We start from the raw sequence: 72,089 nt of genomic DNA, 5'->3' as shown, positions 1-72,089 counted from the left end.
CGCCTTAGGGCAGATGCGCACAATCGATTGTTTGTTTACTCTGAGTCTTATATAACTTGTATCCATTTAGTACTCATAGAAAGGATTGTAGAGTAATTTTTACTTATCTTTCATTAAAGTAGGAAATATAGGATTTTCTAGAGGAACATGCGAACTTTTCTAAACAGAACTTACAACTTACTACATTTTCAACTACATTTTTCAACAACTTTCTACAACTTACTTACATCACTAAAATCTTATGAACTCACCAGCTTAATTGCTGATCAACTCTTTCAAAATAACTTGTATTCTCAGGAGACTAGTAGGCAGGTACTCGCGCTGGGAATTCAGAAGATGGAGCATAATAGCTTCAAGTCTTGTTTTGTTATTTGCTTATGTATTCTATGTTTTGTGAACACACACATTGTAAACACTTTCTTTCTAATGAAATGGTTGTTCATTACTTGCTTACTATGATGCATGTCTTGTGATACTAAACATGACGTCCTCCACCCCCGAACGTTTCCGCCGTTCCGGTTTTGGGGTGTGACAGATTGGTATCAGAGCATTGTTTATAGTGAACTAAGTATATCAACCGATAAAAGATATACAACTATAAATACAATGGGGCTTAAGTGCTCTGGATAATAATATATTTTAAGAGTATAACAATAAGTAATAAAAATATACCTACTCGCTTATACATGTATACATACTAGAACAAGTATCAGAAGAAGAACAGAACAAAAGTATTTAAAGGTTGAACACTGCGGTCAAACCTGGACAGTTATGTAATCACATCTAGGATCAATATAGCCTGATCAACTATATTCATTCGAGATGTGACCGACATGTGTTTGGGAGTGATGTGGTGTTGCAACAGTCTTAAAACTTACCTAACACCAGTCAAGAAAATTCTAGATCAAGTACATAGAGTTAGAATACTATAGGAGTATTTTATGATACTATAACACGATAACAAGTTTAAAACATACCAAGTACATTACATTAAAATACTATAGGAGTATTTTAGGCACTATACAAATAACTTATGTGATAACTTAAAAGACCCTTACGGATAGGTCTATAATCTCGCAATGTATACTCCCAAGGTTATATATAATTGAGATTTTATAGATTGAGAATTTGTGATCTACGATTCACTACCTGTTCCTTGTTTGGTTGTGGTTTTGGAGTAGGATCACTTATTCGAAGGTCTATCTCATCTTAAATTATATACAACTTGTATACAATGTGCAATTATAGAAAGACTCTGTAAGGATCACCCCATAATGTTTCACTTAACCTCCTAGATTCTTTAGACACTTCCATTCTCGCACGAAAAACCCAGATAGATGTAACCACTTCCTCATAGCAGTCAACAGAAGAGTCAAGGAGGAACAATAGTAAGTTCAAGAGAAGTTTTCAAGGAGGGATCAGCCAAAGTAACCACGACGTCATATGCGTCACACTAATAAATAATAATCTTGGTTAACTGAATGAGTTAGTGGAAACACTGCTCACATTATGTGTTAGGATTATTTACTTGAATGCAACTGGTAACAGTTATTCAGGTCACAGATATTCATCCGAGGATAGCCATTCCAAATTCATAAAGTTTATTAGGTATAGACTCTTTTATGAATTGTTTCCAGAACCCTGTGCAAGTCATGACCACATACATTCAGAACTAGGATAACCTTGTCTTTCAGCTTTCGGCTTGTCTCCACTGCTATAGACTTATTCCCATCTCATCTTTTTATTCTTTTAGCAAAGATGCCTCCTCGCAGATCAAACAGACGCACTACTCCGATAACTCCAACTCCACCTCCGCAATTTGATCCTGCTGATCTTCAAGCAACGATCTCCTCCGCAGTGGCAACTGCTCTAGCTCACTTTGGCGAAAGTGGTACCATCGGATCTGCTAGCGGTACCCACTTAGCCAACCCTGGAGCTACTCACGGACACCCAAGGGAGTGTTCATATAAGGACTTCATGAACTGCAAACCCAATTCCTTTAATGGAAATGGTGGAGTCATCGCTCTAATGCGATGGTTCGAGAAAACAGATTCGGTCTTCAAAATTTGTTCGTGCCCAGAAGGGAGCAAGGTGAAGTTTGCTGCCTGCACCTTCTCCAACAGAGCCCTGACATGGTGGAACAGCCATGTTAAGTCACTGACCTTAACTGTGGCTAACTCAATAGGTTGGGAAAACCTAAAAGAGTTAATGCTGGAAGAGTACTGCCCAAGGGGTGAAGTACAAAAGCTGGAACAAGAACTATGGGAGCTCACAATGGTCGGCTCAGACATAGTGGCCTACACTGACACGTTTAGTGACCTGGCAACACTATGCCCCGGGATGGTTACCCCGGAGAGCAAGAAGATAGAAAGATACATCTGGGGTCTGACTGCTCCGACCCAAGGAGATGTGTTGTCTTCTAACCCAACCACATTCGATAGCGCCAAACGCCTGGCCCAGCGACTCATCGACCATGGAGTCCGTCATGGTGTAGAAGTCCTCGTTCCCGAGCCATCAAAGGGAAAGGACTATAATCAGAAGTCGGAGAACAAGAGGAAGAAGAAGCGAACAACGCATGAACCCCCGCAAGAGCAACAAGCGAGTACTATGTACGCCACTACAACGCCTGCTGCTCCAGCACCTGCCAGTCGGTGTAACATCCCAAAATACGAGCCAAAAAAATTCATTTTTGAAACATATACTTAGCAAACATTAGAAATAAAACATTCACTGATCATATCATTTCATAAAAATGTCGCGTGTCCGGAAACCATTTTATAAAAACATAATAATGTCAGAGTACAAATCCCAGAATAACTCATGATGTGGAAATCAATGTGTGTGTATGATGTGCCGCTACCGCGCCAGCTCTTTCCCCCTCGACGAAGAGGTACCTGAAAACAAAACTATAAACTGTAAGCACAAAGCTTAGTGAGTTCCCTCATCGTACCACATACCATACGGTTACATAACATACATATATTGTCCGGCATATCTGGGTGCCCGACCTACCCCTTCGGTCCTCTCGACCGGATACTGTCTAGCATATCTGGGAGCTGGCCTCCCCTTCGGTCCTCTCGACCGGTACTGACTAGCATATCTGGGTGCTGGTCTCCCCTTCGGTCCTCTCGACCGGGTACTGACTAGCATATTTGGGTGCTGGTCTCCCCTTCGGTCCTCTCGACCGGGTACTGGGGACTATTTCACCCCCCTTACTACTACCACATAACACATTTATCACATAATCTATCTAGCATGTCTGGGCACGACCGCCCCTTCGACCTTATCGGCCGGTAATCTGGGGACTATCTCCCCCTACCGTCACTAGTACATAGCGTCATATCATTTTAGCACATAACATATCACAAGTAGTAACAACCCTAGATGAATATCACAGAGACAATCATCTATCATGCAACTCCTACTGGTGGGCCGGCATTGTGGCTGTAGACCCACCGCTACTGGAAGGTAACTCACCTCGTACAAGTGGCTGCTGATAATCTGTGCGGGAAACCTCCGTCCGCTGCTGCTCCGGAAATCCTCCGGCTACAAACCCCATAAACACTCAGTTAGAAACTGATCTCTATACTTAGGGTAAAATGACCATTTACCCCCAACCAAGTCAAGTCAAAGTCAAAGTCAAAGTCAACTTCCAGTTGACCCGACTCGCCGAGTTGGGCCGTCAACTCGCCGAGTCCCTCACTCTCTACTCGTCCTCATCCGTGACCCTACTCGTCGAGTTGGGCCGTCAACTCGACGAGTTCTTCTCTCATTCGAACGCCCCATGAAAACTCATCCGACTCGCCGAGTTGATGAACAACTCGTCGAGTTGTCCTTTATCAGATGAAACAGATCTGTCCTCAACTCGCCGAGTTGATGAACAACTCGCCGAGTTCTAAGGAGATTGCCTTGGACTCGCCGAGTCCCATGAACTTCCAGCACAATGGCTTAGTCCAGAACGTTGGGTCACTCCCTGGGACCCCCTTAAAACCTTTCCACACTCAACTGGGTTCTTTTGACCCTCAACAGAAAGGGCAAAACCCTTAGACTCGCCGAGTTCAATAGTGGACTCGCCGAGTTGGTCACGTCCATACCCTAAATCTTTGCTTTCTGATGTACATCCTTTGATCAAAAGATAGATCCAAGCTTCTACAATCGATCTAACACGTAAAGTTACAACCTTTACGTGCTTGCATGGGACTTTGAGCTCAAAAGGACATAAAACAAGCTCATATGGCACATGGAACCTTTCATGGGTGCAAAAGCAACCCAAATCTGCCTAGTGACTCTCTGAATGATGTCATTCAGAAGCTCAAACCCCCAACCACGTTTGCAAACATGGTTGGCTACCAAAATGGCTCATAAAAGCCCTAAATCTTCCCAAAGAGGGATCTAACAAATGAAAGAGCAAGGTATAGACTTTATACCTTCTGAAGACTGCAAATGATGCTCACAACTGAATCCCTCTAGCCTCCTCTTGATCCTTCAAGCTTTTCCTTCTTCCTTGAACCACAAAATCACCAAGATCACTCTAAATGCCTTAAAACTCTTCAATAACGGCTAGGGTTTGCTATGGGGGTCTTCTGGGAGTAAATGGGACGAAGGAGGCCGAGTTAAGGTGTTTAAATAGGGTGCACACCCCTGAATTAGGGTTTTTGTCCAAACAGGGTCTACTCACCGAGTCCGGGGACCGACTCGCCGAGTACATCACTTAAACCCCGCGTCCCATCCCGCTTCTACTCGGCGAGTTAGTCCTTCAACTCGCCGAGTCCAAGACCCAAAATGCTAAACATTTAAAGATTTGATAAAAGAATACGTACCAAGAGCCAGGTGTTACAATCTCCCCCACTTATTTTAGACTTCGTCCTCGAAGTCTGCTGCTCGATCCTGGAACAGCTCTGGGTAATGCTCCATCATCTCATCCATCGGCTCCCATGTCCATTCCGAGCCCTTCCGGTGCTGCCATTGCACCTTTACCAGCTCAACCCTCTTGTTCCTCAGATCCTTCGACTTCCGGTCGAGGATCGCTACAGGCCGCTCGATATAATTCAGGCTGTCGTCAACCTGAATGTCCTCCAAGGGTACCACTGCTGAGTCATCCACCAGGCACTTCCGCAGCTGGGAGACGTGGAAAGTGTTGTGGATCTGACTGAGTTCGGCTGGCAGATCCAGCCGGTATGCCACCTTGCCCACCCGGGCTACAACCCTAAACGGTCCAATATACCTGGGACCCAACTTGCCCCGTTTCCTGAATCGGATGACGCCCTTCCAAGGCGACACTTTCAGGAGAACCTTATCCCCGACCTGGAACTCCAGGTCTGATCGACGCTTATCGGCATAACTTTTCTGCCGACTCTGAGCAGTTTGAAGCCTGCTCCGGACCTGCTGAATCTTCTCTGTCGTCTTGAGCACTACTTCGGTGCTCCCCATGACCCTCTGGCCAACTTCACTCCAGCATATCGGGGTCCTGCACCTCCTCCCGTACAACATCTCGAAGGGAGGTCGGTCGATACTCGCGTGGTAGCTGTTGTTGTACGAAAACTCAGCTAGAGGAAGATAGGTATCCCAGCTACCACCGAAGTCTAGTACGCACGCCCGCAACATATCCTCCAGAGTCTGGATGGTCCGCTCACTCTGACCATTGGTCTGCTGGTGAAAAGCGGTGCTAAAATGTAGACGAGTACCCAGCTCGTCATGGAACTTCTTCCAAAACCTGGAAGTAAACCGTACATCTCTGTCTGAAATCACGGAGACTGGCACTCCGTGCCGCGCCACCACCTCTCGGATGTAGATTTTGGCCAACTTCTCTTCCGAGATACTCTCCTGGATCGGTATGAAGTGAGCGCTCTTGGTCAACCAATCCACGATGACCCATATAGAATCCACTCCCCGTGCGGTCCTGGGAAGCTTGGTGATAAAATCCATCGTGATGTCTTCCCATTTCCACAGCGGGATATCCAACGGCTGCATCTTGCCGTGTGGCCTCTGGTGCTCGGCCTTGACCTTCCTGCAGGTCAAGTACCGCTCAACGTACCATGCTACATCCCGCTTCATGCAGGGCCACCAATAGTCTAGACGAAGATCTCTATACATCCTCGTTGCCCCGGGATGAATGGAGAATCGGGATTTGTGCGCCTCCTCCATCAGAACCTGACGCACACCCCCGTGATACGGTACCCACACCCTACGGTGTAGTGTCAATAACCCTCGACTATCATAGTCGAAGGAGGAAACCTGTCCCACAATCCGCTCGCTCTTCCGATGTTCCTCCTTCATAGCCTCCTGCTGAGCCTCCCGGATCCGCTCCAAAAGCGGAGTCACCACTGTCATCCTCAGACAGATATCCCTGATCGGTGCCGCCTTGCGGCTAAGCGCATCGGCCACCACGTTGGCCTTTCCCGGATGGTAAAGGATCTCGCAGTCGTAATCCTTTACCACGTCCAACCACCGACGCTGCCTCATGTTCAGATTCGGCTGATCCATGAGGTACCTCAAGCTCTTGTGGTCCGTGTAAATCATACATCGAACCCCATAGAGGTAGTGTCGCCACATCTTGAGGGCGAACACAACAGCCCCCAACTCCAAATCATGCGTCGGGTAGTTCGCCTCGTGAGGCTTCAGCTGCCTCGACGCGTAGGCGATGACGTGCCCTCTCTGCATCAATATTGCGCCCAAACCTGAGATGGACGCATCGCAGTACACAACAAAATCCTCCATGCCCTCTGGCAGGGCTAAGATTGGCGCCTCGCACAATCTCTGCCTCAGTGTCTCAAACGCTGCCTGCTGCTCAGGCCCCCAACGAAAGACCACAGCCTTCCTCGTTAGCCTGGTCAGGGGTAATGCTATCTTGGAGAAATCCTGGATGAATCTCCGATAGTAGCCAGCTAATCCCAGGAAACTCCGAATCTCAGATGGAGACTTTGGAACCTCCCATCTCATCACGGCCTCTACCTTGGCCGGATCTACCGAAATCCCGTTCTGGTTGACAAGGTGCCCAAGAAACTGCACCTCGCGTAACCAGAAATCACACTTGGAGAACTTGACGTACAAGTTCTCCCTCCTCAAGGTCTCTAGAACCTCTCGCAGATGCTCCTCATGCTCCTCCTGCGTCTTGGAGTAAACCAAGATATCATCAATAAACACTATCACAGACCGGTCTAACATCAATCTGCACACGCGGTTCATGAGGTCCATGAACGCGGCAGGAGCATTGGTGAGCCCGAAAGGCATCACCACAAATTCATAGTGGCCATAACGCGTCCGAAACGCCATCTTTTGCACATCCTCCTCCCTGACCCTCATCTGATGATACTTTGAACGCAAATCTATCTTGGAGAACCAAGATGCTCCCTGAAGCTGGTCAAAGAGGTCGTCAATCCTCGGGAGTGGGTAACGGTTCTTCACCGTTACCTTGTTCAGCTCCCTATAGTCTATACACATACGATGCGACCCATCCTTCTTCTTCACAAACAGAATCGGGGCTCCCCAGGGTGAACTGCTCGGTCGAATGAAACCCTTGTCTAACAACTCCTGAAGCTGTGTAGACAACTCCTGCATCTCAGGAGGAGCCAACCGATACGGTGCCTTGGCTATCGGAGCTGCACCAGGGACTAGGTCGATCCTGAACTCCACCTGTCGCTCCGGAGGTATCCCTGGCAACTCCTCGGGGAATACATCCGCGAATTCTCGTACTACGGGCACATTGCCCACCATCGCCCTACCCGCCTCCCGGGTATCCATAACATACGCGACATAACCTGCGCAACCCTGCTGAAGGTAACGCCTAGCTCTCGCTGCTGAACATAAGGCCGGTCCTCGCTGTGGCCTCTCGCCCTGAATCACCAGCTCTCCCCCACTTGGGGTCCTGATCCGCACCAACTGCTGCGCGCAGTCGATCACTGCCCCATTAGGGCTGAGCCAATCCATGCCTATAATCACCTTGTTCCCACGCAATGGAATGGGAACCAAGTCTACCAAGTAGCGCTCCTCAAATAACCTCAGGACACAATCTCGGAAGACCTCAGATGCTCGCACTGATCGGTCGTCCGCAATCTCGACCTCTAGAGGGCAATCTAACATACCCGAAGACTCAGAAAACTTCTTGCTAAGCGCAAGAGAAACGAATGATCGGGTAGTGCCCGAATCAAATAGTACCTGTACTGGGATACCGTTCACATGGAACGATCCTAAACAGAGCACATATCAATAACATAAACATCATAAAAATAAACCAGAGGGAAAGAATCATACCCGTCACCACATCGGGTGCAGCGCGTGCCTCCTCGGTAGTCAGCTGAAATGCCCGACTCCTCACCACTGGAGCCTCTGCCTTGCCCTGCCGGCCATCAGTAATCCGCAGGGTCACTAGAGCTGGCGCCTTTACTGGCGCTGCTGCTGTCAACTGGGGGCAATTGGCCTTCTTGTGGCCCCTCTGGTTGCAGTGGAAACACAGCAACTCTGACGTCTGTAACACGGGTGCAGGGGCGGTACAATCCCTGCTGAATTGCCCTAACTTGCCGCACTTGTAGCAGCCTGACGATCCCAACTTGCACGCTCCCTCGTGCGTCTTGCCGCATTTCCTGCAGCGGCCCCGTCCCTGTTGGCCTTTCGGCCCCGCATCTGGTCCCTTAGGCTTCTTCCCCGAAGCCCCCATAACATGCCCCTCTTCCGCCTTTCTCTTCCGAATGTGCTCCAGGTCTATCTCCCTCTCCCTTGCCCTGGCAACCATAGAGTCCAGGGTAGGGCAAGCTGAAAAACTGACATGCTCCCGAATGTCAGCTCGTAGCATGTCATGATAGCGGGTCCTCCTCATATCCTCATCACCCGCGTACTGGGGCACCAGTAACGCTCTCTCGCGGAACTTGGCGGTGATCTCCGCCACAGTCTCTGTCGTCTGTCTCATATCTAGGAACTCCCTGGCCAGCTGCTGAAGCTCGACAGCCGGCACAAACTCTGCCCTGAACCTGGTCACGAAGTCCGACCAGGTCATAGCCTCGACAGCCGAGGCTCCCAACGAGTCACCAACGGATTCCCACCAATCCCTAGCTCGATCTCTCAAACATCCTGCTGCCAATCTCACCTTCGACCCCTCGGGGCAGAAGCTAGTCAACTGTGCAGACTCAATGTCTGCAATCCATCGCCTGGCAGCTATGGGGTCCTTCGCCCCGTGAAAATCCGGCGCACCACTGCCCCGGAAGTCCTTGAAGGACAGTGTGCGAGATCCTGACTGGCCAGATGCCATGTCACTCCTGAATGCCCTGAGGCGATCCTCCATCAACTCCACTATCCCTTCCTTGATCGACCCGAAGATAATGGGGGTCGAATCAAGGATGCCTCTGGTGATCTCTGACGCGATGAACTCGTGTAGCCTCTCGTCTATTGGCTCGGAACCTGATCCCGAACCCGATCCCTCTCCTGAACTGCCAACTGCTGGCCTCGAGCGTAGTACCACCATTCTGCAATACATAACGACAACTGTCAGTGGTACTGATACATCTAAAGGGATCACGTCTTCTGCAAGGTTCCTGGTCTCGCCTCAGCCTTCCTTAATTCAAGTACGGATCCTCTGCTTTCAGTAGTACGGGCCCATACTACCTTCCACATATATCCGTACCTTCCTCAAGAACTGCCTCGACTTCACCAAGTCCCTACTACTACTGTTGATCTCATGCTAATCTCATCCTAGGCTCGCCCTAGGAAGTCGCCAACCCACTCTCCGCCCTCAGCTGCATAAGAAGTCCCTGCTTTCTTCCCCTAACTAGCTCGCGAATACTATTACATATTACTCAGACTAGATAATTCTTCGAATGTGGGATCCTACCCTACAACGGTTGGACTCAAACAAGAGCTGCGAAATAGGGCTAGACCCAACCCTCTGAAATTATTTAGTCCTTGCAATATGTATCTTAACATATTCGTTTACTAGTTAGTGAAAGACAACTAGAACTCCTAAAAGCACATAGCAAGCAGCATTCGGACATTGAGTACACATAATCAAGTATATACTACTCTGGCTATCATATCGACTGATCTGTTCTAGCATACACTGCTAAGCTCATACTATCAGGCATAACCTAAACAGGCTATCCTACTACTGTCTACTCGGTACTAGCATGCAATTCTCATAAAGTTGGAACACATAAAGCAGGCACATAAGGCATCATTCCTAGATCCTTAGTCCTATTCTAGCATGTTGTTCTACTGAAACTGAAACTGATAATCATAACATAAACTTGTATGGGTACTTTGGGGAAAACTTACTTGAGCTCGGCCGGTCGCGCACATCACACACCTCGTTCTTTCTCGAAACTCTTTTACCCAGTCTTTAGAAAATCATTTCTTTATAAAAATCTTTTAATCCCTCGATTTGAGTCCAGACATCCCCCGAAGGTGTGTCCGAATCCCTCAAACCAGGGCTCTGATACCAACTTGTAACATCCCAAAATACGAGCCAAAAAAATTTCATTTTTGAAACATATACTTAGCAAACATTAGAAATAAAACATTCACTGATCATATCATTTCATAAAAATGTCGCGTGTCCAGAAACCATTTTATAAAAACATAATAATGTCAGAGTACAAATCCCAGAATAACTCATGATGCGGAAATCAATGTGTGTGTATGATGTGCCGCTACCGCGCCAGCTCTTTCCCCTTCGACGAAGAGGTACCTGAAAACAAAACTATAAACTGTAAGCACAAAGCTTAGTGAGTTCCCTCATCGTACCACATACCATACGGTTACATAACATACATATATTGTCCGGCATATCTGGGTGCCCGACCTACCCCTTCGGTCCTCTCGACCGGATACTGTCTAGCATATCTGGGAGCTGGCCTCCCCTTCGGTCCTCTCGACCGGTACTGACTAGTATATCTGGGTGCTGGTCTCCCCTTCGGTCCTCTCGACCGGGTACTGACTAGCATATCTGGGTGCTGGTCTCCCCTTCGGTCCTCTCGACCGGGTACTAGGGACTATTTCACCCCCTTACTACTACCACATAACACATTTATCACATAATCTATCTAGCATGTCTGGGCACGACTGCCCCTTCGACCCTATCGGCCGGTAATCTGGGGACTATCTCCCCCTACCGTCACTAGTACATAGCGTCATATCATTTTAGCACATAACATATCACAGGTAGTAACAACCCTAGATGAATATCACAGAGACAATCATCTATCATGCAACTCCTACTGGTGGGCCGACATTGTGGCCGTAGACCCACCGCTACTGGAAGGTAACTGACCTCGTACAAGTGGCTGCTGACAATCTGTGCGGGAAAGCTCCGTCCGCTGCTGCTCCGGAAATCCTCCGGCTACAAACCCCATAAACACTCAGTTAGAAACTGATCTCTATACTTAGGGTAAAATGACCATTTACCCCCAACCAAGTTAAGTCAAAGTCAAAGTCAAAGTCAACTTCCCGTTGACCCGACTCGCCGAGTTGGGCCGTCAACTCGCCGAGTCCCTCACTCTCTACTCGTCCTCATCCGTGACCCTACTCGTCGAGTTGGGCCGTCAACTCGACGAGTTCTTCTCTCATTCGAACGCCCCATGAAAACTCATCCGACTCGCCGAGTTGATGAACAACTCGTCGAGTTGTCCTTTATCTGATGAACCAGATCTGTCCTAAACTCGCCGAGTTGATGAAAAACTCGCCGAGTTCTAAGGAGATTGCCTTGGACTCGCCGAGTCCGTTCATGCACTCGCCGAGTCCCATGAACTTCCAGCACAATGGCTTAGTCCAGAATGTTGGGTCACTCCCTGGGACCCCCTTAAAACCTTTCCACACTCAACTGGGTTCTTTTGACCCTCAACAGAAAGGGCAAAACCCTTAGACTCGCCGAGTTCAATAGTGGACTCGCCGAGTTGGTCACGTCCATACCCTAAATCTTTGCTTTCTGATGTACATCCTTTGATCAAAAGATAGATCCAAGCTTCTACAATCGATCTAACACGTAAAGTTACAACCTTTACGTGCTTGCATGGGACTTTGAGCTCAAAAGGACATAAAACAAGCTCATATGGCACATGGAACCTTTCATGGGTGCAAAAGCAACCCAAATCTGCCTAGTGACTCTCTGAATGATGTCATTCAGAAGCTCAAACCCCCAACCACGTTTGCAAACATGGTTGGCTACCAAAATGGCTCATAAAAGCCCTAAATCTTCCCAAAGAGGGATCTAACAAATGAAAGAGCAAGGTATAGACTTTATACCTTCTGAAGACTGCAAATGATGCTCACAACTGAATCCCTCTAGCCTCCTCTTGATCCTTCAAGCTTTTCCTTCTTCCTTGAACCACAAAATCACCAAGATCACTCTAAATACATTAAAACTCTTCAATAACGGCTAGGGTTTGCTATGGGGGTCTTCTGGGAGTAAATGGGACGAAGGAGGCCGAGTTAAGGTGTTTAAATAGGGTGCACACCCCTGAATTAGGGTTTTTGTCCAAACAGGGTCTACTCGCCGAGTCCGGGGACCGACTCGCCGAGTACATCACTTAAACCCCGCGTCCCATCCCGCTTCTACTCGGCGAGTTAGTCCTTCAACTCGCCGAGTCCAAGACCCAAAATGCTAAACATTTAAAGATTTGATAAAAGAATACGTACCAAGAACCAGGTGTTACAGTCGGTATGCTGGAACCCTCCCAAAGTGTGGAAAGTGCAACTACCACCACACTGGAGTATGTCGGGAAATGCAGTGCCTGAACTGCCATAGAAAGGGACACACAGTTCGTTTCTGCAGGGCACCGACTCAACCGATCTCCCAAGTCCCCGGAGTTGAAGAAAACCAAGCCTACTATGGCTGTGGTGAGACTGGACACAATCAGAGGGACTGCCCGATAGCAAAGAACTCAGGAGCGGATGGACGAATTCTGATGATCACCGCCGGAGAATCAACCCCAGAGTCGTCAGTGAGAAGTGGTACGTTTTCGAAATGGTATTTACTTTAAAAATTAATTAATTTATATTTAAATAAGATTAAAACTTGGAGAAAACACTTAAAAGTAATTATAATAACTCACATATTGAAATAGATCACAGTATTCAAGAGAACTAAAAGATCCGTTTAGAGAAGCTATGAGGGCTTAACATATACATCAGGGTTGTGCATAACTAAGATGTTCCAGGCTTAGAGTGAGTGATTCCGCCTTAATTCATGTTCCTTATTGTTGGGTTATGAGCATTCTAACACTCCTAAGTGTACATGCAACCCTAAATACCTTGGATCTATATTTCTCTATTGTACATACAATTATGAACATCCAAGGTATTATCCTAATCTAGCATACAAAATAATAAATATAACAAGATAGAATACATACCTCTTTGATGTAGAATGTCTTCATGAAGCTTGAGTGCCTAGTGCCCCAAGTGTGACACCTCAAATGGTTCACACAACACCAAATACACTTGGAATAACTTGAGAGAAACTTGAACACTCCTTGAAATCGTCTAGCCCTCACACTCACACATTAGTGCACGATTTCTTGAGCCATGGGATTCTTTTATATGGTGGCTATTAGGGTTACACCATGTAACTCATAACTTTACCCATTCCTTATGCTCCATGGATTTTAACCTCCATGGAGTATCCATGGGTCACCCCATGGACTTAGTCCACATATATAAGAATGAATGATTTACACAATCAACCCATATATTTAATTAGTCTCCTTTTGATCACTTAATTAATTCCAAATTAATTCTTGATCAATACTAATTAAATAACCTTATTAATATATTAGAACTTATAATATATTAACCAACCTTAAGTGTTATTTCTCTCATTATAGTCTATCCAAATGCATGATGCCATGCAACCCAAATGGACCATGTCGGGTCGGGTCAAGTCTTACCAATTATAGTTATGGACTTAGACATTAATCCAACAGTCTCCCACTTGGATAAGTCTAAAACTATTATTGCGTATGACTTCAGGAACCGATCAGCAATCGTAGCTCTCAAAAGCTTCTGTCGAACTCTGACCTTGTCGATGAACTCTGACCTTTGTCAATGACTTGTCCATTAGATAAGGGATCATATATTCCTCCATTCTAGATATCATATGGACTGATACATGGATTATCAATCATTCTCTCTGTCCATTTGTTGTTTCCCGATTTCCGATTCATGATGACTGACTGATTGAACAAATCAAATCAGTCCTGGCTTGGCCAAGCACTCACATGTATCATCTTTAAATCATCGAGGGGCCCACATATATCGCTTTTATCCCGAAGGTAAAAGGAATGGATAAACTTCGACTCATATGGCTTGTTCTACTACTTGTTGAATCATACACAAAGGCACGTTTTATAACATCGAGTTACCAATGCGTTTTCGTGCAATCAAAGTATAACCAACTCATAGTAACAACTCATATCTCTAGGTTTGAAGAATATAAGATATTATCGTCTCATGATCACTCGTAATAAAATCCATGAAGTGATTCAAATGAGCACGGGTTGAATCCAATACTCAGAACTTATGAGCACTCATGAGTGTTGTAGCACCACTTTTGTCCACCAACTTGGACCTCTACAAACCAACCCATGACAGTCTTGATTCATATCTACTTCCAACATATGACCGACTGTGGATGGTTTGAATAACTTAATCATTCAGGAAGAGCGACTTAGTTATTCTGGAAGTCAAAACATGCAAAGTGAAACACAAGAATAAATGAAACAAATATGGTATCAAACCCTATGAATATAAATAAACACTTTTATTTATCACCATACTGATTACTCATTATTCATTGTTTCGGTTTTATCAACTTTATACTTGAATTTAAAACAATAGTTGTCCCATGCTCCAAGCATGTACACTATGTTTTCTAAACACTAGTCATGCCATACACCAAGTATGCATACTATGTTTGTCTATGATCTTTACTTTGTAAAATAGATCAATTGAACATCACTCCAATGATCCTCTTTTCACAGTCCCAAATCCTTACTGCAAATGCAAGAATTCCAAATTCATGCCATTTACTGAAATCTGTTAGATTCTAAACTTATATGCATTGATCCTCTTAATGATTATGCACGAAGTCAGAAAGACTTGACAACAATCATTACAGAGCATTCCAAAGGAGATCAGCTCCTTGGAAACATCCTTCTTTCATTAAGTTTCCTAATCTTACACAGATTGAATAATTTCTAACTTTGAAACATTTCCATATTCCATTTTGACTATCACTTCTGAACAAGAGTTGCCTCCTTACAGATTATGTCAATATGGTCCTTCACGAATTAACATTATACTTCCAACTGTCCTTGAGCAACCAATCTTTGGTAAACCTTAGATTGTCCTCGACAATTGCTTAATCATTTTAGTCATATCCAATTCTAGACCTTTTCCCTTCATAATGCCCCAGGCATTTAGAAAATTTTAGAAAGGATGAATATAGCACATGTAATCGATCCTATATCCAAAGCATATGGGACACGATTCATGATGTCTCACATAAAGACTAAACCAGTCTTTTGCTATAATATTTCCATTTCAATTTGCCAAGTTCTCAAAATTCAGATTATGAAAAGGGATGCCGTAATCATAATCGAATTTTAGAACGCAAATAATGGACCCATATATAGAATTTCCTTATGTTGAGCCATTCCAACATGAAATTCATATATATATATCCTTGATTAAATACGATTAAAATCTCAATCTAAGCTTTTATAATTGAAATGAAGTATAATTTCCTCTCCCTTAATTATAGCAAAACAACTTTTTCAACCCCTGCAACCTCACGAATTGAAACTTTTGTTTTCTATAATTAACATTGCTAACTTGCAACCTTTGTCATAATTATCATGCTCCCACTAACATGATGATTATTAGCATAACACTTATGCTCCCACTAGCTTTGACATGTACTCAGAAATCAGCTGACTTTCTTACCAAAGTTCAGATTTCTAATACTAGATTGTTTTGATAAAACTTTATCAAAATCATACACCTCTCTTAGATAGCTCACATGTGTGTCTAAACAATTTTAGAACTATGAAAAGGGATGCCGTAATCATAGTCTCAATTGTTTAGACCTTTGCCACTTCTCACAAGTCCATGTTAGTGTGCCGGTAAACCACACACGCTCCACTAACGACTTTGAGAATGCAAATATCACAATTGCTATCTAGCTAAAATCTCCTTAGTGAAAGTGTTTCCTCACCATCATTTTCATGAATCGGAGAGAAACCTTATGACACTTAGATTTAATAGTGTATGTGTTCTTATCCATGTGAATTTGTCAAAACCATAATCACAAGACAAGGTTAGTGACAAATCCAAACTCATATTGATTAACTTGTGCAATCTTAAATTCTTGCCATTTGGCAGCTCAGGTGTCTGCCATTGCTTCCAAGTAGTTGTGCAACCAATTGAGAACTCTCAGAACTCCTATTCAAAGCCAACTTGAATAGGCACAAAAATTTCAACACGATAGGTTATAAACCTCAAGTCGTATGCTAGTGAAGGACTTTAGGTTTTATTCTTGATTAAGTCTTGAAACTTTCAAGAGCTTTAAGACTCCCACTGTCCTCTTGACATATAAGACTCCCTTGTCAAATATTCAAGAGATAGTGCAGATTCTTTATCAAGACTAACACTTTACACAATTGGCCTAAGTTGGTCTTTGTTTTATCCAAAACATCACAACTTACCAATTTCAAATGTACAAGAGTAGATAACCTTTTACTCTTACATTTGACTAGTGTTAACAAACCCTCTTTAAGATATGTCACTCAAGTTACAATCTTGGAGTATGACTCTAAGAATTGTTTTGGAACGAAGTATGACTCATCTTTTTGATTTAACCATTTCAACAATTCATGACTCCTCTTCTTAGTCATAAGAATGCACTGAGATGACTTTAGAGGACCAATTGTGATATGGTATCTTAATCATTAAGATGATCATAAACATGATACTAAAGTACTCTCCCATCTTTTCAGATTTGAGAAACTTTTATCTTTCTGCCATACTTTGATTCTTCTTATTCGTTCTGTCTCACATTGAAACTTCTCCAATGCTACAGACTTATACTTAAACTTATAAGTATAACCATATTTACTGAACTTAAGTAAATCATGACGAATACTCTTCTTGATCTTTTGTGGTGGACTTGACCAGTGCACAAGAATGTGTACTCGATCCCTTAGTCATTTCCTTATTCACATAAGGAATTAGTCTTAATTTTCCAAGCTGAAAGTTCTCATTCATCATACTATACAACTTGCATGATTCCAAGTTTCGGTCCAATTGAACCTTGGGTGATGAGAATCTTTCCTAATTTGGTAATATTAGACACTACCACAACCGAAAGAATCAAATCCATTTTTCCAATATTGCTATCAATGGAATCTTATAAGCAACAACTTTTCACAAATGTCATTGTAAGGATACTTAAAATAAATAAAATCAAAACCTTTTTCTTTTATTTTAAAACTTTGCGGAAAAACTTATCCTTACAATCCATATGAAAACCTTGTTGTTATCTATTCCTAAGCAATATAAATATCATAACTCTTAAGTAATAGCCCAAAATTCTGATCACCGAACCATGCGATTGAAATCCATCTTCGTGATCAGAATCAGCATGTACTTAATAGAGTTAGACAATGGACTTTACCTGAAGTAGAGCCAAACTTATTGACTTTAACATCCTTAGGTAAATTTGGCAGCTTCGTAACCAATGCCCCTTCCTTTGGCAATAGTTACCTATGGACCCTTGATAATGGGACTATCTCAGACTTCGCCTCTCTCTTTACCATTGGGTCAACCGAGTTGACTATGGCCGATCCCTTTCCATTGGGAAGAGAGAGTTTTACTGGATATCCAATGTCATCATTGTCAATGTCCATAGCGTTTTAGGAAGTTGATCTTAGCAAATAGATAAGATCATTAAGGGTCTTGTCTTAGTCTGTTTCATAGGATTCCCAAAAGAACTCACTATGTGAATTAGAAAGTAGTTGAGCCACCAACTTTCTCAAGACTTTGACACCCAACTCTCCCGGCTTGTCAATATGTGACTACATCTCCAAGATGTGATCACACCTAGACCTTGCCTTGCCGATAGGGCTTGAGTGACCTTAAACTTTTTAGGAACTTGTGGGTTAGGGAGAATAATTGGAGGAGGTGAAAGAAGTATGATATCCATGGGACATCATCTTCATTTAGGAAAGCTTGTTTCAAGAGATTTGGGAAGATCATAAATGTCTAGACCATACATCTTTTTGGGAGATATTCAAGATAGTTGATTTAAAGTCCTTAATATGACACCCAATATGAAATATTAAGGCTAGGACCCAACAAACTATTTTATAACTTAGAAGAGGGATGCCGTAATCCAAGCTATAAAATATTTGAAGGTAGGTGAATGACGATTCACCAATTTCCACCATGAAAAACGAAATAATTTATTAGGTTTTAATTGGATTTGAAAGTCCTAGATCTTTGAGATTCATTGAACTGTTCAAAGGCATGTTTCAATCTCGAGTGCGCCCTTCAGGTTTTGTGACTGGGATGCCGAGGATCACAAAACAAGGTGTGAATAACCATGCAAATATACTTGGTACCCTTAATATTTACCCCTTAATCAGTGTGTCGGTTAACCACACACGCTCCACCGATACTATGATAAATATTAAGTTACCCTTTGCCTACCTTGATAAGTCCAGGTTAGTGTGCCGGTTAACCACACACGCTCCACTAACGACTTAAGCAAAGTGCAAAGTGTAATTTCATGGGTTAGCACCAAATTCACATTTTCCTAAGTAACTAAGATTGGGTATTAATAAAAGTTTAGTTACTTAGTATTTATCATTAATACTTTTAATGAAAGGAGAATTATAGTCCTTCTCCTACCCGTTCGGCTAACGACCCTCCACCAGTCAAGGAAGCGGTGGGTGAGAGTGGACACCCATTAAACTGCCATTTTATAGGCAGTAACCTTATACCCCCCTTATAGACCGGCTTCGTGAATGAGGCCTACTAACGGTAAGACTGACTTTACTCTTATACATATATATAAATATTATTAACTTATAATATTATAAAGTATAAGGGTTGAATTTTAACTTTTAAAATTCTAAGGGCTAACTTGGAATTAAAGTATTCATAAGTGAAAACTTTTCAAATTCCAAAACTTGAGGGCAAGTTTTGAAACTATTCAAAACTAATTAATTCCATAACTTATGAGTTTAAAGTAGTTTTAATTAAAAAAAACTCTTCAAGTTCCATAACTTGAGGACAAGTTATGGAAGACTTTAAATTTATTAATAAAAAAAATAACTTTTTTTTATTGTAACTTATGGAACTAATTAAGGTTACACTTTTTTTTTAATTTAATGAAGAGACTCTTGAACCTCCATAACTTGAGGACAAGTTATGGAGTCATAAAACCATTTAATTAGAACTAGACTCTTCATTTTGTAACCTTTGCCAACTTTTATGAGTTTTATGATTCTTAAATGTGACTTTTCATATAACTTGAGGACAAGTTACAAAAACACACTTTGGAATCAACTCTTAGATTAAAAAGGATTGAAAACAACTATTTCACACAACTTTTCTATTAATCTAAGAACCTCATAAGAACAAGATAATTCAAATCATCAATCTTCAAGAAATTAGCATGAACATACAAACTAATACAAATCTTGAAATTATGACAATTATCTTAGAAATTGGATTAGCATGAACATTACCACATCAAAAACAAGTTTATAAGTCCAAAAACATCTTAGGGTAATGTTCCTAGTCCAATTCCAGCCAAAACAATCGAATATATGCATCCAACTCGATTTTTCAGCTACTTTTGCAAGTATAACAAGAAAACAAACCTGGCTCTGATACCACTGTTGGGTTATGAGCATTCTAACACTCCTAAGTGTACATGCAACCCTAAATACCTTGGATCTATGTTTTCTCTATTATACATACAATTATGAACATCCAAGGTATTATCCTAATCTAGCATACAAAATAATAAATATAACAAGATAGAATACATACCTCTTTGATGTACAATGTCTTCATGAAGCTTGAGTGCCTAGTGCCTCAAGTGTGACACCTCAAATGGTTCACACAACACCAAATACACTTGGAATAACTTGAGAGAAACTTGAACACACATTAGTGCACGATTTCTTGAGCCATGGGATTCTTTTATATGGTGGCTATTAGGGTTACACCATGTAACTCATAACTTTACCCATTCCTTATGCTCCATGGATTTTAACCTCCATGGAGTATCCATGGGTCACCCCATGGACTTAGTCCAACATAAGGAATCTTGGATCACAAGCCCACATATATAAGAATGAATGATTTACACAATCAACCCATATATTTAATTAGTCTCCTTTTGATCACTTAATTAATTCCAAATTAATTCTTGATCAATACTAATTAAATAACCTTATTAATATATTGGAACTTATAATATATTAACCAACCTTAAGTGTTATTTCTCTCATTATAGTCTATCCAAATGCATGATGTCATGCAACCCAAATGGACCATGTCGGATCGGGTCAAGTCTTACCAATTATAGTTATGGACTTAGACATTAATCCAACACTTATTTGGTTGTGGATTTGAGGCAGAGTTACTCAGTCGACTGTCTCAATCATCTTAAATATTCATAACTTGTATATGACAGGCGATCGTAGTGGTACCGAGGAGGATCATGATATAAAGTATCATCACCAGTTATCAAAGCACTTTCATTTGTATGTATGCGCACATAGCGGTACGATACGTAGGAGTGTTAACATCAAAGGGAAAACAGAAAACACTGGAACATTCACTAGGAGTACATTGTCGAACACACTAGGGAAGTACATCATCGTATAACATACATTTCTTTCAAATCGGCCAAAACTTTGTTCAGTAAAGAGTCCGTTTCTATCGTTCATCATGAGTTGGCGTGGTCTTCACCATACTAAGTTCATATGTTTCTATTGCCTCAAACGTCAAGTTCACGAAACCTTCGTCATTCGTATCGACAGTTCGATCTAAACCTCAGTTTTGTCTTTCGTATTCTAAACCCCGAAGTACTCGTGCGAAGAGTACTTTGTCCTCCGAAGCCTTACCGTCGTATGTTCCACAGACCGTCACGAAATACCAGTCGTCCAGCAGACCAAGTTCGAGCATAGAGGCTAAGGACGAATACAACCCACCTATTACTATTCAGTGTATACGCGAGGGTGGTATATGATTATGATTACGCAGATTTAGTATGTGTGCTTCCGCCCTATCTCCTGTTCCTTGTTTGGTTGTGGACGTGGGGCAGAGTCGCACATCCGACCGTCTTACTAATACTAATTATATACGACTTGTATACACGAGGTAATGATAGATGGACCAAGTATGAATCCTATCATGAACAGCAGGGCAAAGTGCCAGGTCTACGAGTGGGTATTCTGCAAATCAGAGGAGCGCGACCTCAGTAGTACAACTAAGAAAGCTAATTTCGGGACAAAATTCCATCTAACGGGGGGATGATGTGACAACCCGAAAATTTTTTGCTTTGAAAACTCAGACAGTCAACTCAACTGAGTGTCAGACTCATTTCTAATGAGTTCTAGCCTTGTTAAAGGTCATTCTAAGGAGTTTTAGCCTAGTACACTTAAGGAATAACTGTTTGGAAGTTCTAGACTACCTAGCAAACGTAAACCTCCTCAAAAAGGAGTTTACGGTCAAGACTTTAGAGCTTACGGTCATGGTTACCGTAAACTCCTCCCTACATGTATAATGGTTGATCATTTCAACCATTCTTTTCACTTCTCAAGCCTTAGAACTCATTCTCTCTCAAGTATCATCCGACTTTTCTCTTAGATCTTCAAGATTGTAAGTATCTCTTCCCTTGATTAGTGGATATCCTTCTATATCTAGTGATTATACATGATTTCATCCATGAAATATCTTCATTTTGATAGATCTTCAAGTGTTCTTCATTTCACCAAGAACACACACTAGTGTTCTTGGACCGTAATCACCATTTCAAGCCTCTATATCGTAAGTACTCCCTACTTAGCTTGTTATCTAGTTGAAAACACCTGATTAGAGCCTTGAAAACGTTCATTGTGCAAAGATTTGATGAGTTTACGATTGGACCTCCTTAGACCGTGAACTCCATGACTGTAAGGTCATTAGACCGTAAACTCATATGACCGTAAGGTCATTAGACCGTGAACACTTGGACCGTAAACACATAGGACCGTAAACTATAGGACCGTGAACACATAGGACCGTAAACCATCTTGACCGTAAACACTTATGGTCATGTCTTTTGGACCGTAAACTCTATAGGGTGGCCATACACCCTAGTTATGCAATCATATGTGATTGTATCCCTTAAATCTTAGAGCTTCCTAGTCTATAAGGGTGTTACCCTTCTTAATTAGTGTTTAGACACTAATTACATGCACATATATGCCATTATATGTCATTTAGGACCCGTTGTGTCTCGGGAGTTCATTCGTGGAACTTCTCATCCTTACGTGCGTATTCGTTTGAATCACCCACATCAGGTGAGTTCATACCCCGTAATGAATCTTTTAAACTATTTTAAATGCTTTAAGGGGCGGATACAAGTTGAACACAATGATAATTGTGTAGCTGTTTGTTATAAACATCTTTCAAAAGATTGCTTATGTCTTTTATAAGTGATCAAAACACTTCAAAAACTCTTTTAAAGTTATGTTACTTTATAGTTTAACAAAACTCCGTTTTTAAAGTACAAGCATAACTTGGTAGAAAATGAGTCTTTTCAATAACAGTTCAAGTAAAATACTAGTAAACTATAAGGGGTATAGTTTAGGGGTTTCAGTTCATGCTAAATACTAGAGATTACTAAGATGCAATAACAAGAGAAGATACTAAGATAATATAACGAGAACATACTAAGATACTATAACAAGAACATACTAAGATACTATAACAGAACAAACATAATAAGGTGCTATAGCATGGGACAACTACAGGATCTAACTATACCAATGAATCACTAACTCATTGTTCTAAACAAAAGGTGATAGTTATATTGGGTATACATGATCACATAACCTTAATGTGGATTATACGGCCTAGCAACTGGGTTGCGGAAGTCGCGTTTGGTTCCCAGAATCTCTTGACAGGGAGAGCGTATAGTATGGGTACTAGCCTTCACATTATGACCTTACTAAAACAAACATGTTTTAAGGCAATCAGTACGTCAGGATGTCAATTCAAAAGACAACTGGGTACTTATATTTTCCCATTACTTTCATTTTGTGACAGTTCCACTTGAAAGTCAAATGCAAACTATTTTCGAGTTAAGATAGTTATAAACTAGGGAAAACTCACATTTTACAAATGACAAACAGAACAGTCGAGTCTAGTACATTCAGTAGAAAGGGACCATAAATGCTAACCTTATGATTCCTTAATGTATACATTAAAGGATATATATATATATATATATATATATATATATATATATATATATATATATATATATATATATACATATATATATATATATATATATATATATATATATATATATAACAATAGGATCCGACAGGTAATAGGATGTGTGCTCTCCGCTTCATTTCCTGTTCCTTGTTTGGTTGTGTGCTTGGAACAGATTCACCCGATCTATTATCTATTCAATTCTAGATCTATATATGTTCAGTATACATTAAGTCATCATAAGGGTACCAGGTATGGGTCAAGTCATAGGACACAAAGTCAATGCACAATTTTCTAGTACAAAACATACTTTCCAAATCAGAACTTTTGGTATACAAAACTAGAAACTTCCCAGTAAATGGTTTAATCCATTTTATTAAACCAGTATAAACTTAAAGGACCTTAGGTGATTAACTCTATAATACCTTAGTTTATACATCATGGTTATATATCATTAATACCCAACAGGTAGTTGGATGTGTGCTTTCCGCCTTACTTCCTGTTCCTTGTTTGGTTGTGGGCTTAGGGCAGATTCATATAATTAACTATCTATTTGAGATTAGATTATGTATAGCCAGTATAAACTAAGTGATTATAGAAGTAATCACTGTGGTAACCATTTTACTATAAGAAATAAGGGTTTTCTTAAAGAATCTTTTCATTAAATATAAAGGAACTATTACAATTAACTCCATGAGTCACAAGTGAATACACCACGGTTATATACCACAATGATCAAACAAACAATGGGATGTGTGTTTTCCGCCTTAGGGCAGATGCGCACAATCGATTGTTTGTTTACTCTGCGTCTTATATAACTTGTATCCATTTAGTACTCATAGAAAGGATTGTAGAGTCATTTTTACTTATCTTTCATTAAAGTAGGAAATATAGGATTTTCTAGAGGAACATGCGAACTTTTCTAAACAGAACTTACAACTTACTACATTTTCAACTACATTTTTCAACAACTTTCTACAACTTACTTACATAACTAAAATCTTATGAACTCACCAGCTTAATTGCTGATCAACTCTTTCAAAATAACTTCTATTCTCAGGAGACTAGTAGGCAGGTACTCGCGCTGGGAATTTAGAAGATGGAGCATAATAGCTTCAAGTCTTATTTTGTTATTTGCTTATGTATTCTATGTTTTGTGAACATACACATTGTAAACACTTTCTTTCTAATGAAATGGTTGTTCATTACTTGCTTACTATGATGCATGTCTTGTGATACTAAACATGACGTCCTCCACCCCCGAACGTTTCCGCCGTTCCGGTTTTGGGGTGTGACACTGCACACGACCCACCATTGTCTCCGAAAAGTTTGTAAGTTTATTCCCCTGATTTTGTTTGATTTTGTGTTCAATTTTCAGAAATGGATTTGATATTTTGAAATCTGATGTTAGTTCTATATTTAAACTGAAATGCGATTATTTAGCTTTTGATATTCTGATTGATTTTTGAACTAGTTTTTTTGCTTTGCAAATTGATTTTTCTTTGATTTAATACTCTAGACTCATTAATTTGTGTTAAATGGGTTTGAAATGATAAATGTAGGACATGGGTTGGGAGATATCTTAATAGTTAGTCTTTTGTGCAAGTAGAACAAGTTAAGCAAATAATTTGATTGTCTTTCCTCTTCCGGAAAATATGTTTTGCTCTTGAGAACAAATAAATTTTATGCATTTTGGTAAATGTTGGTTGCATATTTGCAAATTTATTTGGGATTTATTGTTTATTAAAAGTATGTGCTTTTTAATTCTCAAGATCGTGTGGTAGGATCCAATCTTTTGTGGTGTTTTGTCAAATCAAGATTATAACAAAATTGATTCTTAGCTACTACGTATGCTAGAATGGTTAAAGAGAAGAGTTGCTTCAATTCAACATGAAATGTACTCTATTTGTGCATTCCGAGGTGATCGTTTTCGAAATCGATTTTGGGGTAATCTTTATCAGAGCATTTTGGGATGGTCAACGGTCAATGGTCAATGGTCATTTGTGCACCCCACTTGACTTCCGGGCTGGATCCGCCATTGACTCTATTGTGGCACCAAATCTAATACACCCCCATTATAATACGGGATGCAAGCCGGTATTCTATTTATGTTTTTCTAGTAGTGTGAGTAAACTAAGTCTACATTTATAAGCTAACACTCTAAAACTAATAGAAGTTCAAATCTCTAACAACCAAATATATGTAAATGATATATAGTCCTAATAACTTGCAGAGAAAATAATAAAATAACTATTAAATATGAACTAAAAGGGTTGTAGCCTAGTAGCATCAAGTGTGTGGTTGGGTGTGTTCGCTTTAGCGGTTTTAGTGGTAGTGTGTGTACGCTTTAGCGGTTTTAAAGAAAAAAATAAAACTATTAATTAAAGACGAAGAACTCGGCTTTCAGTTTAAAAATGTTTGATGAAGAATTCTGTTTTCACTTTAAAAATATTTCTTGGGTACTGCTAATGGTTGAAACAAACTCGGTCACTTGCATTTGAGTACTTTTTAGCAATTGAAGTATATCTTTGACCGTTTAAACAAAAGTAAATAATGGTTATCGGTGACCAGATTTGCAAGACTGTCTAGCAAGAATGCAACGAATTAGTCAACAAAAAAAAATATAAATTAATGGTCTTCCGAAGACAATTCAGTAATATTAATTAAAATTTACGACTTGATTAAAATTCTAAATCTGGTCCCATTTGATGTAGTCGTCCGTGGACGAATTCAATAACTTTGGAAAAAAATAATTGAAACTAAAAGAAGATAATTAAAAGAGCATTGCCAGGAGATCACACAAACTTGATTTATTTAGTAACACTTGTATGACAAAACGAAAACATGATCAAAATCGATTACATATTATTGGATATTGGAAGATAAGAATTAATAAACAACAAAAGAAAAGTATTATTCAACATTTTCTATGGAATGTTTTCATCGACAACAGGTCCATGAGATATCTGGGTATATACGGAACCTCCTGATATCTTCATGTTATTTTTACACCGATAATAATACACACTGTATGCCAGGAACTGAAACATGCTCATCACCCCTATGAAAACAACTTGAATCAGGCCGACTACAAGAGGCATCGCAAGCGATAGTTTGGCTCCAACCAATAAAATTGCGACTATCACAAGATTAAAGAAAATATTCAGAAGATACCCATCGACTCTCTTGCCCCTCACAAGCTCTCTAGCATTCCCTAGTGCTGAAAGCCCATAAGTATCCTCAAACACAGACACAACTACCGCCAAACTCCAAACAACTGATTGATAAAGGTAAAATGTGATGAAAAGAATAGCAAGGATGAACTGGAGCGCGATCAGGACGATATGATGGTCAGTAAGTAGAAGCGATGCAATCAAGAATGGCAAAAAGAAGAAACCCATGTAACCAAGGGCAAGAAGTTGTACATAGAACAAAGTGACAAATGGTCTAGTCCATGTTCTTGATACCTTCATGATAAGTTCTTTGAGAGACAAGTTATTGCCACTATAGTAGCTTGATGCAATAATAATTATGGCGGTTTGAGCAAATATCTGAAAGAAGAAGGAGAAAACAGCGTAAGCAGTTTCGATTCCTAGAAAGATGCCTATATCTTCACGGATAGCAGCCAAAAGTTCGAAATACTCAGGTGTCCCTGGACGTGCAGTGAATAAGGAAAAAGTCTTGAGGGTCAAATCGACGATGAATGGATTGATTGAGGCAGTGTTTAAGATGAAGGTAATGGAGTAGAGGATAAGGTAGATGGCTGCTGTGATTGCCATAAGCATTCCATTTTGAGAAATGATTTTAAGTGGTCCTTTCAGGAGATCAAAAAACCCAGAAAGTTTGTTCATTTTCTCTGCAAATGCTAATGCTTGGTTGCAAAGGAAGAGAACGTACGACTGTACGAGAGGTATCAAGAACTTGTCTTTTCATCAAATATTTATAGGAGAATTTTTCTTTTGAATAAGCCCATACACGATAGCACCGAGAAACTGTACTATTTTAATCAGTCAATAAAAGCGCATGACTTTTCATTAGATATTTAGACCCAAGGTATAGTGCCACGATTACCACAAGCGCGTTAGCCCACATGAGGTCACTATTCTGTTGTTTTTTTACCAAGGGGTTGATATGGTTTGGTATTTTTGCTATGACTTATTTTATTTTATTAGTGTGTTTTTGATATTTTATGTGAATGAGCAATCACATGTCCTAATATCCTACATATTTTTCAATTAAAAAATAACATAATTTTAATTAAAATTAAAACTTTTATTCACTTTATATTACAAGAATAACAAGCAATAGTGGTGACGCTGCCAATGGCATAACTACTATTCTTTGTTATTTCGATTGGTATGATATTCAACCTATCCGTCGATTAAGTGACTAATGCAATAAATGTAAACAAGCATCATATATACAAAACCAATCCTAGCGATAGCTGTCACCACTAATACTGAGAAAAAAAAAAGTCTATTTTTTCTCCATCGTGTCGCCGCTAAATATATTATGTCGCCACTAATACGTCGGTGTCGCCACCAAAGCTCGTGATCGCGGTCAATAAAGGGGATTTACGGTTTACCTCATTCTTTATTGTGTATTCTTGTGTGTTCTTGTGTATTCTCCTCTCCACAAAAATCCTCCGGCGATTATAGAAGATCATTGCGACAAAACATCAATATTTCATTAGATATTCACCACTGCTCTGTTGCCACCACTAACCCCTAGTCCCTGTACTGGAAAATCATCCAATCAGAAGACCATTAAACACCGGAGACGCCTGAAGGTCATCACCGTCGACCACCGGGCAATCCCTTTTTCTCGTTTTCTTTCTCTTCTGTGCAGTGACCAGGATACGACTTAAATAGGTTTCCTTCATGATTTCAGGGCAACAGTGGGAAAAGGGTAGCTCTATTTCTTTCTTAGTGCCGGAAAATTACACCGCTTTTCTTCGAGCGACCACCACAAGTTTTACTTCATCCTAGTTTCTGAAATTATGTATGTATAATATATGTATGCAAAAATGAAGGTATGTATGTGTGAATGTGAAAACTCATATGTATGTGTGTGTATTATGTATACAAATATGTGTATAATGTATATAATGTGTATGGGTGTATTATGTAGGCAAATAGGAATGCATAATGTATAATGTATGTATAATGTGTTCAATTAATCTTTAGTAGCATTTTTAATATTTTGTGGCGGTTTTGTATGCATCCGGAAGGTATGGTTTAAAAAATAAACAGAAAAAAATACATGAGCGGCGACGTCTTTAGTTGTGACGGGAAGCATTAACAGCGACCTAAGCAGTAGTGGCAACGTAAGCAATAGTGGCGATGAGAAGCATTATCGGCGACAATGGAGACTTCTAGCAGCTACTGATTGTAGTGAAAATAAAATCTGCCTAATTTAAAACTTAAGAAATTAAATTTACAAAATTTAAAAGTTAAGATAGAAAAAAAACACATATTATGTGTTTTCTTCTGTTCGTATTTTACTTTCAAAACGAATTTGCGTTCCTCTTGGTACAACGACTCACATCATGCATCATAAGTTTCATATCATGAGCACGCTCTCTCTTTTGTTTGGCTTCTTTTTGAAAGACGGTGAAATTTTTAAGATGTTTATGAAGAACGGCCATCTCCAATTTTATTTCGTTTATGTCACCCAAAATTGACATCAAACCTTTTCCAATTCCCTTCACTAGGCCCCATCTTATTGAGAGGCTAGGTGGTGGAACCTCAATCGGGACCTTATTGTTAAGGTCGAACCTATCATGAGCATCCAAAGATATAATGCGGAGGACTCCAATGTTTTGGTTATTTTTTAACCACCTATGTATGCTTCTATGCTTCTGATGTTTTCACTTCACGCTATTGTTTTCTCTTTGACATACATTCCAAAAATCAATAAACTTGAAATGTTTCCCATTTATTTTCCGTAATACTTCTACTACTTTCTCAAAAATAGTTATATCATTCTCACGAGTTCTCCGATCATGTTTCAAATTGTTGGATAAACCGTTAAATTCCATTACCACTTTGTTTGTATTCCTACATTTGGTATATATTTAATCTTTTATCCGGTACTTTCCGTGATTCATTTCATTGAGAAAATGGTTGGTAATTTTTTTTGAAAACGTTTTATTATTTTGGCCGTTGTCTGATTTTGGTTCCTCTTATTATATTATGATAATTTTTAATACACATAGTAGAAGAAGCAAATGAAAAGAAAAACTTTTTCTCAACATAGTGCATCAAGGATATTTTACTAGGTTTTATAGGTTACAAAAATCATGTTGCCGAAAATAATTTAACCCTTAAGTTCACATTCAACCTAGTTGGATCTATGTTTTCACTATTGAAAACTATAAACTATGAACTTCAAAAAGAACCCTATAGAAACCCTAGAAATTTCGAAATACATAAAAGGTTAGGGTTTATATACGCTTTAGTTATTATAATAAATAACTAATCAAATCTTTCTTCAATAGCTCTTGGAAGCAAGCACCAGAAATCTCATGCATCTGATGGTTCACACCCAAACCCTAGCAACTAGGAAACTTAAAAAACGAGGAGAGGGGAGGTATAATTTTAGCTATCTTTTTAGGAGAAGTGATGGTCAAAATATGAAGGGTATAAAGCCCTATTTATAGCTGTTAGGAAAACCCTAGATGACCCTTACTTCATTCAAATAATAATATTTCAAATCAGGTATTATCTGGTTTCCTAGTTATCTTCAAGGGATATTCGAGAAACCCTGGAATATTTCCCCAAAACAGTCCACCCCTTATGGGGAAGGTTATGGAACCCTTTTGTTGAACTATTGAACAATTACAGCCTAGGTCCTTGCATTTTTATTAATCCAATTAATCTCAAATTTAATTCTAATTAATTCTTAATTGAATAATACTATTTCTACTTAATATATTATTCTCATAATATATTAATAAATTATTTAATACTATTTATTAATGTTATAATAAATCAATAAATCAATATCTCTCTCTCTCTCTCTCTCTCTCTCTCTCTCTCTCTCTCTCTCTATAAAAGTCCTATTCAATTGGTTTGAGGGCAACCCAAAAGGACTTTGCTAATAATTCAAGTATATACCAAATTAGTTATTGGCTTAGACACCTATAAGTCTATAACTACAATTGCCAATATACCTTTCTAAACTAACAACAAAGGGTGCTTCTTAGAACAACTCCAGACTCTGATCTGATCAGACATTGGTCCTAGATAAGTTATCAGATATTTCTTCGTTATATAAGATATCTTATGAACATGAGACATGGACTAGAATCAATCTCATATTCCAAAATTTTGTTTCACGATTTCCTAATTTGTGATGACCTCATAATACTTACTAGTTGAACACATCAATATAGTCATGGCTAGGCCCAACACTATAAGTCAACACCAAATCACCGGGGGGCCCAAAGATATCGCTTTTCCCGTTAAGGAAAAAGGAACAAATAAACTTTGATTCATATGCTTGTATACTTTACTCACCAAATCATACATGAAACTACGTTTTATAACATCATGTTACCAATACGGTTTACTAATACCAATGTACAACCAACTTGTAAATTACAACTCATATATCTCCATTTTAAGAATATAAGATCTTATCATCTCAGAATTACTCGTGATAGAATCCATGAAGTAATTCTCTGAGCGTGGGTTTATCCAATACTCAAATCTCCATTTTTTAAGTACTCATGAATGTTTCAGCAACATAATTCCTATGTCTAATTTCCTTAGACAATCTACAATCCAATTCATGACAGTCTTCATTCACTACTTACTTCCTAAAGTATAAGCGAATGTGGGCCTTCGAATAGTCAAATTATTCAGGAAGTAAAAACATGCAAAACGAAACACAAGAATAATTAATTGACAAAGGAAGTAACGAAACTCATATATAATCTCTATTATCCAATCATCAAAATCAATTATATTTATTTTGTTACAAGTTTCAAACTAATCATCTAACCACTAAACTAATGGCATCTCTCAAACCAATGCTCCTAGCATGTTGACTATGTTTAACACTACTTAGACCCTTTGTGAAATGATATGCATGATTGTCTTCTGAAGAAACTCTCTTTACTATGAGATCACCTTCTTCAACTCTATGTTTGATATAATTATACTTTTTGTTGATATGTCTGGATTTACCATGATCTCTCGGTTCTTTGGTCAAAGCAACCACGCCTTTATTATCGGAGAAAAGTTCCATTCGCTCCTGAATGGTTAGAACTACTCCGAGATCGCCAATGAAATTCTTTAGCCAAGCCACTTTCTTTGATGCTTCACTCGCTGCTATGTACTCTAATTCATAAGGAGAATCAGCCACCGTCTATTCCTTGGAACTTTTCCAAGTAACTGCTCATCCATTTAATAGGAACACCTAGCCAAATTAAGAATGAAGGTTGTCTCTATTTGTTTGAAAGTTGGTGTCTCTATAACCACTTACTCTCAACGTATCACTTCCACCAAGGACTAGAAGCAGATCCTTTTTCCTTCGCAGATACTTAGGAATGTTCTTTACTACTGACTAATGAACTCTGTCAGGGTTTCCCTGAAAGCGACTAACCATGCTTTGTCACACCCCCGAACCAGGACGACGGAAACGACCAGGGGCGGATGACGTCATTGTGTAATATCATAGCAGCTGAATATAAATGATACATAGCAACCATCATACATTACAGTATACCACCATTCATTGTTTACAAATTGTACTTGTTCTTCGATTACATAAAGTATGATGTCTCAAAAAGATAGAAAAAATATCCCGATCCAAGGCTCGAGTACCTGTTCACTGAGTCCCTGAGAATACAAGTCGTTTTGAAAAGCCTCAACAAAGAATGTTGGTGAGTTTATAAGAATATTTGTAAGAAAACTTTGTAATATCGTGGTTTATAATAAGTTGTAAAACTCCAGAAATTCCAATATTTTCTAAAAAGTAGTTTGTGAGTCTCATTCCAAAACCGTGTATGGTTGCATGCATGTTCTTTATTTCCCTTTGTTTGTATTAGAAAGAGCGTGTTCCCAGAAAATCCTATATTTTCTATATATAAAAGAGTTGTGGTCTTAAAACCCTAAGACCCGAGTGGTGAAATCAGTTTACAAATTATACGAAACATAGTTTGTTGTTTTGTAAAACTAGTAGAGTGTAAATTCTTCGTAAATTCAAATAATGTTGTTATTCTCTATGTGAGTCATTACAACCATACTAATGACCTAAAGCGCCTGGCTTGACGTCTTTCAGCCGTCGATTTCTTTAAGATACTTGTCACCACAGACTGGCCTAGTCTAGCTGTAGCGAACAGCTCAGGTGTGGGGGAGTCAACCCCGTATAGATCTATACACAATTACCTTGCTCTCCCTCCAGCAGACTCTGGTTATAACTAACAGGACTTACCGTGTATGCTAGCTAGGTACGACTAAAGGAGAGTCTCACAAGATCCTTAACAGATTTACGTCAACTATAACTCCGTATTACTTGCAAAATAGGGTAATTATGCTTTTAAATAATTATATGTCCTTTGAAAGTGTGTTTTTCCAACCCATACCGATTATAGTTTATTATGTTTGTTTGTCAAGACAATTTATATGATCATATGTGTAAATACATATAAGTTAACATGTGTAGATGTTTTAAAAGTATATATAAACCATATAAGCTTGCATCTAACACTAATATAAGAGCTTTTAGCATGATAAAAACAATTTCTTGTTTTTGACTTTTCTGTCTCTATTTTTAGAAAAATTATAGAAAAATCATCGTAAGTGGAAATTCGGGTCCGTAAACTCTAAGAGTTTGGAAAATGAGTATACTTTGTTCGTAATTTTTATTATAATTTTTAATGGCCTCAAACCAGTGTGAAAATGTTCATCTTCACAGACTGGTCCGAAATCATTCATAAAATGATAGGCAGTTTTGTAAAAATCACCAAAATTTGTAGAAAAATCTTATGAACGCGTGCGAGTAGTCCTTAGAAAGGTATAAAACTGAGCTATTTTCATCTTAAACGGTTTTGAAAATTATTAAGCTCAAGGTGGTCAAAATAGTCCGCGAATAGACCTTAACTTTTTTGTTGCAAGCTGATGGTTAAGTTTAGTTTATGTTTTGGGGTTGTAAATTGTATTTCTCTCCCAAAACTTGAAGAAAACATGACAAAAACCTTAGTACACCTGTTCTAGTTCTATTTTCAACACACAACGAATATGTATAATATTATCCAAAGTTTAAACACATAACAAATAGGTACATGCAAATATCCAACGATTAAACGAGAGTCGACTTGTATCCTCCCACCGAAAACATGAAAAATACGAAAGATATGGGGGTATGAAGCTCACCTTGAGGGTTTTCGAGATATAGAAGAAGAAGAAGAAGAAAATTCGAGTCTAGCTTGTGTTCTTGGTGAGATTCTCGAAAGGGTGGTGTTTCTAGGAGTTTAACACACAACAAAAGTGTGTAAATGGAACATTCTTGTCATAAACATGACAAAACACTAGAGTTTAACATAGAACTTACCAAGAAGCTTAGAATCCAGTTTTTGATGATGATGAACTCGATATTTTTGAAGAAGAAGAGAGGATATGCTTGAGAGTAATGAGTGTGGAAATGAAAATGTGAGATGTATTTGTGTATGTGCTTGGCCGAATGAGAGAGGGAAAGGGAGAATATATTGATTTCTTGTGATCTAGAAGTATGATGGATATTTAGTACAAGTTTAGATATATATTGGTTAATTACATGGAGGTTTGGAGGATAATAAGGAGGGGTCACCTTTTTATTTGCATTTATTATTATTTTTTTTGATTAATTTGTTGGATTAGTGTCTAAGTCCATAACTATTTTGGTATGTACTAGACCCGATTATGAGCATGGTCCTTTTGGGTTGCCTTCACCATAGCAATATGTAGGATGAATTAAGGAGAGAGAAAGGTTTAATTATGATTTATTAATATATTATAAGAATAATATATTAAAGGAGAAATCATATAGTTTAATTAATATTAGTCAAGAATTAATTTTGTGACTAAAAGAGATTAATTAAATTAAGGGGACTGATATTGTAATTATAAGATAGTTACAAAGTTGGGCTTAGGATCCATTAGATGGCAATGGACGAATTCTATATGGAGGACCATAAAGAAATCGTCCAAGGGCCTTCTGGAATGGTCCATTGGACTGCTTAGGGCTTAAGCAGTCAGATTAGGGTTTCCTAGTTGTAAACCCTAATAGCCTACATGTATATATAGGACCCCTAAGCCCCAAAAACGTGGACAAGTGTTCCTCTAGGGTTTCCAGCCGTTTTTGGTGCATCCACTCTCCTCCGTCTTCATCCAAGTTGCTTAGTGGTGTTTGTGACTCCATTAGAGGTGCAACACTTGAGGCACTAAGCTTTCTGAAGCCAATGAAAGCAAGGATTGATTGTTATTGCTATATAACAATCAAAGGTAATTACTAAACCCTTATTTCAGTTCTTATTTGATAGATCTAGGGTTTGTAAGTCTTGGATTCATTGCATGTACAATAGAGAAACCTAGATCCAAGCGTTAGGGTTTGTATGAGCACATAGGATTGTTCTTATGCATAAAACCCATTAGTGGTATCAGAGCCTCGATTGGTTTCTGTTGTATGTGATGCAATTGTCGTTTTTCTACTGAAAATCGTTTTTCTTGCCTCTGCCCGACTCAACTCGGCGAGTCAGTATCTGGACTCGGCGAGTTGGCCCTACTCGGCGAGTTCAGGACTGACTCGGCGAGTCCGGGAGTCTGACAGAGTATATTTCGGGATTTACTTGCTGTTTTGCTGTAGGATTGATGCCAAAATCATTTTTTGATAATAAAATCCGAATTTTATTGTATGTAAATGATTATCCTTACCAAAACAAAAGATAATTTCAAATCTTTTGAATAATAGTTTCTTTATATGATAAATATAGATTATTCAAATTATTTGGTAATTATCTTGTGATTAAAATTGGATTAGGTCAAATATAGATAATCACTAAATTAATTGTTTGATTTATATTATTTGTTATTTGATCCCTAGTAAGTTTGAATAGTTTCAAATTACTCCTTTTAGGTTTTATAGTTTAAATTTGAACTTAAAAGTTTTGTTTTTGAAATTTAAATAGTTAAACCCTAATGTTTTGAAAAGTTTCAAAACTTGCCCTCAAGTTTTGGAATTTAAAATTTTGATTAAAAATTTAATGTTGAAATATTTAAATTCTAAAACCTAATGTTTTGAAATGTTTCAAAACTTGCCCTCAAGTTTTGGAATTTAAAATTTTGATTAATAGTTTAATTATGTAATATTTAAATTCTAAAACTCTAGTATTTTGAAAAGTTCAAATTACACCCTCATGGTTTTGTTAAGTTAATTAAAAGTTTAATTAAAAGAGAAAGTTAATAAAACCACCTAGTATTTTAAAAGTGTAAAATACACCCTATACTATATATATGTAACATTAAAAGTCTAATATTATATATATGAGTAAACAGTCAGTCTTACCGTTAGTAGGCCTCATTCACGAAGCTGGTCTATAAGGGGTGTTTAAGGAAATTGCCTATAAAATGGCTATTGAATCGGTATCCACTCTTACCCACCGCACTCTTGACTAGTGGAGGGTCGTTAGCCGAACGGGTAGGATAGGACGAAACCTTCCATTATAAGTATAATGAAGTATAAAGTAACTAAATGCTTTTACAAATTCCCAATCTTAGTTACCTTAGGGCAAAATGTGAATTTGTATGCTAATCCATGGAATTACACTTCGTACCATTGTCAAACGTTAGTGGAGCGTGTGTGGCTAACCGGCACACTAATTTGGGATTGACATTGGTGCCGAAGGGTGGCTCGATGTTTATCATAGATCAATGGAGCGTGTGTGGCTAACCGACACATTGATTAAGTGATAGTAGCAATTGGGTGCACCACATGATTCATATGGTTATTCACACCTTGTTTGTGATCCTCGGCATCCCAGTCGCAAACTTGAAGGGCATAATCGAGATTAAACATGCCATTGAAAAGTTCAATGAATCTCAAAAGATCTAGGAGTTTCAATTCATTTAAAACTTAAAAGTCTTTTTGTTTTTCATGATGGAATTGGTAAATCGTCATTTACCTACCTTCAAATATTCTGCAACTAGATTACGGCATCCCTCTTCTAGGTTGTAGAATGTTGTGTTGGATCCTAGCCTTGATGTTTCATTTGGGTGTTACATCAAGGACTCTTATCAACTAAGTTGAATTTTCTCCCGTTTTGTAGATGTCTAAATCTTATAATGGTCTTCCCAAGTCCCTTGGAACAAGTTTTCCAAATGAAGATGACGTTCCACGATACGATCAAGGAAATGAGAGTCATGCTTCACTTCCTCCACCTCCTCCAATTATTCTCCCTAACGCACAAGTTCAAAGGCTTGAAAAGTTCAAGCTCACTCAAGCCCTATTGGCAAGTAAACACGAAGATGGGAAACGTGTGTGTGCACACGTCTTGGAGATAAAGTCACACATTGACAGGTTAAGGATGTTGGGTGTCGAGATTTCAGGTGAGTTGGCTGTTGACTGGGTTCTTCAGTCGCTTCCTGAATCATATAGTGAGTTCAGTAGAGAGTACTATATGATGAACCGTGACGTGACCCTCATTGATTTAACCTATTTGCTTATAGCTGCTGAATCAGAAATGATTTGGCGTGCTGATCAAGCAAATTTATCTGGTGAATCAAACTCCCAAACTTCAATGGACACTGGCAACATTGGAAGTCCAGAAAGGACTAAGCATGAGATTATCCCATGTGTTGTGCCAAAGGAGTCCATTTGCTTTTATTGCCTAGAGAAGGTGCATTGGAGACGAAGCTGCCCAAACTACCTGAGAGATCTAAGAGATGTGAGAGTCAAGGAATATGGCTCTACTTCAGGTAAAATCCATTATCTAACTCTGTAAGTTCCTATTTTTGATTCTTAATACATGATGTAATAAGATTACATTTTGATGTTTTTCAGGATCGAAGAAAAGAGAGGAAACTTAGGGAAGAAGCGTGCTGAATCTGATCATGAAGAAATAGATTTCGATCGCATGGATTCGAAGATCAGATTTTTGAGCTGCTACTCTAGAGTTAGGATAGAATGATAAGAAATATGAAATAGCATAGTTTTTCAGTTGAATTGCATTGTAAGGATAAATTTTTCCGCAATAAAATAAATTTTGATTTTGTCTTATTTATTTATCCTTGCAATGGTGTGTATGAAAAAATTGATGTTTAATTGTTTCTATTATTAGCAATAATGGATTTGATTCTTAATTATGTTATTTGTGGAAATGTCGAGAATTTGCCAAATAAGGGAAGATTCTCATCGCCCAAGTTTCAATTGGACAGAAACTTGGAATCATACAACTAGGTTGCGTGATGAATGAGAAACTTCATATTTGGAAATTAGACTAATTCTTTGACAAAGTGTTAAGATAAGGACTAGGAGATCGAGTACACTAGGTTGTGCGTTGATCAAGTTCCCCACAAGAGTGATAAAGATATTCGTCATGATTTACTAAAGTTTAGTAAATATGGTTATACTTATAAGATTAAGTATAATTCTGAGTTGATTGAAAGAGTTTCAATCAATAGCAGAACGAATAAAAAGAATCAAGTAGGCAGACAGATAAAAGTTTCTCTATTCTAAGAAGAAGGGAGAGTACCTTTTATTGTGTTTTATGATAAGCTTTAATGATTAAGAACTATTTCTCAACTGGTCCTCTAAGTGAGTCTTAGTGCATTTGTATGTCTAAGAAGAGGAATCGAGAATTATGGAAATAGTTAAATCAATAAGTCAATCATACTTCGTTCCAATATCAAGTCTTAAGAGTCATACTCCAAGATTATGACTTGAGTGACAAGTCTTAAGTAGGTTTATAACACTCGTCAAATGTGGAATTTGGAAATTTTTTCTTATTCTTGCACATTTGAAATTGGTAAGTTGTGATGTCTTGGATAAGACAAAGACCAACCAAGACCAATTGTGTGAAGTGTTAAACTTGACAAAAGGCTACACTAACTCTTGAATATTTGTTTGTCAAGAAATGTTTCTTGACAAGAGAACCTCATATGTCAAGGAGTCAGTGGGAGTCTTAATGGTCTTGAAAAGTTTCAAGAACAAATCAAGAATAAACCTAATTGATCATCACTAGCACACGACTTGAGGTATATAACCTATCGTGTTGACGTTATCTTGTTTCTGTGCCATTCCAGTTGATTTAATTGTGCATGTGAGTTCTATGAGTTCTCATTTGAATGCACAAAGACAAAGCACCTTGATCAATGGAAAGTACATGGATATGTAGGGGTGAGTTGCTTGGAAGACATGGTGGGCATTCATGTTACCATGAGGCAAGAAATCGAGATTGAGCACGTTCGGTCCATATGAGTTTGGATTTGTCGCAAACTTTGGTTTTGGCAAATTCACATGGATAGAAACACATACAATTTAAAATCTAAGTGTCATGAGGCTTCCCTCCTTCATGAAAATGATTGTGAGGAAATGTTTTCACTAAGAGAGATTTTAAGAAGATAGGAATTGTGAAAATTGTATTCTCAAATTCAATTATGATTACGGCATCCCTTTTCATAGTTCGAATTGTGATATTTGGCAATTGGTCTGAACATTTGGGACTTAGTAACATAAATTCTGAATTGTTTAGACACACATGTGAGCTATCTAAGGCAAAGGTGTGTGAGCTTAAAAAGCTTAGATAAAGGCTTATTAAAGCATTAGGTATTAGAAATATGAACTTAAGGAATTCAATAAGCATTGTTTTCCGGAAGTTCAATTGTTTTCTGAATACATGTCAAAGCTAGTGGGAGCATAAGTGTTATGCTGGTAAGAAAATAATCATCATGTTAGTGGGAGCATGATTATTATGGTAAGTATTACAAGTTAGCAATATTAATTATAGAAAACAAGAGTTATACTTTGCAAAGTTGCAAGGGTTGAAAAGTTGTTTTGCTATAATTAAGGGAGAGAATATTATACTTCGTTTCAAAATTCTAAAGCTTAGATCGAGAAATGTTAATAAATTTAGTCAAGGATACATAGTGCATTCTCAATATTCTATTATGATTACGACATCCCTCTTCATAGTTCGAATTGTGGGAACATGGCACATAAAATATTATGGCAGAAGGATGATAAAGTATCACGTCTTTATGTGAGACATTATGCATCGTGTCCAATACGCTTCGGGTATAGGATCTATTGCATATGCTATAATATTTGACCATTCTAAAATTTTCCAAATGCCTAGGGCATTAAGAGGGAAAAGGACTAGAACTGGTTTTGACTAAAATAATTAAATAACTATTAAAGGACGATCTGAGGTCACTGAGGATTGGTCGCTTGTGAATAGTTGGAAGTATAGTACTGGATGGACCATATTCACATTATTATGAATAAATAAGATTCTATTAAGAATGAGTTGTCATATGGCAAATATGGAAATGTTTCCATTAATGGGAGTTGGATATTAAGAAATATGTCTAGATTAGAAACTTTTATGCGAGAAGGATGTTCAAAGGAATGTACTTTGAATGTGAGACTTCACGTCTATGGAATTGTTTTGTAACAATTTATGATAAGAGTACTTTGTGATTTCATTGGCCAAGTCTTGATGACTTTTGTGATATGACTTTACGAAAGAATCATTGCATAAAATGTTAGAATCCGACATATTCTAAAAGTGGCAAGAATTTGGTATTCTTATACTAATAATAAGAATTGGGGATTGTGAAATGAGTTTCATTGGAAAAGTTTTTCAATTAATCTATTTCACAAAGTATGGACCATAGGAAACCAAAGTGTGCATGCTTGGAGCATTGGACAATTGTGGTTATAATTCGATTAATAAGTTGAGTTTCTGAAACAGTAAGCAATGAATAATGAGTAATCAATATGGTGTTTAAATAAAAGTGTTTTATTTACGCTCAAAAGTTTTGGGACCATATAGGATTAATATTATTATTGCGTTTCACTTTGCATGTTTTGACTTCCAGAATAACTAGGTTATTCGAACCTCCATAGTCGGTCATACGTTGGAAGTAGGTATGAAGGAAGACTGTCATGAATCTGTCTGTAGATTGTCTAAAGTGTTTAGACATAGCACAAGTTTGCTGCAGTGTTCATGAGTGCTTTGATAAGATTAAAGTATTGGATCAAACCCACGCTCACTAGAATCACTTCATGGTTTTATCACGAGTGATTGGTGAGATGATAACATTGTATATTCTTGAAACTGAGACGTGTGAGTTGTTATTTGCTGGTCGGTTGCACATTGATGATAAGTAAACGCACCAGTAACTTGGTGTTATAAAACTTATTGTTGTGTGTGATTCGATTAGTAGGTGAAAGCAAGCATTTGAGTCAAAGTTTATCCATTCCTTTTACCCAAGGTGGGATAAAAGCGATATCTGTGGGCCCCTCGATGATTTAGTGATGACAAAGGAAAGTGCTCGGCCGGGCCAGGACTGATTTGATTTGTTCAATTTGTCAGTCGTCATAAATCGGAAATCGGGAAACGCCACATAGACTGAGAGAATGATTTCAATCCATTTCTCATGTCTATATGATATCTTGTAGAATGGAGGAATATATAATCTCTTATCTAAAGGACACGCGTATCTGATAAGATTAGAGTTGACAGCGGCTTTTGAAAGCTACGATTGCTGATCAGGTTCTGAAGTCATACGCAGAATAGTTATTAGACTTATCCAAGTGGGAGACTGTTGGATTAGTGTCTAAGTCCATAACTATTTTGGTATGTACTTGACCCGATTATGAGCATGGTCCTTTTGGGTTGCCTTCACCATAGCAATATGTAGGATGAATTAAGGAGAGAGAAAGGTTTAATTATGATTTATTAATATATTATAAGAATAATATATTAAAGGAGAAATCATATAGTTTAATTAATATTAGTCAAGAATTAATTAAGAATTAATTTTGTGACTAAAAGAGATTAATTAAATTAAGGGGACTGATATTGTAATTATAAGATAGTTACAAAGTTGGGCTTAGGATCCATTAGATGGCAATGGACGAATTCTATATGGATGACCATAAAGAAATCGTCCAAGGGCCTTCTGGAATGGTCCATTGGACTGCTTAGGGCTTAAGCAGTCATATTAGGGTTTCCTAGTTGTAAACCCTAATAGCCTACATGTATATATAGGACCCCTATGCCCCTAAAACGTGGACAAGTGTTCCTCCAGGGTTTCCAGCCGTTTTTGGTGCATCCACTCTCCTTCGTCTTCATCCAAGTTGCTTAGTGGTGTTTGTGACTCCATTAGAGGTGCAACACTTGAGGCACTAAGCTTTCTGAAGCCAATCAAAGCAAGGATTGATTGTTATTGCTATATAACAATCAAAGGTAATTACTAAACCCTTATTTCAGTTCTTATTTGATAGATCTAGGGTTTGTAAGTCTTGGATTCATTGCATGTACAATAGAGAAACCTAGATCCAAGCATTAGGGTTTGTATGAGCACATAGGATTGTTCTTATGCATAAAACCCATCATAATCCAACCGACCCAAGGGTTTTCGGCCCAAAAAGAGATGGCCCAAGAAGAATGGTTCGGATTTTGGCCTGGCCCAAAAAGTTTTGGGCCCAATAGGAGGGCCCAATGATGGTTTTCGGCCTAACAAGGCTTATTGAAGTATTTTCGGCCCAAAATAGAGGCCAATAGAAGTTTTCCGGCCCATTAGGGCCCAAAGAGGGTTTTCGGCCCAACAAGATCAAAGGAAGAAATTATCGGCCCAATATGGTCCAATAAAGAAGTGTTGGTCCAATAAGGGTTTTGGACTTGCATGAGTTTGTTTCGGCTTGAATCACAATATAAGAACGTATGAATTTGAATAACATTGTAGCTTAAATTTCATTAGATGGAGTTTTGCAAGGTTACATGGAAAAAATTATTGTGAACACGCTTCGCATCGTAAACCCTAAATTGCTAGTTGTGACATGCTTAACGCATAAGACACATCAGGGCGAGTACATGTCATAGCGCACATGATTGATCCTATAGCCAAAGCATATGGGCTCGACTCATTTCCGCTATCACTTCATCTGTACTAGGGCTTTGAGTCATACTCAACTTGGTATTGCTTTGAATAGGTAGCTCTCCTTTCTTGGAATTTTTTATACAAAAACGCTTTAGTACCTTATCGAAGTATGTACTTTGGCTAAGACCAATTAGTCTTTTCTTGGTTGCTAGGGTTTGTTTGTGAACCATTAGAGGCGCGACACTTATGGGGCTTGCTGCCAAAGGTCTATCAAGCAAGGATTCAAGATTATTTACAATAACAATCTTAAAGGTATGATTTCTATCCCTAGTTGTTGTAAATTTCAAAATTCCAGTTACCTTCTAGGGTTTCTAGTTTTGTGTTCAATGCTTGTATGTCTAATAGAGAAAACATATATCCAATTTATTAGGGTTGCATGCACACATAAGAATTGTTTGCAATGCTCAAAACCCATCAGTGGTATCAGAGCTTTTGGTTTTGTTTTCAATTAGATTTGATGCAATTGATTGAATTTGACCAAATTAGGGTTTATGCCAATTAAACCCTAAGCCTTATGATTTTCACAAATTAGGGTTTCATAACCTTGGTTTCGAAAATTTCTAAAGGGTTCTTTAACCCTTTCCTTTGCCTCCAAAATTTCAAGATTTAGGGTTTCTTAACCCTAGGGTTTTCGAAAATAAGGCAAGGATTGAAAGCCTTGCCTTCCACCCCAAGTCAAAGATTTTGAAAATCTAGGGAATAGATAGGGTTGTTATATTTGGTAATTATCTTATTAATTGTTTAACTAGTAAATTATAGAATCTTATAAATCCCTTCCATATTTTCGTCCACTTGCTCTAACCGTCGGTCTGGGGGTGGTATGCTGCACTAATTTGCAATTGAGTACCCAACTCCTCTAGGAACTTCCTTCAAATCCTGGAGGTGAAACCAACATCTCGATCCGAGACCATAGATATCGACACCCCGTGCCTGATTACCACCTCCCGAACATAGATATCATCTAACTTTTCTACGGATATGCTCTCGGCAATCGGGATAAATGTGCACTCTTGGTTAACCTGTCCACAATGACCCAAATAGAATCAACACCCCGCGCCGTCCTGGGCAATTTTGTGATGAAATCTATAGTGATCTCCTCCCATTTCTACATACGAATGGGTAACGGCTGCACCTTGCCGTGAGGTGTCTGATGTTCGGCTTTGACCTTTCTACAAGTCAAACACCACTCAACGAACCACACAACTACCCTCTTCATAAAATGGGGTTCGACATTTTGTTGGAGTTGAATAGAAAACTAGGAAATGCTGGTGGTTGGAAGTTAGGAATATATGCCGCCAATGATGCATTATATTGTTGCAAGTATTCTTGCATTTGTTGTGCATCAAATTGGGATTGAGATTTGGATTGAAATTGGGATGATGTGGAAGTGGAAGCCGGTTCATTTTGAATTAGACCGAAGTTGGGAGTTAGTCTCCTACCCATTCGACGAGCACGCGCGCATCTCGTACCGAGGGAACGTACGATACATTCTTCCTCATCGACTTCTCGGCCACCCCGGACCTCGCTTTGCATTTTCTTATATTTGTCTTTAATTTTCTCCTAAAAAAACCCAATAAACATATGATAATTAAAACAAACGACTTTATTTAAACATTAAAATAATAATAATATACCTTAAACGAAAAACTATAATGAATAATAATAACATATTTAAACAACGTATTCACTTCATTTATCACTTATCGAATCTTCTTATGCTTGAATTGTACACAAACCCGAACCTTCATTCTAGCGTATTTGTCTCCAACCCTCAATATGCTGCGGTTTCAGCCCAGTTGTTTCTATAATAAGTCAAAAACAATAAATATATTTATACAAGTGTTAATAACAATTTTAAATAACTAATATATTTTATTACCTCTAAATAACATCGTTGAGCATAGGACCAACATCCGTGAGCATAGGTTTTCTTTAATAACACCGTGCTTTTATTAGATTGTTTATTAAAAGCATTGTCTTTCACTTCTTTTTTATATTTAGAGTATTTTTAGCATTTTTTTTCAATTATAGCATCTTACTTTATATATTTTGTTCTTTTTTTCTATTATGATAATTTATTTTCGTTTTTTTATTTCAATTATAACATTGTACTTTAAACAATGATATTACCTAATTAAATACAAAAACCTTAACTTATCACTAAGAACTTATCATGAACTTAAAGACAAACATTTTAACTTATCAATTAAGCACTTTACACTTCATGCTCTCAAACTAATAAACCTAAACCAGCAACACAATCATACATATTTTACATTTTATACATACAATATCATATCAACCTAAACAAGTAGCACAATGATACATATTTCACATTTTATACATAGAATTTCGATTTCATATAAACCTAAACAAGTAAATTAACATTTTATACATACAATTTAAATATCATATATACCTAAACAATTTCAATTTCATAGAACATTTTATACACAATTTCAAATTCATATAAACCTAAGCAAGTAAATTAACATTTTATACATATAATTTTAATTTTATATATACCTAAACAAATAACACAATCATACAAAGACCAAACAAGTAACACAATCATACAATCATACAAGGACCAATTTTCATTTCATATAAACTTATACATGCAATTTAAATTTCAACAAAAAATAGAAAACAAGAAAAAAACAAAAAAGAAAAACCAACCTGTTTTGTTCTTCTTGCTGTGATGGTCGGATTTTGGTGGTCGGATTTGATGGTGGTCCTCCGGTGGTGGTTGGTGGTCACCAGAAATACACAAAATCAGAAAAAAAAAACGAGAAAAAGACCCAACCTCTTATGTGTTGTGGCAATGAAGGAGAAAAATTGGAAGGAGAGTGGAGTCCTCGGTGGGGAAGGTCGAAGGTGGTGAACGACGGATGGTGGTGAACGGCGGCCGATGGTGAACGATTGTAACTAGAAAAAACCACAAATTCTTGGAAAAAAGCTTGAACAAACAGTAACAAAGAACAAATTCGGGGTATAAAGGTTGACCAAGAGTGTACCTGCTGCTCATCGCCGGTGAAGGAGTGCCCAATCACGATTTTTGTCGAGAGAGAAATTGGTGTTGTCGTTCGTTGCGAATGAGCGATGGACTGGAGTTCTGTTAGGGTAAAACCCTATGCCGATGACAAGTCGTCGGTATAGAGTTTACATAAATGACGTCGTTCCTTCTTTTGCTTTAGCAAAAAAATTAAAAAGTTGTACCAACGACAAGTCGTCAGGATAGATATTTCACACGAATCGCCACGTGGCATGCCGACAATGAGTCATCGGGATAGCTTCCAAAAAACTACATCGATTGGGTTTTATGCACCATGGAATAAAAATAAATGAAAACTAGATTTGTCCTAAACTATACTGACGACTTGTTGTTGGCATAGGATTTCAGAAGACCGTGTTCTCGCCGAGTGAGTGGCGATGACATGTTGTCAGAACAGATCTTCCAGTCAAATGAATTTGGTCAAAGTTGGCAAAAGCTATGTCGACGACAAGTTGTCGGCATATCCCTACTTGTAGCGGCGACTTTCGTCGTCGGGATATGTAACGTCACCATACCTCCTTATTCTTATAGTGTACGATTCTTTTAATACTCATAAATTGAATCGTATTAAGTTAAATATATAGCAATTCTTATAAAATACAATTTAGTTCATTTTGTAGTGGTTGTCATTAATTAGTTCAAATATGAAGTGGTATGAAGGTTTAAAATGAATATGGTACAAAATGACATTTATATTTAACTATATTTATTTAGATGACATCCATTATAAGTTTTATAATGATAATTCTAATGCTAATTATTTGTAGGATCATTTAGATGGAAAAAACGCATTAATGTTTCTCATTTCATTAAGACAAATATCCATAAATGATCCATGTAGCTTCCCACAATATCAAGTTTAGCCATTAATTTTTTTTTCGGTTTGATGAAAGGTCCTTATCATTTCAGTTTATATTGTGGTTGGTACCTCACATATATAAAAAGATGTGTTTGCCCTTAATAATTTCCTTTTTAATTTTCTATTATTTACTTGTCATTATAGATTTAAAAAATAATCCCACTCACCCTAACTCCCCACATGATGACTAACCGCATTCTTACCCCGCTCACCCTTACCTGTTTATCTGTATCATCACTGCTCATCACTAAAGAACATAAAATGCATGCCCTAAATCACATCGACTTCTTCAACACCACTTACGACATCACCGTCAAGAGTTGTCGTTGCCAACTGAAAGGTCAAAGTCAAAGCCCTAATGCCCATTGATTTCTACAACATCATCAATGAAATAACCTTGAAGAGCTCTCGTCACCATCTGAAAGGCCAAATAACCTTGAAGGGTTAAATGTCCAACAATCCCAAAGGACTTCATCATGTTACAACCGAGATTAAATTCACTTTACCATACACGAATGATTCGAGGTTTGATTTCATCTGAAGAGTTAAAGTTTTATTCCAAGATTTGTGTTTGGAAGATGATTTACACAGGGTCGGCCTTATTCATACTAAAACAAAGGTAGGGCTTAGGGCCCCTATATCTAGAGGGCCCCACAAACCAATGAGTCCATGTTAGTATATCCCTAAGGCGCTAAACGGCTGGAAAAAAACGACACTTCTTCTTCCTATAATCATCTGCATACGGTTTCTGTGTTCGCCACTTCGCCTCATCGCATGTTCGGCTTGAATCTTGATCTTCTTCTTCTGAGTTCTGATTCACCGTTCACGGCACAACTGCACAGACAAGGCTTCCAAGTTGAAAGTTCCATCTGTTCTTCGACTTCTTCCTTCTCCATTGAAGCCTTCTCCAATCTCCATAAACGGTAATATACAACCTCTTCCAAGTTCCATGATCCATCTGTTCTTCTTCTAATCTTGTTAACTTGTTTCCATGTCATATGATTGTATTGTAGACTTCTAGTCTTGTAGTCAAATGTCATGAAATTGTTTTCAAATTTCACTGAATTTGCATATTGATTATTGGATCAGCCGATCAGATTACTTTAGAATTTATATTAGATTGATAAAAATTGTGTACACCAAATTACCAAAAGTTAACCAAAAGTTGCAAGACTTTAAACTAGTAAGCAAAGTTTATGCTGAATCAATAACAATGGCCATAAACAAATGATTCAATGAACCTTGAATTTTAGTTTGTATTATAAGTTATTTTTCATTTTTTTTTAACTATGAGAAGAGTTAAATAAACATGTTGATAACAATTCATTAGCTAATGGATCATACTTTCTTGTCACTGTAATGTTATAAGTAAAGCTCATACTTGAGCCCTTATATATATATATATATATATATATATATATATATATATATATAAGGGCTCAAGTATGAGCTTTACTTGAGCCCTTATATATATATATATATATATATATATATATATATATATATATATATATATATATATATATATATTTTAAAACTGATTAGGGTTAATAGTTACTACTTAATAGCTATAACATTAAGTATAGTAATGTCAAAGGGCCCCAAATTTTTGTTTCGCTTAGTGCCCCCAAACTGGTTGAGCCGGTCCTTAATTTACATACCACCTCTCTTTCCTTATCCGGTTCACTGGAAACGAGAAACAAAAAATGAACAATGAATGATGCATCGGCATCTCCGGTTGTCATAGCATATCTCACAAGATGGTGGTAGGCGGTGGTGATGAAGTAGATCTCACGTGATACAGTGGGAATAAGGGTTCTCAATTCCATTATGTTGTAGTATGGTCGCAAGAATGAAGGGGCGTCAGAGAAAGAGAAGAGTTGCTCAACGGTGGCGATGCTGATCACCGGAGAGGACAGTCGCGAAAGTCTAACCAACATGATTTTCCAGCTTGGTCGTCGTTGTCGGTGGTCAGTGGTCAGAAGGGGTGGAAGTGTTACTTATTAAAAATAATTAAATAACTTTATTTAAAGAAAAATATAATGTAAATTAAAAATGGTATAAAAGTCATTTTTTATAGATGAGCAACATGACCTTTTAATGAAACAAAAAAAAATGAAGGACTAAACTTGATATTCTGAAAACATAGGAACCATTTATGAAGATTTATGTTCTAAATTTGATTAGATTTATCTTGTTAATGATTATGTCTCAATTTGGGATACCTTTTCAGTATCAGTAAATTTGATTTTTTCTAGTTTCCCAATTTAATAAAATCGATCCATCATCATGTACAATTTCTAAATTACTTAAGTATTATCTGCGTGGCCGAGTCTTCATCGTTGATCCGAAAAAGTCTCTTTCAATTTTGGAAAACGTTCTGAACACGAAGTGTTTTAACATTTAGTTATTAAAAGTCCAACAACGAAAAAACATTAGATTGGTGGGAAAATACTTGGAACTACCCATCAAATTTATATAACGTGTAATATCCTTGGAATTTATATAACGTGTAATATTTCTTCAATCATTAATATGTTGAAAATGACAATTGACAAGAGAACCAGGCCAAAATTACCTCTATAAAACCCAAACTCTAATGAAGTTTAATCATTAAGAACGTAAACATCAAAAAATGGAGAACAAATCAATCCCTCGATCCCAATCTTCTTTAGGGTTCTTTCAAATCATTAGGGAGTCTTTCACAACCACAAGAAGAAACCTGAAAGTACTGGGTCCAATCCTACTCCTTGTATTTGTTTCCTTTTCCCTCTTAGATTTTGCTCAGAAGTATTTGCTTGCACCTGTCATTAAGGATTTTGTGTTGCAGTTGGCTAAGTACCCGAACATGGTTCAAGATTTAAGTTACAATATTGATCAAACCAATTATGCAGGCGCACTCACCGACGTTCGTGAAATTATCCTTGTCAAACTCTTGATCATGGCGATTTCCTCTATCATCTCACTAACTTTCTTCGTGGCCATAGTTTCTTCATCATATGAAGCTTACACTGCCAAAGTATTAGATGCAAAAGACCTTAACTTGATATTAATAAAAAGTTGGAAAAGACCATTAGTCACTAGCTTTTTCATGATTTTGCTGACTTTGGGCATCGTCTTTCTTTACTTAATTTCTATGACCATAACCACCATCTTGGCAGCAAATTCATGGGTACTTTTTTCCTTAGGAGTAATCACTCTTTCGATCCCAGTTTGTTACTTTTACATGGCTTCCCTTTGGATAGTAAGTATGGTTGTTTCTGTCTTAGAGGAAGGTTTTAGTGGTGTTAAAGCAATTGGGAGGGCCGGAGATCTAATGAAAGGCAAAAGACTAAAAGCGTCACTGATACTTGTTCGTTTTTTGGTTGCCTATGGTGTTGTTCATCAGATGGCTAATTATCTCCTTGCAAGCATTGAGTTGAGAAGGAGCACACAGCTGGCAATCACGATTCCTTTCTCGAACGGATTCTTTTCCTTGTTGCAACTCTTTATGCTTGTGGCGTATACCATATTCTACCATGAACTGAAAACCAGCCATGACGAGAGGGAAGGGAGAGGCTTTTATCTTCCTATTGCTGCTGGTGAAGCTTAGTGTCACAATTGTTACCCCTTTGCTAAATAAAGGCTCCTATATTTCGATCTTGTAATAATAAATGAATTAAATATATATTCTCCTTATAATATACATGCAAAAGTTAATAAAAATTTAGTATATTGAAGAACTATATATTCTCCACAACCAGTAGTAGCAGCATCCATAGTTTCAGTTTATTCACTTCTGATCCCTGAACCTTATTTAATCTACACAGATACCCTCAGCTTTACTAAATATGACTCCAACTGCAACATTCATTGATTTCTAGAACCTAAAGCCAAACATACCAAACTAGGCAATTTGTTTTATTTATTTCCATGTTTATGATTGAATTATACTTAAGAAATAAACATATTTCTCAACATATATACTTTATTTTTCGGGACACAAAGAGTTCAAGATCGAAGAATTTTAAGAAATGACCTTTACCGACGGATAAGGCCATTGCTAATTACCCAGTTCTCTAGTTGTGTGCAAAATAACAAACAAATGTTGGGTGTTACATGATTAAAAGAATCTTAAGCAAAATACTTGGTTCCTAATAGTTAGGATAATCTGTTAGTTGCAATTTTAAGAATCATAAGATCCAGTTTTAGATGAGAATCGACTTTTATAATAAGTTATATGATTTGTTCCTTAGAGACTATGTCCACATTGGTTCCTTAGATTCCCCTTTTAGGGAGGTGGGACTCGTTCCCTCCCAACCCACTGAACCCACTGTCACATCAATTTTTGTCTTTTATTTTTCTTCATCTTTCCCAACACACAACACACGGAAATCCTATCTTTCTCAACTCACTCAACCCATTTAATTTAAAAAAATACAAAACAACCATGGTACAAGTTTTAAAACACATGGTACAAAAGAAAATGAGAGAGAGAAAATAGAGAGATGATGAAATGGGTTAGTGAAACCAATTAACCAACCCGTTGAAGCGAGAGTGGTACCGCGGGTAACTCTATTGCTAATTAAGATTTTACCTTTGATTGTTTTGTATTTTTTTTAATTGAATGAGTTGAGTGGGTTCAAAAAGATAGGGTTTCCGTGTGTTGTGGGTTGGAAAAGATGATGAAAAATAAAAGAGAAAAGTGATGTGGGTGGGTTGGGAGGGAATGACTCCCTCCTCCCTTATGACGATATTAGGTTCTTGAATATTTTGGATTTTTTTTTTAATTTTTTATTAAAAGTCGGCTTTCTTTATGTCATCCCTATATATAAGGAAATTTTGCCCTAAACATCTTGTGGCAAAGTTTATTAGAGGTACACACACTATATGTCCTGACCAAAGGATTCATATGATCCCCACATATAAGCCGTTTTTAACATATTTTAGAGAAAAACAGATTAATTTCGGTATATATAAAAATCAGCCCAGTGTAGAAAACATCCATATTTTTATCGTGCACGTTAAAAGATTAAAAAGTCCAGTTCCTCAAAACCAAATACGCAGTTCGTATGAATAATCACATAATTTTAGTCACATTTTTTCTGAATAATATGATCCATATATAACGAAAATCGATTTTCTAAGAACTATATATTTTCACTTCAAGGAGAACGTTTTTGTGACGACATATCTTCGTTGATCCTTTTTTATTTTTTTGGAAAAAAATGGCTTTCTGCAACTTCATGTCGCCTTTATAATTTAGGCGAGGAATTTTACCTCGAAAGATCTTCAATCAAAAGTTTAGTGGAGGTATCCAGAAAACATTTCGTGGCATTCTGGCAGAAAATTTATGTATGCAAAATCAATTTAAAATGACATTTTTTTTTGCATTTTTTTAATTATAAATCAAACAGTTAATTCAATATATTTTTCTAACCAAATAGGATGGCGTTGTTATACTACAAGAAAATCGAAGGAACCAATGTGGACATGGTTAAGTCTCTATGGGCCGCAACATAAACGCTTGTGGGTAAATTATACCGACGGATTAGCGACGGAATACTGACGGGATTATCCGTTGGTAAATTCCAGACGTAATAGCTACGTAAATAAATAGTTACGGATTTCCTACGGATTACCGACGAGGCCCACTTTGACTGACATTGACTTTGACACCTACAAATTTCCGACGGCCGGCCTACATTCAGGGGGGGAACACAAAGCACTACAGCTAGGGGGCCGGAATTAAGACTTCATAATTAAGCTATATTAACAAATTTTATTTAGTTGAAAATTATGACATATCGAAAGTTTAAACAAGAAAATTAATATAAAGATTGTTAAATCGTTTATCAAAGTGGAACACGACCATCTTTTGCTTTTTTAAAATCTTCTACAATTGTCTCTAAACTAATCTTTTCAGCAAGTCCATTTCGAAGTGCAAAACCAATGAGTCATTCAAAAACTCATCTTCCATTCTATTCCGTAACCTTGTTTTAATGAGGTTCATTGCTGAAAATGATCTCTCTATTGTAGCAGTAGAAACTGGAAGAGTAAGTATGAGACTAACTACTCGATAAATAAGATGAAAGTTCGCTACTCTTCTAGTCTTTATCAACCATTGACACAATTCGGACATAGATGTCAATAGTTTATAATCTGCATGTTGAACGACATCAATCTCATAATGTTGAAGTTGTATCTTCAAAACTCCTTTCTCTTGTTCATTGCTTCAGGATAAAACTTTTCTACTAACTTAATTATATCACCACTTTGAAAAGGCTCATCAACACTTTTAGGATCTAAAGTTGTTGAAAGTCGAAGCAACTTCGTGGAGCTATCGTTGAATCGATGATTTAATTCCATTATTTGACAATTAATTGCTTCGTAAAATATATCCACTCGGTAATGATGTTCAAGTGTATGATCACTACGCTCGTTACGAGCTCGAGCCCCTCTACTAAAGTAGGGAGAAGACATATCAGGGATATCAATGTTGCATTCCTGACAAAATGACTTAACAAGAGAGAGAAAACCATCCCATCTTTCATCTTTCATTTTTGGTAATAACAATTTGGTAGATGCAACTAACCTCAATACATTACAAATATCTTGAGTTTGTCTTTGTAAAGCTTGACAAAGTAAATCAGTGATCTCCATTATTTCTTTCTCGAGATGAAGAACAAAAATGAACTCAAATGTAGTAATAGCTTCATATGCTGAATCTGCGTCGCCTGTGATTGCACCGGTGCCATCTTCAATAATTTTAAGTAAAACCTCACAAGTTGGACTAAACATTTTGATTAAGCTCGAAACTGATTTGAGGTGAGAACTCCATCTAGTATCACCAACTCGTTGTAATGTACCAATTTGATTAAGACCTCTATGTGTCTCTAACTCATCAATATAAATCTTATATGCAATTTCCTCGACTTGTGCATCTCTAATTTGGTCGGCACGCTTGGAGGAAGCACCAACAACATTGATAACAAAAGATAATCGAGTAAAAAACTTCTGTAATGCAACAACTCCTTGTGAAGCAGCCATTAATGCTAATTGCAATCGATGGGCAAAACAATGAACATAATACACATAAGATCAAGATTGTTATGTGACATTACAAAATAAATTGCATTCTTAAGAGTTTGTGCTGTAGTGTCAGGTTGTTATGTGACATAATACACATAAGATCAAGATTGTTATGTGACATAATACACATAAGATCAAGATTGTTATGCTAATTGCAATCGATGGGCAAAACAATGAACAAGCCCAAAGAAATGCTCCATAACAAAGCCATCTTTATTTAAAAATCTCAAAACAATTGACATTTGTTCTTTATTAGACTGATCATGTGCCTCATCAACAACTAAACAAAATTTCCCACCATCAATCTCCGCACAAATCATCCTCCTCACCCTAGTTGATATAAGGTTTAGAACCTCTTTCTGAATTGACGGTGATATATACGATGCATATTTAGGAGCAGTACGGAACAATTCTTCCATCTCCGTGTTAAAATCGCCAATTGCCTTCAACATTTGATGAAAATTTCCTTTGTTTATGGAATCTGGTCCTTCATCACAACCTCTATATGCAACTCCTTGAAAGTTGCACCAACGTACTGCATAAATAGTAGCTTTCAGTCTTAATCTATTATTTTTACGCCCTTCTTCTGTAAATGTATCAAACACATTTCGTATATCTTGTTCCTCGTTTAACAAATCATCACATGATTTTGTGCAATGTTGTGAAAAGATGTACACTCAGTTCCATGTGATGCAAAAAAAATCACAACTTTTTCCACCAACTTTCTTCCAACTCTGAAATTCATCTATAGTAAATGCTTGTTGGCCGTAGTGTCCCACTCCAGAAGGCTTGTTGAATAGAAAACATGGAAAACAAAACGCAACATCTAAGCTCTTTGAATATTCAATCCAATGATATAATTTAAACCAAGAAGCTTGAAAACTACATTTATGGGTTTCTGGTCCCGATTTTGGATATACAGAAAGTGTTTGTTGAAAGGGACCAAGATTAATATATGCTCGCCTAATAGTATCTTGTTGATTAACCGGATAATCATAAATTTGCTTACGTAAACCAGGATCTCTTTCTAATATATTAAGATCAATTTCATTAATTTCAAGATGAGGTTTTTTGAAAGGATTATCAGTATTAGGAACATTGGGTGTGGGGGCATCTTCATCCAAAATAATCTCTGGTGGGGTTTCGGAATCTTGAGCAGAGCTTGAGTGTTTTCTTTTAAAAAATCCATCAATATTTGGTTGTTTTTTCATGTTGATATCTACTACACAACCAAATTTAATAACAATCAACAAATATCAATATAAAATATCAATAAATAATTACAACTTTTATTTGAAAAAGATAATATTAACTGCATATGATATAAATTACTTTCATGTCATATATATATATATATATATATATATATATATATATATATATATATATATATAATCGATACCACATGAGCAAATAGATACCATAGATTAGGGCTGACAAATATGTACCATAGAGAACCAACCAACATGTTACCAACCGAACCAATTAAGTCGGCAGCCAAGTTGTTTGGTAGCCAATATGTTCGGCTGGTAATACCAAGCCAATTAAGTAGTCTTGATACGGTAACGGTATGAAATTTTGAATACCACAGCTGTACCGTACCAACCAATATATATATATATATATATATATATATATATATATATATATATATATATATATATATATATATATATATATATCAATTCATAAATACAAAGATATATGAGTTCTCATATCTTCATGTTTTAATTAGAATAACAACTAACAAGTCTTAGAATTACTAAACTTACATATTGACCGGCAAATTTCTTGATACTTATTGTTTGATGTGTACGAGATCAGTGATACATAAATTAAAACTTAAAAAGGAATACTAACTTCTCATTCCTTGTACTTGTACTGTTACCATTTGTTTCCTCTAGCAACTTGCTAGGGGTGAACCTCTTTTAATCCTTTTAGTGGTTTCAAAAAAAAAAATACTACCAGAAGCGAGTGAAGCAACGACCAAATGTCTACAAATTCAACTTATATTCAAGTATAGTACATATTAGTTAAAAATTTTGGTATATACCAAATACCAATATATACCAACCAAATTTGTTGGTAGCCAAATTAATTGGTACCAAGTACACTTGGTACGGTACTCATAGCCAAAATCTTATACCAACTATAGTTGGTACGGTACACGGTTTGAAGAAAAAAAACTCGGTACCGTACCAATTCCACCCCTACCACAGATTAATCAAAATTATATAGTAATAAATCTTCAATTCACTTACTAAGTATAAAGTAATATATATATATATATATATATATATATATATATATATATATATATATATATATATATATATATATATATATATATAATTCATCTGTTCAACATGTACGAACCAAATAAGTCAGAAGATACTTTAGAATTAATAATAAACTAATAAATATAAAGTAATTTATATATACGTTTATATATTTTAATTGAATTATACCATATGTCATAATGTGAGAGAGGCGTGTAGTCATAATTCATAATAAAGGCTCTGCAAAGTGCAATTCACAATTTCTACTTTATGCCTAGACACTACTCCCCTAGTGAGAGAAAACAAATTAATAGATATATAAAGAAATACAAAGGAACAAAACTATGTACCGGATAATGAGAATAGGGAACGAAGACCACCAGCGGAATACCGAAGAACACCCAACAGGCAAAGGTCAACTGTTCAGGCTCCGGCGACTAGCGAATAGGAGAAAGGGCATACGATACCAATGACGTGAACAATCCGACGACTGGAAAAGAGTACAAAACAGCAATGGCCTTAATGGGCGGCGATGTTCTTCGGGTTAGTTACGAGAAAAAGTTTTCTGGAATCTGGTGGCCGGAATAAACTTTTGATTTAGGTTTAAACTTTTCAGTTTTCTTAACTCAAACTTGGGCTAAGTTGTTGTAATCTTGATTAGATCGTGAGTTTTTATAGAATTTAAGTTTCCTTATTTTATAGAATCCTAAATAAAGAAGGTTGGTTTTGATTTTGTTTGTGATCTTCCGAAAATTTCGTTACCGGGTATTTCTATCTTCATTATATATATTCACATGATCTTGAAACCGGGGGCCAAAGATGTCATTCTACTATTTTTTTAACTTGAATATCAGATTGATGGGTATATACATGTATTAGAACACCAAAAAGCGGGGAGGCCATGGCCTCCCCAGCCCCTAAGACGGTCCGCCACTGCCTACATTACCGATTGATTTTCCGTACGTATTCCGTCACTAAGTGTCTTTAAAAAAAAACAAGAAATTATAAAAATTTTAGTTTTTTCTGTCCAGAATATTAAAAAATAAACTCATTACGTTAAACTTATAATAATATTGAAATTCAACCATAAAACTAATAACACATTAAAAGTGTCTAATAGTACACATTACTAATGAACATTGTCTAATAATACATTAAATGTGTCTAATAGTACACATTAAAAGTGTCAACTACAAATATTTAACTAAGTTCTTACAAACATAAAATTGAGAATTATTTGGTGCATTACTTGGCAAATTACCGGGTAAGTTGAATCGATAAAGGCTGACAATTGTTCTTCAATCTGAGTTTTGAATCAAAGGCCACAAATTTTTCCTATTTCAGCACACCATAATCACTGAATGCAAAAAAAAAAAATACAAATATGGCAATGTAGTTTCATTTATATGTTTATTACAACCATAATTAGGAACATTTTTTAAAGTACAACGCTATAAGTAATACGAAATAAAAGTAGGATGTTATTTTAACCATGTATATGAAAAGCTTGTTGTTGTATCTTACATTTAACCCAAAAAACTATGCAACCATATGGTAATATGCAGATGTTATAAGAAGCAAATATACAAGTGTATGTTGCAATATCTTGTATTTAACCCAAAAGATAAATAATCATTTGGTAATAAACGGCATACATGCGATATCTAGCATTTAACCCAAGTATGTAGCATGATCCCATCTGATATCCGTGCTAGCCCCTAAAACATTTTTTCTCAACCTTGTGCTACATAAGAAACCAATTAGTAGCTATAATAAATGATTGTAATAAGCTACAAAAAATTCATAATGTAAGCAAGACTAGCAAGTAATTAAGTCAATAACAAACATATGTATTCAAAATTTCCACCATTAACTATGTTATTCTAAGATTTCAAAATTTATATAATAAGAATACATCTTGTATAATGGTTAAACTTTAAAGAATGTACAAGTTTACACTTTGAACAAAGTTAGAAGCGTTAGAAGCAGTGAAGCACTTAAAGTCATAAAAGCATACATATGCACACCAACGATCACATTGGTTACATAATACAGACTAATTACATAAATATGATTGATCAAGACCTGTTGACCTGAACAAAGTAAAAATTGGCATGAACAAAGTAACAAGCAGTTAATAATCACATTCACATACATACACAGAGCAATGATATGTAGTGTCTTGTACATTGCTCACAAACTATGAAACTGCATTAAATAGATCCAAGAAACAAATAATCAACTTATGAACTTAGAAACTTTACATAATAATCATGGAAACAAATTACCAACAAGAAGGAAAGAATTGACACAAAAATCGTTGATTTCTAACCTTAGAAACAGGTTTAAATAATGATCAAATAAAGTAAGAAACACTTAATCAGTAAGTAGGAAAGAACTTACACCTAAAATCCTTGACTTCTGAACTCGAGTTGAAGTCTTGGTGGTATTCTGAACACCTACTACGACCACATGTCATCGTTTATGACCAAATAGACACATGACATTGTTGAACACCTACTATGACCACATGTCATCGTTGTTGTCGAATCACTATGGTGACATGTCGCCGATTACAACATGTCATAGATTTCGTTGGTTTTTCCATTTTCATAATCACAAAAAAACTCTCAACCTTTTAATTATGTCACTCTTTATCGTTGGGCCAAAGGTTATATATAATGGATAGCCTTGTACTACTCATCTTTTAGTGAATTGTAGGTCGAGTGGATGTCGAGTTAGTTCATGAAGCACGTGAGGAAGCTGTGCAATGAATAAAAGGATGAGCGGATAGATAGAGAGCAATTGAGTTTGAAGTGTTCAACAAGAAAAGAATGTAGATTGAAGACCTAGAGAAAAAAGAAAAAATGAACCTTTTGTTTCATCACATTAATTAAAGACACGGGTCGTGTGACATTTCACCACACAACCAAGAATCCCATATCATAATAAAAATTCCTCATGACAATTTCTTTTCCACATTTTGGTTTATTTGTCATTCAAGGAATGACAAAGTATTCAACAACTGACCACCAAATAAACACAAGATTATTGAGCAAATCAAGGTGAACATTTTTCTATGGACTAAAAATAGAGCGGGATTATCTAGTTTTGTTAGGAACTTATTGAGTATCAATACTACGTACACACTCTATAATTTATGTTCTTGTATCTGCTCCTTTGGTATGTGCTTCTATCATCTTTCTAAGATATGAATGATAAAAAGTGTTTTTTCTTTCAAATATATATGTGTATGATCATTCGGTCAAAATAATGAAAATAATTGGCTCGGCTCAAAATGTTATACTACTTCATGTTGGAACTTTGCTTATAGCATAATATCATTATCCCACATAGGACAAAGAAAGAACCTTCTTTAGCTTTCTAAGTATTTATCTCTGCATATTCTTAAATAGATAAAGTAAGACAAAAATGCAATTGGGCTAGAATTGTGGTATTGGGCTATTAATTTAGTCTTCCACTAGGCTTGGCCTTAAATTTAACTAGTGGTTCTGTTGACTAATTAATTAGTTTTTATAAATAAGTTCCAAAATTGATTTTATTAATTACTAAAATATGTTAATTGTTAATTAACTGTTTGGCAGTTAATAGGCAGTTAAATTCGGGTTTAAACAGGTATGATGGTTAGCAGTTTTAACTACTATTTGACAACCTATAAATAGATGATCAATTGGCAGATTAAAGTTTGAACACAAAATACAAAAAAGGCTACTCTCTCTTCCTTTCTCGTTTTTCTGGGAAATCAAGGAACATGGAGAATTTCGACATAATCAACATATAATCTTGATTAGATTGTTGTATCCTCTAAATAGATCCCTACCAGTGAGATTTATGTCTCAGGACACTACAAAGCAGACCTCAATCTCTACAATTTCGAGTTTGTATTATGTTGTGTATATCACATTCAAGTATGTTTTTCTTGTGAATTGATTTTTGTATTTACATTTATTTTGAATTTGGTTTATTATATATGTGTTTACTTTGTTGATTGTATACTTATGTCATAACACTTCATTCCAGTATGAAAAAAGTCTGTATGAAATAATCTAAATAACTTGGAAAGTAATTAACCAAATAACTCCCATATGGAGAAATTTAGATCACCCTTTAACAACTTCATTTGATCTGAGACATAGGTGAAAGTGGTTATGACCGGGATGCTAGATGGACATTTTCACAAAGTTGGTCCAGGTACAATTTCAATGCTGCTTTCGGTTTTCTGTTTGGTGTTCCAGTGGTGGAACTAGAAATCTTTGCATGTGGTAGCACAAAAAATCCCTATAAGAGAGTAAGATAATTTTTTTAAAAATTCCAGTTGCATTAGATATAACAAAGTAACATAAAAGTCATGTATTTTAAAGTTTACCTCTTCTTTTACCTATTTTTCAAAAGCACTCTATCACTCGTTCGATCTTAACATTCATAAGTAGTTCATTTTCAACACTACAAATAAAACATCATTCAAACATCGGTTTTTTGTTTTGTGTTCTTCCTGTACACTTACACCCAGATAGAATTAAGAGAAGCCAACCAGTGAAGCAATTTTCTTGTTCTAATATATCCCACAAGCAGGATTACAAAAGGGATTCAACATAATAATTTTTAATACAAGATCTATTAAATTATTGTATTTGTTTTTAGCAACTACAAATTATTAGTTTTACAAATATAAAAAAACGTATAGCTTACAACAATTAGCAATTTTAGTACAAACAAATTATTGGTTTCTTTTGCATGTGCGGCTTTATTTACTACAACATTGTATCAAAGGGGTAACAAATATGACACTAAGCTTCACCATCAGCAATTGGAAGATAAAAGCCTTTGCGCTCCTTCTCATCATGAATTGTTTTCCATTCATGGTAGAAAACGGTATACACCACAAACATAAAGAGTGTCAACGAGCAAGAGAGTCCGTTTGTCAAAGGAATCCCGATAGCAAGCTGTGTGCCCATTTTCAAATTGTTGCTCCCAATGTTATTACCTATCTGATGAACAAAACCATATGCAACAGAAAATACAACCATCATCAGTGACGCTTGTAATCTTTTTCCTTTAATAAGCTCAACAGCGCTCCCAATTGCTTTAAGCCCGCCAAACCCTTCTTCTAAGACAGAAACAACTATACTTACAATCCAAAGGGCAACCATGTAAAAGTAACAAACTGGGATCGAAAGAGTGATTGCTCCAGCGAACAGAAGTGCCCATGAATTTACTGCCAAAATGGTGGTTATGCCAATAGCAATGAAGTAAAGAAAGAAGATGCCCAAAGTGAGCAAAATCATGTAAAAGCTACTGACTAATGGTCGGTTCCATCTTTTTAAGATTATCAAGTTAAGGTCTTTTGGGTCTAATACTTTTGCAGTTTCAGCTTCGGATGAAGAAGAAACTAGAGCAACCAAGAAAGTTAGTGAGAGGATAAAGGAACTGGCCTTGATCAAGAGTTTGACAAGGACAATTTCACGAATATCATTGAGTGCGCTAGAATAAATGGTTTGATCAATATTGTAAGTGAAATCTTGAACCATGTTCGGGTGTTCAGCCAACTGTAACACAAAATCTTTGACAACAGGTGCAAGCACATACTTCTCTGCAAAATCTATCAGGGAAAATGAAACAAACACAAGAACTAGGATTGGACCCAGCACTTTCCCGTTTCTTCTTGTGCTTTTGAAAGACTCCCTAACGATTTCAAAGAACCTCAAAGAAGTTTGGGATCGATGTAATGATTTGTTCACCATTTTTTGATGTTCTCGATTTTAATGGTTAAAAGTAGTGTAGTTTGGGTTTTATAGATTTACTTTTGGCCTGGTCATATGTCATTTTAACTGTTTTTTCTTTAAAGAAAGGTGATCATTCCATGGATATAAATTAAAGAACACACCTTAAAAAATTGTTCGTTAGTTCCAAGCAATTTCCTAACAATCTAAACTTTTTTCTTTGTTAGACTTTGATGATTAAATAATAAAAACATTTCGTTTTCTCGACGTTTTTCACACATAAAATAGACTTTTTCGATCCATGATAAAGCGTTGCGGGCCATTTTTGTATTAAGCATTTGAAATTGCAATTATAGTGATGTGTCGGTATGATTAAATGGGCAAACTGATAAAGAAATCTAATGAGACTCAAAAGGAATCCCAAATTGGGTATATTCGTAATTATTGATAAATCCATATGTGATCAAACCGAAGAAACAAGCAATACTTATAGGATGTCTTAGGAATCAAGCGTAAAAGAGGATTAATCTACTGGGTCCGTCTAAGATGAAAAATTTAATATGTTCCTACCTTTTCTTTCTACTTATCAAATTTAATATGTTCTTATTTTTTCCTCCTACTTATCTTCCTACTCATATAAGATTATGACATGAAGATACCACAAATTCTCTTTCTTAATCCCTTCTCTTGATTTTGATATTTGTCTTGATCTAATAAGTAGCAAGATAAGTAAGAAGAAAATGTAGGAGAATATTTGATTTCTCGGCTAAGATATATCCTAAGTAAAGTTAGACAAATTCTCAATAAAACAGAAAATAGTATAGCTTTGTTTTTTCACGCTTATTATAAAGAAATCTATAGGTTCCTTATCCACCAAGTCTCGTAGTTTATTTGATTTCCTAGTTTATCCATTGTTTCGTTTATCTTGTTTATTTTTGGTGTATTTTAATCCTTTATGTTGAATGGAATGAGTTATGTTTTTACCGTTTCAAATTCTTTATGATATGAGAGCGGGTCTGATCTGTCTCAAAAAACCCAATTGATGGCTTCACCCTAGTCGTAGGAGAACAATCATGAGGAACAAAAAACGATGGCAATACCATTGAAACCAACTCACCATATTACATCCATGCTTTTGAATATCCAAGACAAATTTAGGTTAATGATGTTCTTACAGACAACAATTACAGCAACCAGAGGAGATGCTTAACTTCTTGTTCGCCAAAAACAAAGGTGGTTTTGTCAATGGAACCATCGAGAAACTAGAAGAAACTTGGCCAGATTACATGGCTTTGATGAGATGCGATACAATGGTGAAAGGATGCCTTACCAAGTCTATGGAAAAGAACATCATAAGTAGCGTAAAATAGGCTAACATTGGACCCGAGATATGGTCAAATATTCAAGAATGATTAGGCAAACAGAGTACACTAAGAGCTTATGAACTAAAACTATCCCTCACCACAACACATCTGTCAGTTTCAGTATATTACACTAAATTGTGTGGTACTTGGGACAAGATTCAATTATCATCGATTCCACACTGCACTTGTAGTAAGTGTCCATGCGACATAGAAAAGCGATTGAACCAAGCAAAATAAAAAGAGAGGTTAAAAAAGTTCCTAATGGGTCTAAATAGTGACTTTAACACCATTAAACTGAAACCATGCCAATGAAACCTACCACTACCCTTGGAACCGCCTATCACCTAGTGGCCACAGATGAACAATGGAGAGAAAAATTTTCCACAAAAAGAACACTAACCGATTTTGTTTCCTTTCAAACGTTTACTCCAAATCGACAAGAGAACAGCTCAAGTAAAAAACGAAACAAACTAGCCCAGAAGGATACGAAGCACACTAATAATAATGACATGGAACACCGCGATTATTACGGAAGAGATAGGCACAATCGTGAAGGGTGTGTTAAACGAATAGGATATCTGAAGTGATATGTCATAATGATGTTGTGATGATATGTGCATGATATTGTATATTGATGTAAAATAGTTAATTTGTTATAAATAATTTGCATGTCTTCATAATGAGTAACTTGACAAGTAATATTCTCTTAAAAGATGATAACAATTATGCATGATTTCTTAGGAGGTTAAATGTGTAATTACCTTATATGATGAATTAATAACTTATTAATTAAAAAGGGTAATACACTTAGAGGGGCGAGGGTAACAACCTAGACATAGGAGCACCTCAAATGTGTTATGCACATCTCAAGTGTGCCATACACATTCTTAAGTGTGCCACCTCTCCTGAATGCTCCACAGATCCTTCTTATAAAAGCCTTGATGCACCATCTTTTTTTCCTGATGCTCCAACTCCTTTTCGACCATTTTTTTTACATATTCTCATGTGTGCCATGCCCCTTCAGAAAACGTCATCCTCCCCTTGATGCTCCACCCCCTCCATTGGTCACCAAGTTGACTCCTACTTTCCTTGCACCACAAGTCTGACACATCTCCATCGATTTCTCACCAACGTGTGCCATCCTTACTTTGGCTTCATTCTTAGCGCACCATCCCACCCTTGAGAACCTAATCGTTTATTCAAGGTGCCAAACACACTTACGAGGAGCATCTTGACAATGTAGTTTTTTTAAATTAGATGTGCCATGCGTTTTTCTTTGAGTTGAGGTGCCATGCATTTTTCTTTGATTTGTGATGAAAATATTTTTCTGCATCATGCGTCACACCTTGTTTTAGGAGCCAAACATTTTTTGAGAAGTCGATTCTTCCAAATGCTCACAGATGTGCCACTCTTACAAGGTGTGCAATTATCTCTCTTTTATGCACATTCTCTATCAATGTCTCTTCATTTTATTTATCTTTTTGCCTCACGATCATGTCAAGCCCCACATGATGCACCATACCTAAGAGTCTTATGGGTCGTTTGATAGTTTCTAACTGGGTTAGAAGTTATGTTTGAGTTAACTTCTGGCTAAAACTTGTTGTTTGATTTTGCATCTGACTGACTGTGCAAAATGACTATATTACCCTCTAACAACATTTTTTTAACAACACTACAAGAAAGTACTTGAATTTTCTTCATTGATTTAATAATATATCCAAACAAAATTTTATCCAAAACAACACCAAACAAAAGCATTAGTGACTTCAATTATTTAATCATAAACCACTTGGTATTATTCTTAAATGCACACTTACTTTAATAACAATAACAAACAGAGAATCTGATCCGAAACCACTCACAAAATACAAGTTTGACGCAGGATCATCACTTCACATTCGAGAAAAACTATAATGTCCCATGAAATCATATGAACAAATAAAAATATGGATATGAAGCAATAAGGGCTTCAACTTTTGCAATCTAGTCCTCTTCATTCTTTGAACCCGGAATCTTATTCGCTTCACCATAAAGACCCGGCTTCCATCTTCCTTCCTTTTACTTCCTTTAATGGATATAAAACTTGTGTTTATGGTTTTCATGAGTTAGAACATCCAGGGGTATTTTCGTCTTACAAAAAGATATCCTTTTCTTCTTTATGTCCAGACCATTGTTTGAGCTTCTATTTGTATCCCTTCCACTCTTTTGATTCATTGATTATTTCCACCCCCACGCTCTAAAAGAGAGATTTACAAAAATGTATACATGATTTGGAATTTTGGGTTTCTTATGAAATCAAGAAATGGTACATAATTATGAAAAAACCAACCTTTAGTATGAGTATCCTTGTGTTTGAAGCTACGACTAGACTCATCATGCTGTTATAAGACAAGCCCATTAGGGAAACCTAGTTTTCCAAAGGGGTAATAGAGTAAAAAGACACAACAATGAAATATGTCAGATTGAAGGGGTTGAATGAATATCTTCAAGAAAAAACCTGGAAGTGAGATCAATCGAGGTGGTTAGATATTTTCAGAAGAATTATTTGTTCCTTCATGATATTCGTTACTTTTATCATCAGATTCTTTGATCAATGATACATTTTGTAGCTTTGGATCAGGTACAACTAGGCGTTTTTTTGTCTCAGTTAATAGTTAACATGTTATGAAGAATCCATATTATGGTTAATGCTTGGATGCGTCTGTGGAGTGGAGCAAATAACAGGGGAAGACAACAAAAGCTTATGTTTCTTTCTTGGAGGCGTATTCGGGCATAATGGGAAAATCAACTTCTTTCCAATGGGTTGTGTCCGTCCTTCATTGTTGGAGAAGGGTCCAGGTAAGAAAAATAGTATGGACTGAGTCCAACTCTTTAAAAGCGAAATCAAACTTGCCAAATCAAAATTTTTGAACCCAATCCACTTTTGGACCCGGTTAGAAGGTGTATCAAACAAACCCTTACATCCCGTTCCCGAGTTGAAGTAAACGAGAGAAAAGAAAGGTAATCAGTGGAAATGAGAAGAAAGTAAAAGAAATTGGTGTTCCCGTGTTTCATTAAAGGAAGGAAGTGGAGGGAAATGGAAGGATCATTTTTCCCTCCTAACTTTCCTCCGATTTGGAAGGATTTGGAAAGAAAGAACAAAATGATTAATTTTCCTCCCACTTCTCTCCATCTAAGGAACGCAAAAGAAAATTTTATTTTCCTTTCATTTCTCTTCATTTCTCTCCTGACTTTATTTTCTCTTCTTTTCTTTTCATTTCATAAACTCAGGAACTGGGCATTAGTTCCTTTCGATTTTCTTAAGCAGCACTCACTGGCGAATCTAGAACCAAAAACCACATGGTTCCTTATATAAGTGAAACCAAAAAAAATGAGAGAATAAATAATACTAGTGGCAAGCTGGCGTCTGGCGGAGCGGCGGCGGCGGTCCGGTGGCGATTGCGATGGTCGGACGACGAATGACATAGGGCGAAACTGGTGGCCGGGTGGGAGCGATTATCAGGGTAACATTGTATGATGCTTCAGGATGTTGATCACGCCTCAGCCCAAGCGACGTTTCACATTTCAAGCATTTTTGTTATTTTTTTCATTTTTTTTGTTTAATCTTAAATGGACTAGGCTATTGCCTAATGATTAAATTTTAAGCGGATTGAGTCACTGAATTATTTTAAATGGATTGAAATATAAACTTTAGGTTTCATACATTTTGTTCCATTTTTCTTTTGGCAAAGTTTATAAGGCAGGTCCTTAAAAATTTATAAGGTAGTTCCCAATTTTTTTCATACATAACTTATACTAAGTTTTAAAAAAATAGGTGGGTCCTAGGACCCACCCTCAATATAACTAGATACGCCCATGAGCAACACATCTAGAAAAAGACATACAGAAAGAAATACACACATCACATATCAGATGAAAAAATATTTTTACTTTTTTTTCTTGAACACACATCCTACATGCATTTTTTTTCTATCTTTCACATTTTTTTTTCTTAAGTTTTTATAGAGATACCTGGTTATATAACTGTCTTTTGGATCAAGAACCAAAGAAACCCTATCTTTATTCAAATTTCAAAATTTTGTCTTTTATTGGGTTTTTATAATGTTTATCTGATACTCAAGAAATATCTACAAATTTTTAAAAATTTTTATCCAAACATATTTTGAAAATATCATATATGATAAAAATATGATTTTTTTTTTCAAAACCTTTTTGATATGTTGCGGTCCTTTAAGGCCAAGATCTTGCATCTTTGATGTATCATTACTCTTTTGGTATGGTCAGGGTTGTAAAAAATGTTCGAAATTAGCTAGCATGTGGATTGGGGTTAAGAGATTAATCGGCTAGACGGCGATTAATCAGGGGATTAAGTGGGGTCCCTAAATTGGTAATTCGTTGAATTTTAAAATATTAAATATGACTAATATCATAACAAAATTCGTAACCACGCTAATATGATAGCAAAATATGTTAATATGATTAATACAACACTAATTATTCATAAAAATAGTTTTTATTGAGATAAAACTTCTTCAATGTGTTAAAATTTCATCATTTGCTATTGTTTCACTCATTTTGTAGGCATGGATTAATTGTTAGGCATGTTCTAGTCGGTTGGGTAACGCCTAGGGACAATCAGAGATTGTTCGAGACCTAGTCGATATTTTTACAACAATGGGTATGGTTTAGCAAAATATCAAAGTTTTATTTTTTTTATTTTTAGTTTGTAGAAAATTTGTTCAAGTTTTTAATTCCTATTCAACACTTGATTTTTCTTCAAACTTCTTGTGTAAATAAAACACAAATCAAAATTAAAAATTATTCGTATATGCCAGTTTATTCCTCTATCTTGACAAAACAAACTTAATTTTTGTATAGATTGCGCATATTTGAACATTTTTTTTGGAATTTGATTATAATTTCTACTACAACTTTTCCAACAATATTTTTACACTGATAATCAATTCCAAATCATTTTATCAAATATATTTTTGTTAACAATTGTCATATTGACATTTAAAATTTGATCTAAGAGCATCTTTCAAGTTTGAGGAACACATTCTCTCGAACCATATTTATGGTCTTTTTATTGCATGTCTACTTCAACAGAAAATTCCATTGAAGTTTATGGGGGAAATGTTAATCACTATTTTTTTCCTTTTGTGCATTTTTAATGTAACGCCCTATCCCGAATCGTTTCCATATGGGTGTGGGTGACGTAACTTAGATGATTAGGGTGTTCGGTTTGTGCTTTAGAGCCAAGGGGCATTTTGGTAAAGTGTCAGCTCGGGCCTTTATGGAAATTGGATTTTTGTTCGGGAAATCTTAAAGATAGTATGACTTGATAGAAGTGTAGAGCATCTCGTAACCTCTTTGCGGATATAAGGCAAAAGCCTAGTACGCGGGAGTTATGGCCTTCAGAAGGTTGCAAGGTTTAAGGCAAAAGCTTAGTACGCGGGGCGTACTCATGCGAAGGAAAGTACGTTGGGCGCACCTCGGTGTATGCGGGGCGTACGAAGGAGATGGATCGCGATCATTAAGAGGAGTACACTAAGCGTACCGGGATACGCGGGGCGTACTCCAGATTCATGAAAACCCTATTTTAGGGCTTTGGACCCTATTTAAGCTGATTTTCTCATCACCAAACCTTAATACCTTTAGCTTCCACCCATTTTAACCCCAGAACTGAACCCTGAGTGCAATTTGGTGATTTTGAGCTTGGTATGTGCTTGATGGGTGTCTTGAGAAGAAAAAGAAAAAGAGAATCATTTGGAGGTGTGGCTTGAGCTTTTAGATCTAGGAGTATCTTTCCATTTGCAAGCTTCCAAAGGTAAAAAGCTTTAACCTTGATGATCTTTGTGGTTGGATCTATTTTATGGAGTTCTTTGGCATTGTTAAGTCCCTTGATGAAAAAGTGAGCTTTTAATCTACTCCAGAAGTAGTGGATGTTATATCTAAGCTTCAATAAGAACATTTGTTCATAAAAATGGAAACTTTATGAAAGACTTTGGTCCATGCATGTATTAAGCTCTTATTTAGTTCTTTCTTTAGGTGTTAAGTCCCATTAAGTTGTGCTTGTGATTAAAGTTGGAAACTTTATTGGTTAAGAACTTGGATAGGGACCAGATCTATGTTTTGGACATCTTGACTTAACCTATTAAGAGGAAACTATTGGTTTTGGACTCCTGACTAATACGTTGGGCGTACGAAGAGGTACTCTCAGCTTAATGCGAGGATTGTGCATCAGGCTGTTGTACGTTGTGCTTTGTGGTCGAGTATGCAAGGCGTACGTCTCTAGTATGATAGGTGTGTAGGAACATTAATTAAGATCGATAGATTTTATAATAAAGAACGTGAATTAAATTACAAGAAAACAAAGATCAAAAGAGTGTCGAATGCTTTGATTAAAATAGCTCTCGAAGAGTTCACAATGAAAGAACTTCTCTGTGAGAGCTAGGTAGGGCGACCAAAACCTTAACCCTAATGATACATGCACACAATATATATAGGCTGGACTAGATAGCTAATCCGAGAATGGACAGGCCCAAACCGGAATAAAATAAACTATAATATATATGCATACATTTGACACAATACTATTAGACCCAATGATCTCTCCCTTTGTGTCAAATTCAGGAGTGTCTTCATTTTTGTCTTCTCTGCACGCTGAATAATTTTGGCATCAAGTTCAGAAGTGTGTTTCAGACCACCAGGTACCATATGATCATATCCAAAAAGCACTTCAGATCTACAGTAGAGTTCGCCTTGCACACTTTAGTCATTGTAAGTATATTCTTTAGACCAGCGAAAGAGTACAAATGTCTGTCCAGCAAAAAGAACATGCTCTTCTGAACTGTTTCACCTTCCTTTCGGTTGTACACTACGCTCAAGTGCTCCTTTTAGATTTTTCCGACCTTTAGCTTATGAAGGTCCTTTGGTTCCTCTTCTGGCTTCAAAACTGGCCTTTTCTTCAGAACACATGCAATCTCTACATCCATCTTCTCAATTTGAAGAATGTAGCAGATGAGCATCATCTTCAGATATGCAACAATAGGCTCGTATTTCTGTTCATCTTTCATCGCAATCAAGAATAAGGAGATCCAATCGTATGGATTCATGAAAGGCAAGTCTGCCAGAGTAAACTTATCCAAGATTTGATTAGCTCCCCTGAACCCCTTGAACTGAATGTTGAGAAAGTCTTCAGTCTGAACAGGAGATTTGACTCTTAAAGCAACGAAACAGAAAGGCCTTAGGTGTGATGGGAAAATCAAGTTGAGATTCCGCATCATTATTCCGTTTAAATGAGACCGAAGGCTGAAGCCAATAGATGCTCGGTTCGTCAATGGCCTCATTCTAAATTTGCTCCATCGGCCATGGAGGAAAGAGTGACTTATGAGTTTCAAGAGTAATCTTTGCATTGTTAGCCTCCACTTCTTGTGCCTCTAACTCTTTTCAAAGATTCAGAAGATCATCAAGTTCTTTGTCACGCTTCTTTCTCACTAGCTTCTCAGACGCAGAAAGCTCTTCTTCTTCCTCATCATCATAAACCATTTTCTCTTTACCTTTCGTTGATGCAGAAGCTTCATTACCCTTCTAATCAGTTTGAGTCTTTGGCTTTTGTTCTTCATTCGTTTGCTTTGGCTGGGGCTCTTTGTCTCTACTTGTTTTGGAAGAGCTCCGCTTGCCGAAACACTTTCAATTTGATTGAGCATCGCAAAGACTGGTTGATGTTTGTCTGAAAGGTGTTGTCGAACTAAAACCGTGAACAAAGAGTCACGAGTCTCCACAAGCCTTAGCAGATATTAATTTATTTCATAAGCATAGCTTTTGAAAATAGTCTTCTCATTCTCAAGATCATCAATATGCTTTGTAGCATTCTTCAGTTTGAAAGAAAAGACTTGGGCCTTCTGAGTTTTCTCAGCCAACTCGTCCATGATCTTGTTTTCTGCTGCCTAGTCCGCCTGCAGCTTTTCAATCTTTGAAACAACAGGGGAGGTGAGTTCCATATTCTTAACTTTAATGTCTAAACGAATAACAGATAGAGCCTCCCTCTCAGCTTTCAACGAGGTGCGAAAGCCTTCAATGACTTTGTTCATGGCTTCGGTATTGGAGTCAGACGTCGTTCTGAATTCAGCCATAAAGTTAGTGACCTCTTGTTGTAGTTTTTTGACTTTTGCGGTCGTTTCCGAAAGGGTCTTTTCAGAAGCTTTAATCACCTTGGTAGATTCTTCAAGGACTTTTGAGTTCTCTTTTGTCAGCATCTCGATAGTACCCCTGTGGGATGACAACATGTGCTCCCAGTTGGATGAAGATGATGATTTGGAAGACTCTAAAAGAAAATCTAGTTTCTCATGAAGCTTTTTAAACTTGCCTTTGGTCATTGGGGCATCATCATCATCTCTATTTTGGTTTATGGTGAAGGGGCTGAAAATGATGTTGGATATCGGCTCCTGATCATCTCCAAATAGGATTTCTTCTTCCTCATGAAAAGGAGAAGTAGGAGATGTTCCCTGTGCTGAATTGACACCATTGTTGACATTTTCCCCCTATCAGATATGTTGACATGAATGCCTGAAGTATGTACCTCCTCCGAGACGAACTTGGTAACATGGACTTCTGGTGTACTAGTGGCTGATGAAGTAGGAGGAGCAGTAGAATCTATATAGATGGGAGAGGATAGATGGACAGAGATATGAGGAAGTGAAATTCCAATAGAAATCTTTGGTGGCAATGGAGAGATGGAGGAGATCGGAATGGTAGTTGTGACAGGTAAGGATGGTGGAGTGTTTATCTGAAAGTCATCTGAAAAAAGAACAGAAGGTGTTGGAGATGATACCTTCGGAATTGATTTAGTAGGAGTTGGTTCTGAAGTAGCAGCAATGTCTTATTATTCATGCTGAATTGTAGCCTCCTCTCGTATTTTCGAGACAGTTCTTGATTCCGAATCCTCCTGAGCAACCGTAGATGGAGATCTCAGTTTCTTGGCTTGCTTCTTGATTTTTTTGGGGCTTTAACTGTTTCAGAAGGAACAACTTTCGCTTTTCGTTTGCCTCCCCTCTTCGATTTGTTTCCCTCATCAATCAATTTTCAT

General features: G+C 37.1%; 5 protein-coding genes across 5 annotated transcripts; 1 reads left to right on the top strand and 4 right to left on the bottom strand.

Annotated features, from left to right (window-relative positions):
- Window positions 1-26,408: 26,408 nt before the first annotated feature.
- LOC145127029 (uncharacterized) lies at window positions 26,409-27,332 on the bottom strand. The gene has a single exon (XM_079062282.1). It carries the CDS (start codon window positions 27,330-27,332, stop codon window positions 26,409-26,411), a length of 924 nt encoding a protein of 307 aa, XP_078918408.1.
- A 21,846-nt stretch (window positions 27,333-49,178) lies between these two features.
- Window positions 49,179-50,135, top strand: LOC145127028 (uncharacterized). The gene has a single exon (XM_079062281.1). It carries the CDS (start codon window positions 49,179-49,181, stop codon window positions 50,133-50,135), a length of 957 nt encoding a protein of 318 aa, XP_078918407.1.
- A 2,594-nt stretch (window positions 50,136-52,729) lies between these two features.
- On the bottom strand, window positions 52,730-53,572 carry LOC145127027 (uncharacterized). Its single transcript, XM_079062280.1, has one exon. It carries the CDS (start codon window positions 53,570-53,572, stop codon window positions 52,730-52,732), a length of 843 nt encoding a protein of 280 aa, XP_078918406.1.
- A 185-nt stretch (window positions 53,573-53,757) lies between these two features.
- On the bottom strand, window positions 53,758-54,825 carry LOC145127026 (uncharacterized). Its single transcript, XM_079062279.1, has 3 exons — window positions 54,535-54,825; window positions 54,337-54,447; window positions 53,758-54,237 (listed from the first exon to the last, which is right to left on the bottom strand). The coding sequence occupies exons 1-3, from the start codon at window positions 54,823-54,825 to the stop codon at window positions 53,758-53,760; spliced, it is 882 nt and encodes a 293-aa protein (XP_078918405.1).
- Window positions 54,826-60,701: 5,876 nt separating this feature from the next.
- LOC145127025 (uncharacterized) lies at window positions 60,702-61,655 on the bottom strand. Its single transcript, XM_079062278.1, has one exon. It carries the CDS (start codon window positions 61,653-61,655, stop codon window positions 60,702-60,704), a length of 954 nt encoding a protein of 317 aa, XP_078918404.1.
- Window positions 61,656-72,089: the final 10,434 nt, after the last annotated feature.

The sequence above is a fragment of the Lactuca virosa genome, chromosome 7 (assembly GCF_052849685.1).
Source record: "Lactuca virosa cultivar CGN04683 chromosome 7, Lactuca_virosa_CGN04683_v6, whole genome shotgun sequence".
Taxonomy (NCBI): Eukaryota; Viridiplantae; Streptophyta; class Magnoliopsida; order Asterales; family Asteraceae; genus Lactuca; species Lactuca virosa.
The sequence above is the reverse complement of the archived record's forward strand: the minus strand, read 5'-3'. Positions and strand labels throughout refer to the sequence as shown.

Coding starts and splice junctions, on each gene's coding strand:
- LOC145127025 (XM_079062278.1), bottom strand. CDS start 61,655: ATGGTGAACAAATCATTACATCGATCCCAAACTTCTTTGAGGTTCTTT.
- LOC145127027 (XM_079062280.1), bottom strand. CDS start 53,572: ATGGCTGCTTCACAAGGAGTTGTTGCATTACAGAAGTTTTTTACTCGA.
- LOC145127029 (XM_079062282.1), bottom strand. CDS start 27,332: ATGAACAAACTTTCTGGGTTTTTTGATCTCCTGAAAGGACCACTTAAA.
- LOC145127028 (XM_079062281.1), top strand. CDS start 49,179: ATGGAGAACAAATCAATCCCTCGATCCCAATCTTCTTTAGGGTTCTTT.
- LOC145127026 (XM_079062279.1), bottom strand. CDS start 54,825: ATGAAAAAACAACCAAATATTGATGGATTTTTTAAAAGAAAACACTCA. Junction 54,448..54,534: donor CCTTTCAACAAACACTTTCT/GTATATCCAAAA, acceptor GAATATTCAAAG/AGCTTAGATGTTGCGTTTTG. Junction 54,238..54,336: donor AATTTCAGAGTTGGAAGAAA/GTTGGTGGAAAA, acceptor TTGTTAAACGAG/GAACAAGATATACGAAATGT.